This window comes from Malania oleifera, chromosome 4, assembly GCF_029873635.1.
Source record: "Malania oleifera isolate guangnan ecotype guangnan chromosome 4, ASM2987363v1, whole genome shotgun sequence".
NCBI lineage: Eukaryota > Viridiplantae > Streptophyta > Magnoliopsida > Santalales > Ximeniaceae > Malania > Malania oleifera.
Window position 1 is genome coordinate 63,465,927 of NC_080420.1, and position 72,089 is coordinate 63,538,015.

Consider the following 72,089-nt stretch of genomic DNA (forward strand, 5'->3'; position numbering starts at 1 on the left):
AGTGTGTTATTTACATGTGAGAGAGAGAAAATATTTGTCATCGAGGTTCGGCCAATCCTACCTATGTCCCTGCCTCAAGCCAAACTAGCTTAGAGGATTCCACTACCTTTGCTCACGTATCAGGTGGAGCAACACCATTAGAACCTCTCCTTACGAGGCGAGGTAAACCCCTACTCAAATTTTGGGGTTGAGCCACAACCTAGAACTACACCTTATAGGACGGTGCTCCTAGTTCTCCTAATCGGGTCTAAACAAATCTGGTGCACGTTACAAGCTATTGCAATCCTCTTCCGATCACACGTCGGGAATACAACAATAATAAAAATTTGCATACAAAGAGAATGCTTCTTAGATAAATAGAGATGTACACAATGAAAGCTCTAATATGCACTCTCGAATGATTTAAAAATGAAGCTCAATAGAGTTATGATTTTTCTCTCAAAAATATTTTTCAATAAAACATGAGAGTATGGAAAATGATTTCTTTTTAAAATGATCTTTTTAAATACTTTCAAAAACTTAAAGACTTCCAAGCAAATTATGTTAAATTGAATATGTGCTCTAACATTTTCTTAAGAAGCTTATCAAGCAAAATGTATATCAATTAATACATGCTCAAAGCTTACTTGAATACCTCAAAGAATTTATCCAAAAAAATATTTTTCAAATAATAGAATAAGAGAAACAAGGGATTTCTTTTCCAAATGATTGACCTTCAAAAATAAGGCTATATATATATAACCTTATTTTTACGAATGATATTATAAGCTTAAGCCTTTTCAAATAAAATCCCAATAATATTTTCCTTTGAAAAGATATTTAAGAAGAGTAGGAGAAATATGAACTTTGATTTTCAAAATAATAACGAGGCTTTCAAGCTTTATATTATGAAAGTGAATATAAGCTTAAGCCCTCCAATAAACTCTTAAAAGGTTTTCCCCTAAAAATAATTTTTCAAATAAAAGAGTATGGGAGAAATATAAACTTTGAAAATTATACGAAGGCTATTAAGCAATATATATGTAATACCCCAACCCCGAAGGGTGTGGAATATTTACTTTTTACTATTGATTTATAGTGGAAGTAAATAAACTCAATTATTTAAATCAGAGCGCTAATTATCCATATTACATTCATTTATTTCAGAAAAGAAAAATTACACAAGCATTAATATTTGGCATCTTACTAATATTTATAATCAATCTTTATTTTTCTATCTCCATCTGCGTGCTTGCTAAGCTTGATTTCCGACATGCTCTTCAGAGTTATCTGAAATAAAAATATGATTAGAGTGAGACGACGTTCAATAAGTAAATAAGATTATTATTAGTGTGTGGTCAAAATGAGCTTTTTAAAAATTTCGTAAAACAATATTTAATTTTATAACTTCAAAACTACTTCTAGAATAAATATAAATTTAAAAATTTCTGCATAAACTTTTGTCATCAATTACAACAGTAAAATTTTATAATCATATACTATAACTGTTAAATTAAACTTTTAACGTTAAAATTGTAAAAATATTTAATGATAAACATACATATAATTTTCATTATACGTTTTCTTTAGATCGTCATTTAAGCACAAGAATGATCCTTTTCATGTAAACTTACAATTTTCCTTCAAATCATCAATAACTTTGTACACGTAATTAAATTTGTATAAACATATATTATAAAAATCACCCTTAGGTCTATTTGTCGTAAGTCATATTTACCCCCATGACTAAGTTGACGGTCCGAAAACTGGACTTAGCTAGCTGGCCGACCAAACTAAATCAACGTACATAAACATTAAGTGAGATTTTTCTTATTAAGTCATGGTCCGGAACCAGGAGTGCATTCAGAAGAAATCTACTAACATAAATAATAACTCTGTAAATAGTGTGGATGCACTCTGATCTGTTTAAACTTTAAGCTACGGTACCGAACATCTGTAACTTTGAACTTTCGTTGCCATAAGGGATTTTAAAATCATCTTATTATAATTTATGCGATTTAAAATAATATCGTAAAAATCTCATCTTTACTCATATTTTCATGAAAAAAATGTAACGTAAAAATAAACTCATGGCGCACAATTTTTGTGTTTTATATATATATATATATATATTTGAATAGAAAGAAATACTGAAAATTTACTTGAGGGGATTAGAACATTTCTTAACCCCAAATAAATGCAAGTATATTAAAGATAAAACTGGTATAATTAAATATACTTAAAAATAAACTCATGAAAATTTTATGGAACTAACTAACATAATTGAAATTTATTTACAAAATAAACTCGGGTATGAATTTTAAATTAAAAAAAATTTAAATTAAAAAAAAAAGTAACATAATCAAATTTACTTACCTCTTCTTTTATCTTGTATTACGAATACAGTAACTATCTGTAAGAAATGAGATCAGAAAGAGTGGGTGAGTGAGAACTTACTCAAAAATTCTCTCTTCACCACAAATTCTTTCACTCACTAATCCTTCTCTTCTTTTGAAATTTTTTGTGAAAAATGAAGGTTGAGAGCTTCCTTGAGAAAGAATTGGAATTTGTAAAAGTATGGGGAGAGGGGTGAAATTATAATTTTTTTTTAAAATTAAAGAATGGGCAAGGGATGGACAATGTATGAGTTGAGTATAGGATGGGGATGGAGGCCATGTGGGAGTGCTTGCCACCATTCCTATTAAATAAATTTTTAATTACTTAATTAATTAGTTAATTAATTATTTTATTGTTTTTATTATTTTTAATCATTATTATCATTGTTATTACTTTTAAATTATTTTTAGTATTTATTTATTTTATTATTTATTTTTGAAGAGGAATTAAATTTGAATTTTGAAAACTCATGTGGGTCCCACACAACTTCGAGACGCAAATGGATCCTACGTAACTCCAATAATCCTTATACGATTTTATGAGCCCTACACAGTTTCGAGACTCGTGTAAACGTCCACATGGCTTCAGGACTCATGTGGGCGCCACACAGTCTTGTGGACCCCCGCATAGGATACCTATATTATTATTATTTTATTATATATTTCTACAAATTATATCAGTCAAAACATTATTTTATGTACTTATTTACGTATATAAATAGTGTCTATCCTCTTTTATCATATGAAATTCCATTTTGACCAGGCCGACCTCCAGAGAGCGACTGAGTCGCAATGGTCTCTGAGCATTCACTTAGACAAAGTCTTTCTTAAGCATCAAACATGGAATCAAGGATCCTAACAGCGAAACACTTTCATTTTGATACTAACTAAATGACCATTATTATTATTCTATTTTTTTTTGGGTTATTACAATATATATATATATATATATATATATATATATGTATGTATGTATGTATGTATGTATAAACTTGAATATATATGCTCAAGTTTTTTTAAAACAAAACCCGTGTAGACACCCTATTTTTGCCATAACCAAATAGAACAAGGAGTTCCCTTTTATTATTTTATTATTATTAGTATTTTTATTATCATTATTATTACTTTCTTATAATTATTTTTATTAGTTATTATTTATTATTATTATTATTATTAATTTACTATAATTATTCTGGATTATTATTACTATTATTATTATTTTTTATTATTATTATTTTTATTTTATTATTATTATTATTATTATTATTATTATTATTAGTATCTTATTTTGGTAATTATTATTTTTATTATCTTCATTAGTAATGTTATCATTATTATTATTATTATTATTATTATTATTAATTTTTACTTTTAATATTAGTATTATTACTTTATTTTAATTATTATTATTATTTTACTGATAGCATCTTTATTATTTTTATTTTTGCTATAATTATTATTATTTACTATTCGTAGTAGTAGTATTATTATTTATTATTATTATTACCTTATTGATGTTATTATTATTATTATCCTTATATTATTACTATAATAATAATAATTATTTTTATTTTTATTTTTATTTTCATTATTACCATAAGAATAAAAATTAAAAAAAAAATAAAATAAAATAAAATCAAAAAAGGAAAGGATTTTAGCGTTTTTGAGACAAGAGCCTATTTATAGGCTCATTCTCAGCCCAAAAGAGAGGGGGGCACGCACAGCACAAGGGCGCACGGCCGGGAACCAAAGCAAAAAAAAAATTTTTTTTTTATCATCAACCATCTCTCTCGTCTCTCCCTCACGGCCTCCATCTCCACCATTGCCGCAATCCTTAGCAGAAGTGTTGTGTGTGTGTGTGTTTGTTTCACACACAGCAAAGGAGATTCCGCCACCATCTCTCATTGTCGTCGCCACCACCGTCCCCGTCGTCTTCTTCAGCTCCTCTGCCCCGCGGCCAAGTTACCCGACGAAACTCTGGAACCTCCTCCGACCGTGAACCTCTGCTCCAGGACTAGTCCCTCCGCCCTCACCCACGACATCACACCAAGCCCCCACCTTTTGGCATCCTCCTATCCATCCCTCACGGCCAGCCTCTCCCTGTAGAGATCCCCAACTGAAGCCGAAGCACCCCTCTAGATCCACCAGCCGGACCTGCTGCCAGCACCAGCTACTCCAGACAGTCGAGGATCTCCGGCCACCCCCAGTCATCATCTCGACGAGACCCCACAGTGCCCTCACGCCCAGCTCCGGCAACCACCGTTCGCACGAGTCACAGACAGCCCTCCTGCAACCCCACGCCTAACAACCCCACTGTAAGCCCGCCTTACCCACTGCAGCCACTCTGCACACACATGCACAAATATTTCCATTTATTTATTTACTCCTTGTAACTAACATTGCTTTAGTATTTTAAGTACTATAATATATATATATTTTTTGTTATAGCTAACATTCATGTCCATTGTAGAGTTAATGTACAGATTTATTTCAACACCATCTCCGACGCGCACGTGTATTTTATTTTATTTTATTTTATTTTCCTTTTGTTTATTTATTTAGCTATTTGTTTACTTATTTATTTTTCTATTTCTTTTCTTATTTTGATTTGTTTTAATATTTAAAGTTTAAGACTTCATTGTATAGATACTTATATTAATATATTATTTGTCATAGTATGTAGTTAATATTCACAGCTAGACTTTTTATTATATATACATTAAAATTTTAAATATTGTATTTTAGGTTTCATTTTATTGCTACGATATTTGTTTAGATTTTTTTGTAATAATTATTGTAAATACTAATTGGTTTTCTCTTTTGTAGGTTTCCTTTTTATTTGTGGGGGCTGGCTTCAATTTTTAAATTTTGAATTGTACATATGTTAAATAGGTAACATTATGGTTGATTGAATATTATTGTTAAAGTTTTAATTTTCTTATTGTCATATATTTATTTAATAAATAGTATATTACTATTTAGGGTTGTAATTATGTTATGTTATTATTTAAGCATGTTTTAAGATTTTTATTAGTTTCCATGTTTAGGGCTCAATTGTTTCCATATGATTTGTGTACTAATTTTAGAATTCATTTGTTTCCATATTGTATAGTTTACATGTTAATTGTGGGATTGATTTGTTTCTTTACTTTCGTTAATTATTTCCATATTGTATATATCATCATTAACCGCATGTTAATATTAAGGCAGATATTGTATTATTTAGGTATGCCTATTATTACTAATATTATTATTGCTATAATTATTATATACATATACATATGTATATTTTTAAATGTGTGTTAATATTGTATATCCTAGTACGCGGTATTATTAGTGTTATCATTTTTGTGCAAGTATATATATAGGTTAAAGTAGATAGTATTATTACTATTAGTGTATGTATTTATATTTGAATTACGTGTTATTATTACCATATATTAGAGTACATGTTATTTATTATTGTCATACATATATATATACATATGCTATTATTATTAGTATATAATTATTATACTTTAATTATTTATGTAGTGTCTTTGTGGTATCATTGTATGTTATTATTACAGTACAGCTTGCAATATTAATATGATATTATTATAGTGTTATGTTTTTATTATTGTTACTATTGTTATTACTTTTTATTATTATTAATATCAAATATTCTTAGTATTTTTGTTTCTCAGGTATATTCAAAATTTGTATTATGTATTATGATATTTACTCTTATTATTTTATTTTACTATTTATTTTCGTGTATGTAAATCCCTATGATTTTAATACGGGGGTATGAGCCTTCGGGCTTCACGTACCTTAAGCTCTGAGGGAATATATATGTATATATTACATTTATTTATTTATTTATTTTTCATGTATATTTATAAACTCATAAAAGGAGTAATTTAAAGATTTTTTAAATTAACTTAGGGATAATTTTAAATTAATTAAATACTGTTTATAAGAACGGGCGCGTAGGGGGTGCTCGTACCTTCCCTTCGCGTAACCGAACTCCCGACCCCAGCTTTAGTAACGTAGGCCCATTCTATCCCTAACGGGGTAGAAATCATGTGTTTTAACCACACTAAAAGGTTAGTGGCGACTCCGACATTCCCTATTTTTTCTCGAAAATTAAAATTCATTTTTATTTCACCGTCAGGGGCACACGCGCTCCTGGGACGTCGCGACAACCCCCAAAATACTTTTCTCCAAAAAGATTTTCAAATGAAGAGTAGAGGAGAAACTTTGGTCTTTGGAAAACATGAAAATAAAAGGGCTATTAAGCACAATATATATATGAAAGATAATATATGTTTAAGGCTTTTAAAACAAAACTACCTCAAGAAAAAAGAAGCCTTTGAAGTAAGAATATATGAGTTGATATGTGTTCCAAGTTTTCTTCAATAACCCATAAGATGTTTTTCCAAGAAGAATTTTGAAAATGAAATAGTTGGAGAAATATGAAATTTAAAGCACAAAGGGGTATAAAAAATGAGGGAGAAATAAATAATAAGCAAGTATACTCTCAAGGGATTTTTTCTACCTTTTACAAGTGCTTGGGACTGATATTTATTGGCTAAAACCAAAACTAGGCGTTTTATGGCCGTTGGAGAAAGATATAATATTATATTTTGAAAAATTAGTCGTTTTTGCCCATTGGGGCGCTTTTTGCGTGAACACCGTTCAGTTTTTTAGACATAACTTTTACTATAGAACTCCAAATTGGACGTTCTTGTTATCAACAAAACTTTAAAAGAAAATATCACAACTTTTATGTTAAACACTTTTTAAGATAAGAAGTTATGAATTCATAAAAATACCCATCATTGAGAGAGAAGACATATAAAGGGAATATTTTTACTATGTACACCTTTCAGTATTTTTACCATAACTTTTTCTATACAACTCCAATTTAAACGTTCTTAGTATCAACAGAAATTTAAGAGCCCACAACTTTCATGTTGAGCACTTGTTAAGATAAGAAGTTATGAATTGAGAAAAATGCTCATTTATACTGTACGGTTGGCTGGCCGGTCAACTGATGCCTTTGTAAAAATTAGTTTTTGTCTTCTTTTAACTTCAAAACTATTTTAAAACATTTGTATAAGTTAGACATTTTATGAAAAAGGTTTTTCATGTTACTTGGAGGTCCTATGGTCAATCTAAGGTCATATTCGAACTTCAATTAAATCAAATGTAATGCATGCATAATTAATTCCTAATTACTATTACAACCCAAAAATTAAACAAGTCTTCATGCTTTTGCTCCTCAAATACACTTGGAATATGTCGGAGTCTACGAGTTTAGGTGCTCTTACGGCTTCCCTTAGGCATCCGTTATTTGTGCTTCCCGAGATATAAACCTGTTCACACTCAATGCACAAATGAGATGCTTGTTGTTTGTCATAATCAAAACAGGGATGAGACTAAAAAAGTTAACAATCTCCTCCTTTTTGATGATGACAAACACAGTAGAAAAATTGGGTTTGCCTAACAAGGCTCCCCCTCACAATATGCATAATTCAAAAAATATTCAACACAATTCATATTCAAACATGAAGACTTGTGAATTTTCAAGTTGAGCATTTAATGTAGGTCAATGTGCAATTAATGTTTGAAACTTTCTTTTAAAAGATATTCAATTAAATAAATGTATCATTTTCCATTTTGTAAATAACAAAAGGACACGGAGAAAAGAAATTCTGCTCATAAAACATCTCCCCCTTTTGTCATCAGTAAAAGGGTTAATAAAATTTTCTTTTAAATAAGAAGATTATTTAAAAGTCAAAGCCCTTAGAAAAAAAAAATTCATGACAAAAGTGAATTTTAGAAACTATTTAGTACATGTTATGAATTGTCATTTAAGTACATAGGCAAGAAATAAAGATTTATCCTATATAGGTTCATATCTTGCCAAAAAAATTCCCCCTTTTTTTTTTTTATTACTAATAAGTACTAGGGACCAAGCTTGCTAAAAGAAAATTTTAATGATCATGCAAGCAATGTTTTTCTGGTATACATTTCAGCACAGAATATTTCACAATTTACCAGAAAAAAAAATTGAAGAAATTATGGCAAAACAACATATTATCACTTAAGATTTTCAACAAAATCATTAAACTTTAATGCACATAAGCCACAGAGACAATATAAATCTAAGCAAAAATATGGTGAGCGCAAGGATATAATTTTAAGCTCTAACGCTCCCCCTTTCAATTTGAATACATGCTTAGATACTTTGCAGTGCTTATACTGATTTTAATTGGGAAAAATTCATTACAACAGTATAGGCAACATATTTAGGTCATTAAAATTTTTTTTACTGATTATTTAAAATTTAAAAATTTAAAAATTTGATTGACGGTATAAAATGTATCATAATTACATGACCTAATTTAATAAATTATTTTAATCCTTCAAAAACTTCACTAATATTATTAGTGATGTATAGTAAATAAAACAGTCATTTTCTTTTCACAATTGTTGAAGCAAATAAAAACGAGCAAAACAAATCAACAAAAGCAGTACAAAAGAAATAAGAAAGAAGCTAATAGATCAACTTCAACTCGATAAAGGATTGTCCAAAAGGAGACCTCCTAGCAACCCAAGAGAACAAAGAGTAAGGAGAAAAAATAAAATCCTCCTGGAGGACTGGAGTCATCCTTGAGTCGAATTTCCTCAGTCAATGAAATTATTCTACATAGAGGATCCCACTAGATTGCATGTAGGTTCTAGTTCTACCTGCTGGAATCTACATTGATTTTGATTTCTTCTTTGGCTTTGAGATGATCATTAGTTTTCAAAACTTAAAAGCTTGTTTAATTGTGAAAAATATTCTCTATTTTCTACTATTTAATATATATATAAATTTTAATCTGTTTTTTAGTTCTTGAAGATTTGTATTAAAAAGTGAAAAGTATAAAGAGTTTGTTTAAATGTGTGAAGAAAATTTTATTTTTTATTTCTAAATTTTAAATTGCTGCAAAAAAGATAACTTATGTTTTCTTTTCTTTTTTTTCTTATTTTAAATTATATTAGATCGTATTTTAAAATTTTCATACAATTTATTTTATAAAATAACCATTCCACGAATGAAAGGAGTCTTGTTCTATGCGTGTTGAAGTTTCCAGACTATCTCCACAGCTTGAGCAATTTAAATCTCGTGTCTCCCATCCATTGTTTGTTCTTGTTGGGCGTGAGAGAAAGCATCATTCTAGAGTCCAAGTTTTCTTCGGTTGAAAATAATTTGTAATTTAGGTATGTAAATGGTAGAATATTATAGAAGGGTGTAAAAAGGGAAGCCTTAATCAAATTAATGTCTATGGGTTTTGGTGGGAATCCCACTCAAGTCAACCAATAATGCCCACATCTGCCAAAGTAAACATACGATTAGTAGTACCTTTTTTCCTTGGTTCAATATGAGAATAGTCCACTTCAATGTTTTGTGGGTTTTTATTGTGGGTCTCCAGATTCTTGTTGGTCGTACTACTACTTGTGCTACAGGAGTCATTCTGCTGGTGATCTAATAACCTTCTTTTTGTGATTCATCATTTCTTTTTAGAAGTTGTTTAGTGATCAAGGCACTCACCGCGGTTTTCTACTAGATAATGGGTTTACTAGAAAGAAGATAGACACAACACTCTTTTTAAAAGTTAAAAATGATCATATGCTCCTAGTACAGATATATGTAGATGACATCATATTCGGGACTACAAAATGATGAGTTGTGTAATGAGTTTGCTAAATGTATGCAAAATGAATTTGAAATGAGGATGACGAGTGAACTTAATTTCTTCCTTGGACTTTAAATAAAATTGGTCAAACATGAAACATTTATATGTCAATCAAAATATGTTAGAGATTTGCTCAAGAAATTTAATATGTGGAAGAAAGTAAAATTTTAGGAACACTGTTGGAATTAGTGTATTCCCAAGAAGGTGGTGAATGAGTATTTTAAAATTTTCTTCCTAAGTCAACTAACTAATAGCAGTATAACTCAACTTAGGGTCGTCTAAGCATTCCCAATAACATAGATAAACTATTGAGCAAATATTTAACCTAATAAACTAATCTCAGTATTATCAATCATTCAGTGCATATATGTAAGATGATCAGAGCAATATATAATAATATACAGGTTCGGAAAATAAATTGCGAAAAAATAAAAACTGCACCAGATATATTATCAGGGTTCAACCAATACTACCTACGTCCTCGCCTCAATCTCACAAGTAAGAGAATTTCACTAAGTTTGCTCACTTGCGGGTGGAGCGACACTGTTTGCAACCTCCCTCTCCTTACTGGGCAAGAGAATACCCCAAATCAGATTAAAAGGGCTGACCTCAACCTTTACAATACCTTACCAAGATGGTGCACCTAATTCTCATAACCAGGTCTAAACTAGTCTGGTGTTCTGCTAACTAAGTATGAGCAATTCAGGACTATTCACAAGGCTAGTCTCCTTCTTTCAACCACTCGTCAGGAATACAACAGATAATCAAATAATTTGTGTACAATTATAATGCTTCTAATACAAGCAGATGATGTACAACAATATGCTCAATACACTCACGAATGATATGAATTAAAGCTCACTATGAGAATGTGTATTGTTCACTCAAAAATATTTCTCAATAAAAACCAAGTGTGAAAAATAGTTTTCTTACTAACAAAGAGCAGGAGACCTTCTAAGTAAAGATATTAAAATAAAAGTATGCTCAAGGTACTCTTTTCAATATGCCAAGAATTTTCTAAAAACTAGTTTTTCAAATAAAATTTAGGGGAACTAGGATTCTTGCTTAAATATAATATTGCAATTAGGACACAATCACCCTTGAGATATTTATCAAGTATGAGAGATATGGTGTGATCCCAAAAGGGGAGTGAATTGAGATTTAAAAATATTTTGCTAATTTAAACTTTACCGATTCACCACATTAAATCTCATTTAAGAATTAAAGCGTATATGAAAAATAAGAATGACAATAAATAAACATTCATACGCATGCGAAAATTAAAGTGTGGAATTTAAATGTGTGTGTGTGTGTGTGTGTGTGTGTGTGTGTGTGTGAGAGAGAGAGAGAGAGAGAGAGAGAGAGAGAGAGAGAGAGAGAGAGAGAGAGAATATTTGTTATTAAGGTTCGGCTAATCCTGCCTACGACCCCGCCTTAAGCCAAACTAACTTAGAGGATTCCACTACCTTTGCTCACTTACTAGGTGGAGCGACACCGTTACAACCTTTTCTCATTGTCGACTCTTCACAATATGGGGCACTAGGCGAATGATTTAATCAAAGACCCTTAATATTTTTTTAATTTTTATTTTTATATAAAATTAATTTTTCTAACTTTTTGAGATGCAAAATCACTCATTAAAGTTTTATATTCAAGATTTTCAAGTATTTCTTTTTCTATTGATAACATAGCCAATCCATTTAATCTTTTTTGTGACATAGTTGATTGCAAATAATTTTTTATAAGTTTAAGTTTTGAAAAACTTCTTTCTGCAGAAACTATTGTCACAGGTATTGTTAATAAAATTCTATAAGCAATAAATGCATTTGAAAAACAATCTATTTTTTTTATAAAATTCAGTGTTTGAATTGGTGTACTCGTTTCTTCCAAACTTTCTTTTAAAATTCTCAATTATGAAAATAAATTAAAACCATTAATATCTGAATGTGTTCCACATTTTAAAATATTCTCAAGTGTCAAATATTTTTGTTTCAAATTATTCTCATCTAATGATTTTAATATTTTTAAATCATATAAAAAACCAAAAATATTCTTATATGTTTGAAATTGTTCAAATCTACTCTCAAGTGAAATAATAGCTAGATCTATTATGTATAAGAAAAAATTAAGCCTGAAAGATTCTTCAGCTGAGTGTGTTGTATCATCATTAGCATTCTCATCAAATTGTTTTTTCCTATTAATTACACTTTTTTTACGAAATATAGGTTCAATATTCATTTCAAGTGCAATTTCTTTTACTGAAATCATAGAAGATATAAATCCATTCTCCCTATAATTTTTTAGAAAAATAATAAGACCTTCTAATTGATTAATGGCGACATCAATAAGCATATCTCTTGATTGTAAATTTTTACTAACACAATTAACAGTAAATAATATGTCATACCAAATAATCATTCCTAATAAGAATTTAAAATTTTCTATTTCATAAGTTGCTATACAATAAGATTCACTCTTTGTTTTTGGATCATCACTAGCTTTTTCTAATTGAAGTAAAACATCTCTAATTTGAGAAGCTTGAAACCTTATTGCCTTAACATTCTCTATTTGACTTTTCCAACATATTTGTGATAATGATTTTACAGTTAAATTTGGTACATATTTGGTTAAAATTTTCCATTGTTTCGTAGAAGAAGAAAATAATGTTTATATTCGTTGTACTACTCCAAAAAAAGTTATAACTTTAGAACAACAATTAGTCATATCACAAAGTACTAGATTAAGATTATAACAACCACACGGAGTGTAAAATGCTTTAGAATTTATATCTAACAGTCTTTTTTGTACACTTTGTTGTTTTCCTTTCATATTAGATCCATTATCATATCCTTGCCCTCTTATATTCTCAATACCAAGTTCAAATTTTTGTATGACATTTATTAATTCATTAAAAAGTCCTTCTCCTGACGTATCATCTACTTTTAGAAATTCTATAAAATATTCTTATATTTTAATTGGACTTGTAGAAAGATTTAAATATCGTATTATTAAAGACATTTATTCTTGATGACTTACATCCGGAATGCAATCGAGTATGATTGAATAATATTTTGTTTCATTGATTTGCTTCATAATTTTCTTTTTAATATTAAGAGTTAACAAATTTATCAATTCATTTTGCATATTATGACCAAGATAATGATTATGAATTTCACCATGTTGAAAACGTCGAATATGTTCTTTCATTATTGGATCAAATTCTTCTATCATTTCAATTAAACTTAAAAAAATCTCATTATTCACTTGATAAATTTGTTCATTTTTCCCACGAAATGCCAAATTATTTTTAGCAAAGTTTTCACAACAGAAATAATTCTCAAAAATACTTTTTTCCAGTGTTTTTTTTCTTTGTTAATTTGTTCTTCTATATTTTTATCAATTGTTGTATTTTTTAACAATCTTAACTCTAAATCAGCACATTTAATCATATTGAAAATATGTTTTTCACTAATTTCGTGACTTTTAAGCTTAGTACTAAGATTTTTCCAATCTTTACACCCTTCATTAGCTAGTTGTTCGTTATTTAATTTTTGGCCAAATAACTTGCAATAAAAACAAAATACTCTATCTAAATCTTTAGAATATATAAGCCATTTTCTATCATGTTTCTCTCCATTTGATAATTTTCGAATAAAACATATATTTGAAAAATGTCTTGAATTTTCATCTTTTGGAAAAATTAAATCATTATCCCTAATAGGACCTTTTTCAACTAGTAAATTTCGTAATTTGGTATCTATATTTTCCCAATATTTTGGATCATAAATATTATCATCATTATTTTTTTTTCTTCTATATTTTTAAAATGTCTTTCAAAAGAAATATCATTAGTGAACATTTCCTGTATATCAATGTTATTATTATTATTATTATTATTATTATTATTATTATTGTTAGATTCTAATTCCATCTTTGGAATTGATTGCTCGTTTCTTGGAGGACTTTCATCTTGCTCATTTATATTTTGCTTAGAACTAAAAATAAATTTATTAAGAGCTCCCTTTTGAGATGACACTAATTCTTCTATTTTCTTTTTCTTTCTTCATTTTTCATATCCGGATTCATATTTTTTCGTTGACATAATTAAATTTCAAAATTAACACTAATTATAAATTGACAATTATGTAAACAAATAAAAATAAATTTAATAAATCTATAAAAATAATAGATTGAACCAATATAACCTGATTATTATTATTATTATTGCAAATCGATCGGCGAGCGAGACTTTAGAGATAACGGATTCTTGCCGGATACAACGCTCTAACCTCAAAGCTTCCAAAATCTAAGAAAAAAATAGAAAAAAAAAATTCAGAGTGAAAATAATAGAAAAATAATACACAAACATTGAAATCAAAATTAGAATTGATGAAAATTACAGAGAATCGAAGGCCCGAAGATGATGAACACAAGAGCCGGAGCAAAAATTATAGAGAGACCAAGAGATGAGAGTGAGAGAGTGTGAAAGATGAAAAAAAATTTTTAGAGAGACTAAGAGAGAGAGATAAGAGTAATAGATAATTAGAAATATAATAAAATTGTTAGTTGGGAAGTCAATAAGACTTGAAAAAAAAAAGGAATTAAATAGTATTTATTTTACATTTTAAAATATAATTTCATTTATTTGTTAGTTGGGAAGTCAATTATGGGAATAGAGCATAATAAATAATGTTTACATTATTTAATTAAAAAAAAATTTGGGGCCCAAAAACTATATTATTATATTAAAAAAATTTGGGGGCCCCAAAAATAGGTGGGTGCCTCAACTGCCTAAAGGTAGAGTCGGCCCTGCCTCTCCTTACGGGGCGAGGTAAACCCTAGATCAAATTTTGGGGCTGAGCCACAACTTACAACTACACCTTGTAGGACGATGCTCCTAGTGCTCCTAATTGACTCTGAACCAATCCGGTGCATGTTACAGGTTATTGCAATCCTCTTCCGATCACACGCCGCAAATACAACAATAATAAAAATTTGCGTACAAAGAGAATGCTTCTTAGATAAGTAGAGATATACACAATGAAAGCTCTAATATGCACTCTCAAATGATTTAAAAATGAAACTCAATAGAGTTATGATTTTTCTCTCAAAAATATTTTTCAATAAAACGTGAGAGTATGAAAAAATGATTATTTCTTCTTAAAATGACCTTTTAAAACACTTTCAAAAACTAAAAGACTTCCAAGAAAATTATATTGAATTGAATATGTGCTCTAACCTTTTCTTAAGAAGCTTATCAAGCAAAATGTATATCAATTAATACATGCTCAAAGCTTATTTGAATACCTCAAAGAATTTATCCAAAAAAAACATTTTTTAAATAAAAGAATAAGAGAAACAAGGGATTTCTTTCCCAAATGATTGACCTTAAAAAATAAGGCTATATATATATATATATGAATGATGATATAAGTTTAAGCCTTTTCAAATAAAATTCCAATAATATTTTTCTTTGAAAAGATATTCAAGAAGAGTAGGAGAAATATGAACTTTGATTTTCAAAATAATAACGAGGCTTTCAAGCTTTATATTATGAAAGTGAATATAAGCTTAAGCCCTCCAATAAACTCTTAAAAGGTTTTTCCCCAAAAATAAATTTTCAAATAAAAGGAGTATGGGAGAAATATAACTTTGAAAATTATACGAAGGCTATTAAGCAATATATGTATATATGTATGTATGTATGTATGTATGTATAAACTTGAATATATATGCTCAAGCTTTTTTAAAACAAAACCCCCAAAATATTTTTCTCCAAAAAGATTTTCAAATGAAGAGTAGAGGAGAAACTTTGGTCTTTGAAAAACATGAAAATAAAAGGGCTATTAAGCACAATATATATATGAAAGATAATATATGCTTAAGCCTTTTAAAACAAAACTACCTTAAGAAAAAAGAAGCCTTTGAAGCAAGAATATATGAGTTGATATGTGCTCCAAGTTTTCTTTAATAACCCACAAGATGTTTTTTCAAGAAGAATTTTGAAAATGAAATAGTTGGAGAAATATGAAATTTAAAGCACAAAGGGGTATAAAAAATGAGGGTTACAAATAATAAGCAAGTATACTCTCAAGGGATTTTTTCTACCTTTTACAAGTGCTTGGGGTTGATATTTATTGGCTAAAACCAAAACTAGGCGTTTTATGGCCGTTGGGGAAAGATATAATATTATATTTTGAAAAACTAGTTGTTTTTGCCTGTTGGGGCGCTTTCTACGCAAATACAATTTAGTTTTTTAGACATAACTTTTACTATAGAACTCTAAATTGGACGTTCTTGGTATCAACAAAACTTTAAAATATCACAACTTTTATGTTGAACACTTTTTAAGATAAGAAGTTATGAATTCAAAAAAATGCTCATCATTGAGAGAGAAGAAACATAAAGGGAATTTTTCTACTACGTACACTTTTCAGTATTTTTGCCACAACTTTTTCTATACAACTCCAATTTAAACGTTCTTAGTATCAACAGAAATTTAAGAGAAAATCCCACAACTTTCATGTTGAACACTTGTTAAGATAAGAAGTTATGAATTGAGAAAAATGCTCATTTATACTGTACGGTCGGCTGGCCGGTCAACTAACGCCTTTGTAAAAATTAGTCTTTGCCTTCTTTTAACTTCAAAACCATTTTAAAACATTTGTATAAGTTAAACATTTTATGAAAAAGGTTTTTCATGTTACTTGGAGGTTCTATGGTTGATCTAAGGTCATATTCGAACTTCAATTAAATCATATATAATGCATGCATAATTAATTCCTAATTACAATTACAACCAAAAAATTAAACAAGTCTTCACGCTTTTTCTCCTCAAATACACCTGGAATGTGTCGGAGTCTACTCGTTTAGGTGCTTTTACGGCTTCCATTAGGCATCCGTTATTTGTGCTTCCCAAGATGTAAACCTGTTCACATTCAATGCACAAATAAGATGCTTGTTGTTTGTCATAATCAAAACAAGGATGAAACTAAAAAAGTCAATAATCTCCCTCTTTTTGATGATGACAAACACAGTAGAAAAAATGGGTTTACCTGACAAGGCTCACCCTCACAATATGCATAATTCAAAAAATATTCAATACAATTCATATTCAAACATGAAGACTTAAAAATTTTCAAGTTGAGCATTTTAATGTAGGTAAATGTGCAATTAATGTTTGAAACTTTCTTTAAAAAGATATTCAATTAAACACATGTATCATCTTCCATTTTGTAAATAACAAAAGGACAGGGAGAAAAGAAATTCTGCTCATAAAACATCTCCTCCTTTTGTCATCAGCAAAAGGGTTAATAAAATTTCCCTTTAAATAAGAAGGTCATTTAAAAGTCAAAGCCCTTAGAAAAAAAAATTCATGACAAAAGTGAATTTTAGAAACTATGTAGTACATGTCATGAATTGTCATTTAAGCATATAGGCAAGAAATAAAGATTTATCCTATATAGGTTCATATCTTGCCAAAAAAATTCCCTCCCCCCCTTTTTTTTATATTATAAATAAGTATTTGGGACCAAGCTTGCTAAAACAAAATTTTAATGATCATGCAAGCAATGTTTTTCTGGTATACATTTAAGTACAAAATATTTCACAATTTATCAGAAAAAAAAATTGAAGAAATTGTGGCAAAACAACATATTATCACTTAAGATTTTCAACAAAATCATTAAACTTTAATGCACATAAGCCACAGAGCATACAATATAAATCTAAGAAAAAATATGGTGAGTGCAAGGATATAATTTTAAGTTCAAACGCTTCCCCTTTCGATTTGAATACATGCTTAGATACTTTGGAATATATATATATGTATGTATGTATGTATAATATAATATTATATTATTATATTAATATATTATATTATATTATATAATTATTAATTAATTAATTAATTTTTATTTTTTTATTTTCCTATTTTTTATTATTTTTTTTACACTTCCGTGCATATTAATTTTCTGGGGTATTACAGAGTGATCATAGAAGAAATAAGAGAGAGTGGAGGTAAGGGAGGATACTTATGTCGGGGTTGGTCCAAGTTGAGATCTAAAGAGGGAAGTAGTGAGAAAAAAACCTCTCTGTTCTCATGCTTCTGAATCATAACTTGTAAAGAGAGACCTAGAGAAAGATCAGAAAAGAAAAAGAGGTCAAAAGAGAAAAGAGAAATAGATTAGGAGATAGATCAAGAAATAGAAACAAAGAGACAAAGAAGTGAAATAATTAGAGAGAGAGGAGAAATCAAAAGGGAGATCGAGAGAGAATAGAAAGACCATAGAGAGAAAAATAAGAGAGAGAGAGAGAGAGAGAGAGAGAGAGAGAGAGAGAGAGAGGAGGGATTTACTTGGAGAGGAATAGAAGAGGTGGTGGCCATGGCGACAGCATCAAGGGGAATAAAGAACCCTAGGGTTCTTTACTATGAATACGAGAGAGATAGAGAAAGGGAGGCGAGAATCTTTGAAAGAGGGGGGGGGGGGAATAAAGGAAAGAAAAAAAAAAGAAAAGAAAGGAATAAAAATATATATTTTCAAATAAATAATTTAAAATTTTAATATTGCATATAGTGGGCTATGTGTCACCAGTTGGGTCGTGACACGTGGCACATTTCGGACCTTGCATTCTGGGTGACATGCCACAATCCTAGTCATTTAATCTGTGTTTTTGGTGGATAGCTAGATCACTGTCACATCAACTATCTAGGGGATGATTTCAGGGCCAGTGACAAGGCGTCGCATGATAGGTGATGTGGTGGGTGATGTCAACACGACATCATGTGCCACATGTCAATACCCAAAATTTTTCAAAAACAAAAAGAAAAAAGAAAAAAATACATGGTAGTTCATAAGTGGAGCAAGTGTCACCTTGGATGGGTAACACCTGACATTGCCCTATCCCACCTCTCTCTCCTTTGACCTAGGTCAACTTGGGTCTCCTTTATTGAGCTGGTCAAATCTGTTTAATCGATTTGACTTGATTAAGCCCCCTAAATGGAAATTATATATTTTTTAATTTAAAATTATTTTTTAATTCATCAAAAATCCAAAAAAAAAAAAAATTGTAGAAAAATCACCAAAAAATAAGGAAATATTTTCCAAGTCTTTTTGACTCAAAATTAAAAAAAAATAAAATAAAATAAAAAATAAAAAATAAATAAAATTTAGAAAAATTCTTTAAAAAATTTTAAAAATTGCAAAAAAATCCTAAAAAATTGGGGAAAAAATCGAGGACATTTTTTGATTGATTTTGGTCGTTTTCTAGCATCTTTTCTTATGTGGATTGCTCATTATATGATTTTTTCTGTCACATGAATGTGTGTTTGCCTCTTTTCTTAAGTGTGTGTGTGTGTGTGTGTGTGTGTACTACCCTTATAAGGAATATTCAATAAATTGATATTATTTAATCCTCAATCATCTAATAAGGGGCGGCGATTCTAATTGAATCACTTTGAGTTTCCTTGCTAGTAAATCTATTTGGCTCTCTGATCTTAGTGCACACCTAATATGTATATTTTGCATATATATATATATATATATATATATATATATATTTGTTTATCTATCTTTTCCTTTCTTATGCTTGTGTGCTGATGAATTAACTAAAATTCATAAAAAAAACCTTCCTCTGATCTTGAGGGCTATGTCTTTGCATGCCTTTGAGAATTGGAGGTGAAGGGGTCTTTGTCTTATGCAAGTCCTCCCAATAGCTAAAGGTCAAGTAAACTACACATCAAATTGAGTACTTATATCTTCCCTTTGCACAACCATACTCCTAAATCCAACTTAGTAATGCAGACCATTGACCACTGATTTTATTGGATCTAGGTGTAGAGATTAGTGGCCAATGAGCTACTAACATTAAAAATATGTTCTAATCGCAACTAGAATAAAAATATATATCAATGACGACTCTGTTGATGTGCAAAAAAAGAAAAAAATAACCCCATTTCTCAATCCCATGAATTACACCGATTCCACATGATATCGAGTTCACCACTCAGTTAAGGCAATTCGGAGATTCCTCCTCCACTTCCTTGGGAGTTAACCCCCTTTGAGAACATCGCGACATGTACTAAGGGAATAAAATTTACTCTCAGTATTAGTGGCATGTGAGTTTAAATCTCTTATGGCTTGAGCCTAAGTTCCTTAGTGATGACCTTAGTTGAATTAAGAGCTTTCGAGTCGTGATACTTGACCATTGGGTTACAAGTTCGGGTGTTTCCTTGGAGAAAGATGAGTGCCAATGCACTGGACTTGGTATAGTTTTGTCGCCGCATGAGTAGGTAAGGGTGATTTCTTTTGGCCTTAGAAATCTCCACATATGCGACGCATTGCATTTGAATAAACTCAAACATAAATTTTGGCCATTAGAAATACGTAATTTGTTTGCTTTATTACAAACTATAAAAAATGCACATCAAATTGTGCTTTTAAACAATAAAAAAAACTTAAAATATATTCCCAAAAAAAGAGTGAATAACTTGGTGGCATAAATTCTTGGATTAATTTATTCTAATTATTTGTGGTTAATGCGTTACTTTAATCTATTCGTATTTTTTCTTTAAATAAGATTTGGACAAAATAACCATTAACCCAAATCTTCGCTTGTTGTGTATATCAAATTTAAAACTCAAAAGGTGGGATCCCACCAACGGGATTGCAAATTTAATGGATTTACACTTGGAAAAAGAAATATTAGGAAAACCAAGTGAGCCGCCTGCCTCAAAATGCCGTGCGTCGTGATTACTGCCTTAACAAACGAGTCAGTATCTTTTTCAAGGCCTAAATCCCATCCACTAGTGTATTATTTTACATTACTTTTTGAAAAGTTTTGTCGAAAGATTGCGTGCGGTTGCACGATCCACGCGACTGCCTTGCTTGGCCCAGCAGCCCTTGAAACGTGTCGAATAGGAGTTGCCGTTGGAGGAGCTTTATGTTGGAAAAGTTCAATCGTTTTCAGCGATGGGACGGCACGCACGCATAGGTCACTGAAGCTAATGGGGAAATAATATGCATCATTTTTAAAAAAAAGACTATCAATGAAGCTAACAATAAAACTTACCATATGCTTCGTATATTGAACTAGATACAAAAGAAAGAAAAAATTAATAATAATAATAATAATAATAATAATAATTATAGACTTGTTAGAATTAGAGAAAGAAAGGCAAAGATTTAAGGGTGATATAAAATGCATAAGTGATGACAATGATAATGTCTTAATTAGAGAATAAGACATAAAAGAGTGGCGGCCGAGATATTTTGATAAGTTGTTTAATAAAATCAAAATTAAAATTGAATTTAAAAGTGAGCAATGAAGAGAAGGTAAAAAATAAGAGATTTATTTGCAAAATTAGAGTCCTTGAAGTTAGGATGAGATTCAAACTAATTTGATAAATCATTTCTAAGTTTGACGATCTTGAATCCATATTATAATTTTTTGTTTGAATATTTAATGTTAACAATTTGTAAATTGATTCATCGTGAAGATTTGCCCTAATGTTTGGATAACATTCAAAAAAGATTAGACTTTCAGCTATGCTTGATTCTAACATTTCTAATAAGGAATCATTAAACTCATGATGTCTTGCGTCTCTAAGTAAGACACAGACTGGTTTGTTAAGACCTGCTCTCGTTAATGGAAATAGTCTTACTTGGACCATCCCGATATGGATCCTATCATATTTTGATCTAAAGGCTTCTAGATCTTCTATACTTAAAAGTCTTTTTTGTTGTCTGACTTCATTCGTAACTAATGAGACTGACTTGTTAACAATTTTGACCAAATATTCTTTATTTACTTCTATTGATCCCTTTTCCTTAATAAATTGAGCTTCTGTTCTGGACATTTTCCAGATTTCTTTCGGATCTTGTTTGGGTAAGTCTTTTCCATTCCAATTTGCTAATTTTTTTTTTTTAATTTTACCTAATGAGATTAAAGATAAAAATCAACTTCAAAGATTCTTAGGATGTCTTAATTATGTTGCAGACTTTATTCCTAACATCAAAATAATACTTAAGCCATTATTCAAAAGATTAAAGAAAAATTCACCTGCATGGATAGAAGAACATACTTAAATTGTAATTAAAGTAAAAAATTTAGTCAAAAGTTTACCATACCTTAGTCTACCCGATTCGAAGGCTTTTATGATTGTAGAAACAGATGCCTCTGATGCTGGATTTGGAGGTATTCTTAAACAGAGAATAGATTCAAAAGAAACCCTAGTTAGATTTCATTCAAGTGTCTGGTCAGGTCCCCAAGTTAATTACTCAACAGTCAAAAAGGAGATTTTATCAATCGTTTTATGCATTCAAAAATTTCAGGATGATTTATTTAACAAAGAATTTTTACTAATAACTAATTGCAAAAGTGCAAAAGACATTTTAGAAAAAGATGTTAAAATTTTGATTTCAAAGCAGATTTTTGCCCGTTAGCAAGCCATTCTTTCTGTCTTCGATTTTCAAATCGAATTTATTAAATGAACTTCAAACTCAATTCCAGATTTTTTAACAAGTGATTTCTTACAGGGTAAAAATGACTAGAAGACAGAAGCCAAGTGACTATTACTCAAAAGAAACCACCCCTGCAAAAGCCTCACCTTCAAAACCTTCAAAAGAAATTCTTGTTCACAACCGGTATTCACCCCTCATAAGACCATCAAACCCTTAAGCTTCATCATTTAAAGAAATTATGGAAGGACAACTGCCTTCTCCTCAGCAATCTCCTTCCTAGAATTTGTCAAAAAGATACTTTACAAAAGATACATTTGAAAATCTATTTCCCATTGAACCTGAATGTGATTCATCTTCCCCCTTTGAAGTCATCAAAAAATGCTTCTTTCAAGGTTGTCACTTTGACACTCCAGACACCTTGAAGAACAGAAGATTTTATGAGCTCATTTTAGTTGAAACTAACTCAGTTATCATTGATCATACTTATGATCTTCAAGATGCTTCAAAAATCAAATTTTCAAAAATAAAAATTTTGAAAATCATTACTCCTTCTGAGTGGGGTCAGCACCCACGCATCTCCAAAAGATTTAAGGGAGTTTTCGTCCCTCAAGTTTACGATTATCAAGATTACGTAAAAGCTTGGTTTTACACCATGTACGTTCGAAACTTCACTCATTTATGGTTCATCCATTTTGATCAAAAGATTGTCAAACACTTTCCTAAATGGTTTCTCATTTGGTTCAACTTCTTTGGTCCAGAAAAAGATATTTTCCCAGAAGTTATTCAAAATGATTTTGAATTATTTCAAAAGAATTTTAAGCTCCCTCCTGAGTTTTCAAAAGCTTCTTCAAGTTTATTATTCTTTTGTTCAATCTTCATGATCACCTGAGTTTCATGTTGGGATTACATTGTGGTCCCTCTTGAAGAAAGCTCATTATATTATACAAGAACTTTACGAAGAATTTTCAAAGTCCGCTGGTGGGATAAATTTTCTATGGCAGAAGGAAAAGTACGAGCATTGTTGGCTCAGTCTCTTGATCATGAAAACCCTTATCTTGCTTCTAAAGATAAAAAGAAGTTGTTTGAATATGATGATACTATGTCAACAGTATCATCAAGGAAGTCAAAATCAAGTGCGAAGTCAAAATTACTCAAAATGCTTGCTCAACTCGAATCAGACGACTCTGATTCATCAAAAGATCAAGATTCTCCTAGAGCTATTGATTTCAACCTCCTAGGGTCTGATATCGACATGTGGTACAAATTTATTCAAGATGATCAAGAAGAAACATCCTTGAAGAAGCCTATTTTAAGAAAGCTTTGAATTTTTAGAATAAATTATTTTTAAAGACCTTTTTATCAAAAGAAGACAAGTTTTTGCATCCGATTGACAAAAGTGACGGCTTCCTTTGGCTTTACTCAAGATCTTATCAAAAGATTCCAGTTGTTTGCAAAATTACTCATTATCATAAAGAAGGCCTAATAAGTTTTACACTTGTCCACCTTTTGGCTAGGGTTGTATTTTATTTTTTTATAAAATAGTTGTTTATTTAAAGATGGTGGGTCTCCACAAAAATACAACCGTCCATGTGCTATCACCTTTAAGTAAATTCTTTTGTTTTTTGTGTCGGCTCGCTTATTTTGTAAGAATCCCATGATGACTGATTACACGCTTAAATTGCGTAATTAAGTGCTTTAATTCATGCATTGCGAATAATATTTTGTATTTAAATGCCTAATTACTCTCAATATTTTAACATTGTGTTCTATATATAATATTTGAGTTTTATGAAGTAATTTATGAAATTTTGGTATTTTTTTTTATTGTAGGCCAACTATCGGAAGCCAATAACCAATGACACTTTTTAATCTGTGCGTAACTCTCTCATCTAACCTCCGATTCAGATGATTCAGGATGCCATAGAAAGATAAGAAAATGTTCTACAATTTTCATGTTTTGTATTTTGCAAAATAATGGATGCATCAAGATCAAAATCAGATGTGAAGTTAGCATACGCCGTTTTATGGATTATTTCGACAATTCTTCGTAATCTTGGCGTAAATTTCTCATCCGAGCTCCGATCGAGACGATTCAAAATTATGGGAAAATATGAAAAGGAGCTCTACATCTTTTGTGTTTTAAGATTTGAGAGTTACTAGCTGAATAAGGGTCAAAAGTGGGCTTGAAAGAGGAGGGCAGTTCGTGTACCTTTGAAAAAAAGAAAAAAGAAAATAAAAAAATAAAAAAAATAAAAAATGAGATGTGACCCGGCCATGCAGCCGAGTCATCTCAGATGGGTGAGGCGCTGGGTACATAGAAAGGAAAGACAAAAGAATGGAAAGAAAAAAAGAAAGGAAAGAAAAGCAAAGAAAGAAAAGACAAAAGGAAAGGAAGGAATGAAAAAAGGAAAGAGGAGGGTTTCCTAGGGAGAGTAGGGTGCGCAAGAAGAGTAGAAAGGGGGGCAGCGTGCGCTATGCTGGAGGGAGAGGCGGCACCATAGGAGAAAAAAAAAAAGATTTTTCTTGGTGAGACACACAAGGGAGGCTAAACCATAGAAAATTTCTTGGAAAAATTATTTTTTGGGAGCTTTCTTGTGGTTATCTTTTGGGGGTGCTGTGAAGATACACACACAACCAGCAAAGGAGAGTTGGAAGCACACAAAAATAATATCTTTTCAGAATCGAAAGGCGGCGAACAAAGGCGGTGTTCAGGGTGTTTGTGACGCGCGACGGCGGTGCGGCAAGTGTTGATCTTTCTCGTACGCTCCAAATTGAAGAAAATATGGTGAAATCTGTTATGTTGGATTTAATTTTCGGAATGAACTAAATTTTTGAATTCTAGGAAAACGATGTAGCCAGTTTCGAACTATGCTTGCTCTTTGATGCTAATCTGAAGTAGTTTTCATTAATATTTGTTTGAATTATTCTGTGCCTAATGCTTTTAATTAACTGGCCATTAATTAAATGATTTTAGTCTTGTGATTTGCTACCTAAAGGGGGGATTATAGGATAGATCTTGGATAATTCAACGTAGGTAAATATAAAGATCGAAAGACTTGTATGAACCTACGTAGCATTAAAAATCGAGGGTCTTACTGCGTTCTTGCATTATTAATTTGCATACTCTTATGTTAAATAATAAACAAGAATAGGTTCTGATTGACTATCGAAAGAGGCTTTTGGAAAAATTGGCTAACAAAAAGAGAAAATGAAGTTGAATTAGCTAAATGAGTAAAGCATAGTGAGAAACTAGGTGAAATCGGTTTCCTAAAAGTTTTCACCATCATCAATTTGACACGCGGTATCTAGTTTTAAATTCTCCTGAATAGTTTATTTAAAGTAGCTTTGTTTAAATTTTGCACTCTAAAATTATTAATTTTTCTAAATAAAATCAAGGTTAGTAAAATTTCGGTACTTAGTAAAATTAAGACATCAATCCTTGAGGATGATACTCTACACATCATTATATTATAAAACTATGATACTGTGCACTTGCAGTTTGCACCGGTTAATGACTTTAGTGGTTGATGGGGCCCAAAGAGCACCCACACTAATTTACCCTGGATTTCAAATGGTTTAAGTCCGAGTCTGAGAGTCTATAAATAAGGATCATTTATGTTGTAAAAATTTGAACCAATTTAGGGGTTTCTCTTAGAGTAAACCTAAGATGCCTTGCGCTCCACCTGAATTCTCTCTTCTCCCTCCTCTCTCCCTCACTTCTGTCATAGGATTTCTATCATGTAAAAATTATCAATAAAATTCAAGAGGTTTTATTCAAGTAAGATTTTAAGTTTAAATACAAGTTTGTTTGTTCAATAAGTACGCTCTGCAGTTGCATCCTTTGGGATGATCTTCTGTATAAGAAATTTACTTTGAATGTTTTGCTTTGAATGTTATTTATTTATTCAAAGACAACTTTACAACAAATACCGTAACCTATCCTTTGAGGCTTAACTTCAAGTTTAACAAAGTTGTAATGGGGTCTTTTGCATGATTTGAATTCATTTGTTGTACTTTACTTTCCTAATTAGACGATCTAGCAGATTTTGGTATCATAGTCATGTTGTTCATTATCTTTTCAAATTTTTTTTTTGAAGAATTGCATGTTTTGTTTTCACTAAGTGTTGGTCAACCAGTGAAAATCCGATGGTCAGCTCGATAAGCCAAGAGAGCATCTAGGGTGGTCCCGGTGGTGGACTCGATTAGGAAAAAATAAAACTTGCAAAACTAAGAAAAATTTATAAAGATCATGGATACATTGGTTCAAAATATCAGGAAAACCAGAAAGTTTTTGAAAGAAGTAAAATTGGAACAAAAGGAATCTTCACCATGCAAAAGATCTGACAAAAAAGAAATAAAAATTTCATTAGGAAAATTGAAAAAAAATTAGCAAATTGGAATGGAAAAGACTTACCAAAACAAGATCCGAAAGAAATATGGAAAATGTCTAGAACAGAAGCTCAAGTTATTAAGAAAAAGGGATCATTAGAAGTAAATGAAGAATATTTGGTCAAAATTATTAACAAACTAGTCTCCTTAGTTACGAATGAAGCCAGACAACATAAAAGACTTTTAAGTATAGAAGATCTAGAAGCTTTTAGATCAAAATATGATAGGATCCATATCGGGATGGTCCAAGTAGGACTATTTCTATTAACAAGAGCATGTCTTAACAAACCAGTCTGTGTCTTACTTAGAGACACAAGACATCATGAGTTTAATGATTCCTTGTTAGGAATGATAGAATCAAACAAAGCTGAAGGTCCAATCTATTTTTAATGTTATCCAAACATTAGGGCAAATCTTCATGACGAATCAATTTACAAATTGTTAACATTAGATATTCAAACAAAAAATTATAATATGGATTCAAGATCATCAAACTTAGAAATGATTTATCGAATTTATTACAAAATAACGACTTCAACAGTTTTTCCAAATGCAATAAAAGAAAGTCCAAAAGGTGAAATTCTTCTACTTCAAGCTAATAACAAAAGAACCTCATTAGTATCTCAAACAAAGAAACTTCTTTGGCATGAGATTCAAACTGAGGGAGAATGGGAATTTAACAATTTTAATGAAAATACTGATGAAAAAATTCGAAATGTTCAAAAGACAATAGCTACAAGTATTATTCAAGATCAAACTAGTCATGTCAAAATAAATTTTCAATCTTTATTAACAAGAAGTAGAAGTATAGGAAAATCCTTAAGATCAAACATAATAGAAGACTTAGGAAGAAAAAGTATTTCAAGTGTATATACCGAACTCGATAAGTATTACAAACTTAAAGGAATAAATTTTTAACTAGAGTTCCACAAGGATATTACTTTGAAGAATCTAATTCACCAACAATGTCTCAAGCTTTATATGAAGAACAAAGAGAAGCCTTAAACGAAGAAGGTCAAAGACGAAATTTATTAACCATAAATAAAAAATTTGAACCAAATATGGAAGTATTAAGAGAAGATTATAAACATAAGTTAAATAAGAAAAATAGAGATGAATTTTTTGAAAAATACAACAAGAAGTTTATTATTTGAAGATGAACCCATAAAAGAAGAAAGAAGTTTTAGTGAATGATCATTATATGAGTGGAATCTCGATGGTTTCACTAAATATCAAGTTATCAAGATAATTCAACAAATGACTTTGGCAGCTGCTGCTTACAAATATAATAATGCTAGAACCTCAGAACCTACTGTTGTTGAATTGTTAGTTCAAGTTTTCAATGGTTCATTAAGGTCTTGGTGGGACAATTATCTCACTCCAAATGAAAAAGAAGGTATTTTTGGAGCAATTAAAATAAAAGAGGAAAACGGTCAACCAACTCAAGTTAGTGATGCTGTTTTAGTATTACTATGGACAATATTAAAAGCTTTTGTTGGAACCAAATGACTTAGCCGAAAAAAATAGTGTTATCCTTGTCAATCCAACTTGTCCAAAATTATCAGATTTTTCATGGTACAAAGACATTTTTCTTGCAAAAGTTTTAAGTAGACCAGATGGAAGAAGTGGATTTTGGAAAGAGAAATTTGTAGGAGGATTACCAAAATTATTTGTTCAAAGAGTTCGTGGTAGACTTAAAAATACTTTAGGAACAGATTATGAAAGAATTACTTATGGTCAAATAATTAGTGTCATTAATTATGAAGGATTAAGACTTTGCAAAGAGTTAAAAATTCAATCTCAAAAGAAAAGTGAATTTAAAAGAAATAAAGGAGAATTGGGAGATTTTTGTACTCAATATGGGTATGAAAAAATCCAAACTCCTTCAAAAGGACATAAGCATTATAAAAAATTTCATAAGAAGACATCTAAGAAATATTATAAAAATTATGAGAGAGATTATTGTTGATTTAGGTGTAATCCCAAGAGGGGGGATGAATTGAGTATTTTAAAAATTCTTTGAAACTTATTCATCATTTAGTCCCTATGTCTAAATTTAACCAATTACTTATCAAGTTTGCGTGAGATTATTTAACAAACATACATGCAATGTAAGTAATGAAGTGCATTGCGGAAATTAAAAAGACAAGGGAAGAGAGAAGGCAAATATGATTTTACGAGGTTTAGCCAACCCGGCCTATGTCCTCGCCTTGAGCAACCCACTCAAGGATTCCATTATAATCCCTGCTCCTTAAATTGGGACGGAACTTCCCTTATACCTGTTGCTTACAAGAGGTACAGCTTCCTCCTACTCCACTACTTACAAAAGATATAACTCTCTCCTCAAACCCAGTTCACAACCTGAACCGTGATTACAATGAAATCTGTAAAACACTCAAAGTTGCTTCTAACAAAGCTAGTGAGTACAATTGAAATTCTTAATACATAATCATATGATGAAACTTGAAGCTCAGAATGTATGTAACGATATACTCATTAATGAATGAATATGCTTTAACACACAATTTCCCTTTTTACCAAAACTCCCAACTAATGATATAATTAAAAGCTTTGGAGAAAATTTGGTTCTAGTTCACTTTGCAAAAATACATGAATATCTAATGTGAACATATCAAAAACTTTATCTGGAATATTATATCAATCAAAATCAAAAAGCTTTCTTTCAAATATTCAATCACAACACGATCTTTGTAATATCCAAATCTATGTGTGTATATATATATAAAATATGATTTCCAAATATCAAAAACTCAATATAAAGTTTTCCAAAGAAAATATCCCTCAATAAAATAAATATTTATGAACACTAAGGATATTTAATCAAGTGTTTTAATATATCTAAAATATAGATCCTTTAACTGAATATACACTTGAATCAAAACTATTTAATCAATGATGAAACCCTTTATCAAGTAGTGATATTACCTAAAGAATCTATATGAAAGTATACTCACTATCAATCACTCAGCTTATTTCAACAATAGATTTTGGAATGAGAAGTTCTTTGAAAAATATATATCAATCAAGAAAATCAATTTATATGAAGAATTCTATGAGAAGAAATATCAATGTGTAGATCAATTTACCAAACCTCAATACCAAACTGATTCCACAATGATAGTTAGATTGCTTTTTGAAAAACAAGATAGCCTTAGCTTAGATTCGATGTAAGAGCTTTGAAATCCCAGGAAAAGGTGTCAACAATGTGTTCAAAGTTGTGCTAAACGTGCAATCTCTTCAAGTGTATGCAAAAGGTTTGTTCTCTTCACCTCCAAAAGTCTTAGCTTCAGCACTAGGGTTTAGATGATATATAAATAGGTATCTTACGCTTAGAATAGATCTCAACTGTTGGATCAAAAAATATCTCACGAGTTCTCTTATTAAAAATTAGATTTTTAAGTTTTCCCACAAGTTCAGATGACTGAGGTTAAAGGCCTAGACAACTGAAGTTCCTTAGAGCTTCAAAAAATTAATTTTGACACAGGGTCAGACGACTGAAGTTTGGGATTCAGATGACTGAAGTGTCGAGTTCAGACGACTGAAGTCTTAGTTCAGTCTTTCGAGGTGCTTCTGCCAGGTTCTATGTTTCACCATTAATTCTTCAGGCGACTGAACTTAATCTTTGGTCTTCTGAAGAATTCTTCAGACAACTGAGGTTAACTTTGGTCTTTTGAAGTTGTAACTTTAGGTGACTAACCGTTGAGTTCAATCTTCTGAAGTTCCTATTTCCTAAATTTTTTTTCTTTATAGTTTGAAAAACTACTTTGCTCTCTTTCTTGGCTCTTTTATAAAAATATTTTGCGGGGTTTTAAAAATATTTCTAAGTCCATGAAAGTCCGCTAATGATGTTCATGATATGTATGAGTTCTATGGTCATTCTAGGATATATGTAGGGGCCTCAAATTAAATCATATGAAAATGTAAATACATTGGTTCTAAGTACCCATTCCTATGACACTCTTGAACTTGTTGCTTGCATCTTCATTCTTGTACTCTTTGAGTTTCATGGATTGGGCCAAGATATGTATGCTTTAATCTTCATGGCTTGCATGATTTGTTATCCTTCCGTGCATGCTTAATATAGTTCTTGTTCACAATCTCAATGCACAGATTAAATACCAAGTGATTTGTCATTATCAAAACCCGATTGGACTTATGAAGTCAACAATCTCCGCCTTTTTGATGATGACAAACACACGAGCAAAAATATAAAATTAAATGGGTTACGCCTAACAAGGCCCCCCCCTCAAATAAATCATCAAATGTTCAGTAAGTGAAATATGCTCATGCCAAACGAAATATGCTCATGTTTATACACACATTGTTTAGCCTGATTCCAAATGAAATATGCTCATGTTCATATACAAGTTGTTTAGCGTGATTCTTCTCTGATAGTCTGATTTTTCTCATAACCTGATTTTTGTCCCCCTTTACACAATTATTGCTGTTAACCATTTTTGCCTAAAGCTAGATTCTTATTTTTGCCTAAAGCCAGATTCTTCTCCCCCTTTTGACATCAACAAAAAGGTGTATAATATTAATACATGAGTGGACATAGTCTTATATTTTTCTCTCCTTTTAAGTCTTGAAGTTTTGAACTTATTCAACCATCAGATTTGAAAAATTTTACTTCTTCCTCTTTTGACATCAACCGTCCCCCTTGCTAATGCATAAATCTGTGTTGTGAAATGTAAATTGCACTGTGAACATACACAGTGTGTCAAATTTCAAATTGATTAATGTGAGGATACCAAATGTTGGTTAATCTAATACCGAGTGGGAACAAGTGACCTAAATATGAAACTTTTGACAAATTGTGAGTATTAAGTGACATTGCCCCCCCCCCCTGAATTATGTCATTTACTATAATTCTGAGCAATCTCTTGACTATGCATCAAGCCTAATTCTCGCCTAATTTGGATAAACTTATTCTCCACAAGTGGTTTCATGAATATGTCTGCCCATTGTTCATTCATGCATACAAACTCAAGTGTCACATCTCCTTTTTGTACATAATCACGAAGAAAGTGGTGTTGTATTTCTATATGCTTAGTTCATGAATGTAATATAGGATTCTTTGAGATGTTTATTGCACTCGTATTGTCGCATCTTATAGGAATTTTTTTATAGCTTAATCGAAAATCCGTCAGTTGTTGCTTTATGTATAGCATTTGAGCACAACAACTACCTGCAGTTATGTATTCTGCCTCAACTGTGGAAGGAGCAACTAAATTTTGCTTCTTGGAAAACCAAGAGACTAATGAATGTCCTAAGAAATGACATGTACCACTAATGCTCTTCCTATCCACTTTGCTACCCATAAAATCAGCATCTGAATAGTTGGTAATCTCAAAGGATGTATACTTAGGATACCATAACCCAATTTCAACGGTTCCTATCACGTATCTTAAGTATTCGTTTGACAACTAACAAATGCGATTCTTTTGGTGCCGCCTGAAATCTTGTGCACACACATATACTAAACATGATATCAGGTCTACTGGCAATTAGATATAATAAGCTACCAATCATTCCATGATAAAGCTTGACATCTACTGGTATACCTTGTTTATCTTTATCTAATTTCAAAGAAGCGCTCATAGGTGTACCTAGTATTTTTTCATCTTCCATATTAAACTTTTTGAGTAGATCTCTAATGTACTTTGATTGATTTATAAATATTCCATGTTTTTCTTGTTTGATCTGAAGTCCTAGGAAGAAATTTAGTTCACCCATCATGTTCATTTCAAATTCATTTTGCATAGTACTAGCAAATTCATTACACAATTCTTTATTAGTAGTTCCAAATATGATATCATCTACGTATACTTGAATTAGGAGAATGTCATCTTTCTTAAACTTTATGAACATAGTTGTATCTATCTTTCCTCTGATAAATCCATTTTCTAGTAAAAACCCGCTTAGCCTTTTATACCAAGCTCTAGGAGCTTGCTTTAAATCGTACAAGGCTTTTGTTAGTCTATACATGTGATCTGGATTCCTATAATTTTCAAAACTTGGGGGTTGTTCTACATATACTTCTTCACTTATGTAGCCATTTAAAAATGTACTTTTGACATCCATTTGATATATCTTGAAATTCTTATAAGCGACATATGCTAAAAGCATTCGAATGGCTTCCACTCTAGCTACAGGTGCAAAGGTTTCTTCAAAATATATTCCTTCTTCCTAGTTATATCCCTGAGCTACTAGTCTAGCCTTATTCCTAACAACTATCCCATGTTCATCTTTCTTGTTCTTATATATCCATTTTGTTCCAATGATTGTTTTATCCCCAATTCTAGGAACTAATGTCCATACTTTGTTTCTCTTAAACTGGTTTAACTCTTATTACATGGACAACACCCATGATTCATCCTCAATTGCTTCACTCGCATTCCTTGGTTCTTTTTAAAATAGAAAGGCAAAATGACTAATCATATTCCTAAGTGAGGATCGTGTGGCTACTCCACGTAATGGTTCACCTATTATTTGATCAATGAGATGATTCTTTATGTAGTTCCATTCTCTAGGTGGTTCATTAATCTCATTTTCAATTTGATTAGTTTCAGTGGATGGTTCCTTAATTTCATTTTTCTTTTCTGAATCATTCTCAATGGATAGTTTTTCAAATTCCTTATTTATCTTAATTTCATCTTCATCAGTTCTTTTAGAAAAGGGATTTGACTCATTGAACACTACATGAATAGATTCAATAACTGTTAATGTTCATTTGTTATAAACTCTATAGACTTTACTATCAAAGGCATACCCTAGGAAGATACCTTCATCTAATATCACATCAAATTTTTCTAAATATTCATTGTCTCTAAGAAAAAAACATTTACAGCCGAAGACGTGAAAATATAATATGTTTAGTCTATGGCCATTCCATAATTCATACAAAGTCTTATTAAGAGATGGTTTAATCAAAACTCTATTTAGAACATAGTAGATGGTATTTACTACCTCAGCCCAGAAATACTTAGGTAATTTATTTTCGTTAAGCATAGTTCTGGCCATTTCTTGTATAGACATATTCTTCCTTTGAACTACACCATTCTGTTGTGGTGTTCTAGGAGCTGAAAAATTATGAGTTATTCCTAATGAATTACAATAGTCTTCCATGCCTTGATTTTTAAATTCTCTACCCCTATCACTTCGAATTTTAGTGATAGTATATCCCTTTTCATTTTGGATTTTCTTGCACAGGTTTATGAATTGTTCACACGCTTCATCTTTGTGACCTAAGAATAGAACCCATGTATATCTTAAAAAATCATCAACTATGACGAATGCATATGATTTTCCTCCTAAACTCTAAATTGGGTTAGGACCAAATAGATTTAAGTGTAGCATTTGAAGTGGCCTAATAGTGGAGATTTCTTTCTTCTTCTTAAAGCTTGTTCTTGCTTGTTTTCCTTGACAAGCCTCACAGATTTTATCTTTTACAAATTTTTTCTTAGGCAGTCCCTTAACTAAGTCTCCTTTAACTAATTTAGATATTAAGTTGATGTTTGCGTGTCCTAGTCTCCTATGCCAAATCCAACTAATTTCATTCATAGCAGAGAAGCATGTCACACTCTGTGAGGTTAAGTTATCAAAACTGGTGGTATATACGTTTTCATGATGCTCAATAGTGAACAATATCTTGTTATTAGTTTTGTGTTCAACTATGCACTTGTCATGTTCAAAAGACACTTTGCAACCTTCATCACACAGTTGGCTTATACTAAGTGAGTTGTGCTTTAAACCATAAACCAGTAAATCATCATCGATAATTAGTGATGAATCATTACCAACTTTACCTACACCTATGATCCTTCCCTTAGCATTATCTCCAAGAGTAACAAATCCTTCATCCTTGGGTGTGATGGATGTGAACTTCACTTTATCCTCGGTCATGTGACGTGAACATCCGCTATCCATATACCATCTGTCTTTTGAGGAGGATGATCTTAAGCATATCTGCAAGACACAATTAGACAACTAGTTTTAGTACCTAGATTTTCTTGGATCTAGGGGGGTTAGTACTAGATTCTCCTTTTAGCTTCCATACTTTCTTAATTTTGACATCTTTATTTTTGAAAGGATAGTCAAATTTTATGTGACCCAACCTCTTACATTTAAAACACGTAATATTTTTATGATAATCCTTAGTTGGAACATATGATTTTGACTCTCTTACAAAATATCCCATGTAACGATATCTCTTCTTTAGATTTTCCTTCCCATTAAAACCAAGCCCTTCCTTTTCTAGGGAATTTCTTTGAGCTCATAGGAGTTTTTCAAAATTATTTTGTCCTTCAGTAAATTTACAAATAATTTCAGATTTATCTTTCAAATCCTTTTCTAACTCCCCAATTTTCAAATCCTTGTCTTTCATGAGTGATGCATGAGATTCATTTTGGCGTTCAACTAAACATGAAAGTTCTTTGACTTTATTTTTCAAATAAAAAATTTTCTTAGTTTTCTTCTCAAGCATTTTAATAGAGAACAAGTATTCTTGTTTTAGTTTATCATATGAAAGCATGTCATTCTCATTTTCAGAATCACTATAATAATAAGAAGATGATGAGAATGATGATTGTACCTCAAGATCATCATGTGCCATTAAACACAGATTGGCAATCTCATCATCACTGGATTCAGATTCTGAACAGCTTGTGCAGTGCGTATCCCAACCTACTTTTAGTGCCTTCTTCTTTTTCTTGGAGGCTTTCATTAGTTTGGGACACTTAGGCTTGATGTGTCCAACCTCTCTGTAGTCGTAGCATGTTAGTGGATCTCCCTTCTTTTTCTTCATGCTTGACTCTCCTCTTTCAGATTTTGAGTTTCGGAATTTCCTATTGAACTTCTTATTCCTTTTCAAGAACTTCCCAAACTTCTTTGTTACTAAGTCCATGTCGACATCTAATTCTAAATCACTTCCCTCACTGGAGCAGTGAGATGATGCCTTAAGCACTATGGCTTTCTTTGTTTTGCTTTGCTCATTCTTCCTCTCATTTATTGCAAGCTTATAGGTGATGAGCGATCCAATGAGTTCGTCAACAAACATCTCCTTGAGATTTCTCCCTTCTGCTATTGTTATAGCTTTCATTTCCCAAACTGGAGGTAATCCCTTGGGTATTTTCCTGATCAACTCATAAGTAGGGTAAGTCTTTCCAAGTGCATTTAAAGAATTTGTTATGTGTGTGAATCTAGTATACATGGATTGAATAGATTCATCAGTAGCCATTCTAAATGCTTTATATTCACTGGTGAGTATGTTTATCCTACTATCTTTGACTTCCTTAGTGCCGTCATATGTAACTTCTAATTTTTTCCAAATTTCTTTAGTAGAGTTACATGTCATTACCCTATTAAATTCATTTACATCTAATGCACAGAAAAGCAAGTTCATTGTGGTAGCATTTATTTGTACTGATTTTCTGTCTTCCTCAGTATATTCATCTTCAATTTTAGGTACATTTACCTTATCAATTACTTTCATAGGAACATGGTTTCCATTAGTAACTATTTTCCATACCTTCCAATCTACGTTTAATAGGTATATGCTCATCCTACGTTTCCAATATGTGTAATTTACACCATAGAAAATTGGTGGTCTAGTAGATGAGTGTCCCTCACCGAATGAAGTTACATCAATGTGTGCCATGTGATCTTTTTACACAAGAACTGTTAAGTCTATGTAAACCCGCTCTGATACCAAATGTTGATTTAGGTGTAATCCCAAGAAAGGGGAGGGGGGGGTAAATTGGGTATTTTAAAAATTCTTTGAAAATTATTCACCACTTAGTCCCTATGTTTAAATTTAACTAATTACTTATCAAGTTCGTGTGAGATTATTCAACAAACATACATGCAATGTAAGTAATGAACTACGTTGTGTAAATTAAAAAGATAAGGGTAGAGAGAAGGTAAACATGATTTTACGAGGTTCAGCCAACCTGGCCTACGTGCTCGCCTTGAGCAACCCACTCAAGGATTCCACTATAATCCTTGCTCCTTAAATTGGGATGGAGCTTCCCTTACATCTGCTGCTTACAAGAGATACAACTTCCTCCTACTTTGCTGCTTACAAGAGATACAACTCTCTCCTCAAACTCGGTTCACAACCTGAACCGTGATTACAATGAAATCTGTAAAACACTCAAAGTTGCTTCTAACAAAGCTAGTGAGTACAAATGAAATTCCTAATACATAATCATATGATGAAAATTGAAGCTCAGAATGTATGTAATGATACACTCATTAATGAATGAATATGCTTCAACACACAATTTCCCTTTTTACCAAAACTCCAAAGTAATGATATAATTAAAAGCTTTTGCAAAAATTTGGGTTCTAGTTCACTTTGCGAAAATACATGAATATCTAATGTGAACTTATCAAAAGCTTTATCTTGAATATTATATCAATCAAAATCAAAAAACTTTCTTTCAAATATTCAATCGCAACACGATCTTTGTAATATCCAAATCTATGTACATATATATAATATGATTTCCAAAGATAAAAAACTCAATATAAAGTTTTCCAAAAAAAAGATCCCTCAATAAAATAAATATTTATGAACACTAAGCATATTTAATCGAGTGTTTTAATATATCTAAAATATAGATCCTTTAACTGAATACACACTTGAATCAAAACTATTTAATCAATGATGAAACCCTTTATCAAGTAGTGATATTATCTAAAGAATCTATATGAAAGTATACTCACTATCAATCACTCAGCTTATTTCAACAATAGATTTTGGAATGAGAAGTTCTTTGAAATATATATATCAATCATGTAAATCAGTTTATATGAAGAACTCTATGAGAAGAAATATCAACATGTAGATTGATTTACTAAACCTCAATACCAAACTGATTCCACAATGATAGCTAGATTGCATTTTTGAAAAAGAAGATAGGCTTAGCTCAAATTTGATGTAAGAGCTTTGAAATCCCAGGCAAATGTGTCAGTAGTGTGTTCAAAGTTGTGCTAAATGTGTAATCTCTTTCAGTGTATGCAAAAGGTTTGGTCTCTTCTCCTCCAAAAGTCTTAGCTTTAGCACTAGGGTTTAGATGATGTAGAAATAGGTATCTTTCCCTTAGAATAGATCTCAACCGTTGGATCAAAAAATATCTCGCGAGTTCTCTCATTAAAAATTAAATTTTTAAGTTTTCCCACAATTTTAGATGACTGTGGTTAAAGGCCCAGACGATTGAAGTTCCTTATAGTTTCAAAAAATTAACCTAGACACAAGGTCAGACGACTGAAGTTTGGGGTTTAGACAACTGAAGTGTCGAGTTTAGACGACTAAAGTTTGAGTTCAGTCTTCTAAGGTGCTTCTACCAGGTTCTTTGTTTCACCATTAATTCTTCAGGCAACTGAACTTAATCTTCAGTCTTCTGAAGAAATTCTTCAAACGACTGAGGTTAACTTCGGTCTTTTGAAGTTGTAACTTCAGGCAACTAATCGTTGAGTTCGGTCTTTTGAAGTTCCTATTTCCTAAATTTTTTCTTTATAGTTTGAAAAATTGCTTTGCTCTCTTTCTTGGCTCTTTTATGAAAATATTTTTTGGGGTTTTAAAAATATTTCTAAGTCTATGAAAGTCACCTAATGATGTTCATGAAATGCATTAGTCCAAAGGTCATTCTATGATATATGTAGAGCCTCAAATTAAATCATATAAAAATGTAAATACATTGGTTCTAAGTACCCATTCCCATGACGCTCTTGAACTTGTTGCTTGCGTCTTCATTCTTGTACTCTTTGAGTTCCATGGATTGGGCCAAGATATGTATGCTTTAATCTTCATAGCTTCCATGACTTGTTATCCTTTTGTGCATACATAATATAGTTCCTGTTCACAACCTCAATGCACAGATCAAATAGTAAGTGATTTGTCATTATCAAAACCGTATTGGACTCATAGAGTCAACAATCTCCGCCTTTTTGATGATGACAAATACACGAGTAAAAATATAGAATAAAATGGGTTACACCTAACAAGGCTCCGCCTCAAATAAAACATCAAATGTTCAGTAAGTGAATATGCTCATGCCAAATGAAATATGCTCATGTTCATACACACGTTGTTTAGCCTGATTCCAAATGAAATATGCTCATGTTCATACACAAGTTGTTTAGTCTGATTCTTCTCCTATAGTCTGATTTTTCTCGTAACCTGATTCTTCTCCCCCTTTACACAATTAGTGTTGTCAACCATTTTTTTCCATTTTTGCCATTGTAACTAATGTTCGAAAAACATTAATGTCATTACAAAACAAAGTGAAGATATGTTTGAAATGATTGAATACAATGAAGATTCTAAAATTATAAATAAATATTTAAAAAAATAAAAAGAAAGATTAACTGAACAAAAAGCACCTAAATATGAAGAAGGTTATGATCTTACTAAAATAATTAAAAGGTATAGTGAAAAGGAAAAAGAATCGTTAGACAATAATAAGATTAACCAACCCACTATTCAAGACTTACAAAGAGAAGTAAACAATACAAAAGAAGAAATAAATAAAATTAAAATTGAAATGCATAAGTTACAAACAAAAGTTTAAACTTTATAAAAAGGAAAAGCAAAGGTTGAGTTAATTAAATCAGAAGCTGAAGAAGATAAAAATTTTTAAATATACATAAATGGTATACAGAAGTAAAAACAGTTATTAATAAGACATTTGTATTAGTTGCCCATGCTTTATTAGACACAGATGCTGATATGAATTGCATCCAAGAAGGGTTAATGCCAACTTCATATTATGAAAAAACAAATACCCAACTTTATGGTGCCAATGATTCAAAATTACACATAAATTACAAGATAACAAATGTTCACATATGTAACAAAGAAATATGTTTGAAAACAACATTTATACTTGTCAAAAATATACAACAATAAATTATTCTGGGTACACCATTCTTTATGTTGATATATCTAGTTGATGAAAAAGGTATACATACAAAAATTAGTGGTCAAAAGATTATGTTTGAATTCATAGAAAAAAATGAAAGAAAAAGAAGTTAATAACCTAAAGGATTTGGCAGTTAAAAGAGTTAATTTGATCAAATAAAAAAGAAAACATATTAAACAATTATCCAAAGAAATTTATCATAGGAAAATAGAAGAAAGAATTCAAGCACCAAAAATCAAAAGTAAGATAGACCAATTCAAAGAAAAATTAGAGAAGGAAGTTTGCTCAAATTTACCTATTGCATTCTGGTCAAGAAAGAAACATATGGTACAACTACCGTATATTAAAGATTTCACAAAAGACAAAATACCTACAAAAGCATGGCCGATGCAAATGAATCATGAGTTACTCGAATAATTTAAAAAATAGATTAAAGACTTATTAGACAAGTAATTAATTAGGAAGAGTAAATACCCTTGGAGCTGTTCTGCTTTCTATGTTCAAAATCAGGCTGAAATAGAAAGAGGAGCTCCTAGACTTGTCAAAAACTACAAACCTCTGAATAAAGCTTTTCAATGGATTAGGTTTCCAATACCTAATAAAAAGGATTTACAAAATAGATTATGTACAACTACAGTTTATTCAAAATTCGATATGAAATCTGGATACAGATTGCTGAAGAAAATAAATACAAGACTGCTTTTATAGTCCCATTTGGCCATTACGAATGGAATGAAATGCCTTTTGGGTTAAAGAATGCTCTATCCGAATTTCAAAATATTATGAATGAAATCTTCAATCCTTATAGAAAATTCACAATTGTATACATTGACGATGTCCTTGTATACTCTGAATCAATAGAATTACATTTCAAACATCAAAATACATTTTATGAAGTTATTAAAAGAAATGGTTTGGTTGTTTTGCAGCCAAAAATCAAATTATTCCAAGTTAATGTTAGATTTTTAGCCATAATATTTATCAAAATACCATTACTCTGATTCAACAGTCACTAGAATTTGCAAACAAAGTTCCTAATGAGATTAAAGATAAGAATCAACTTCAAAGATTCTTAAGATGTCTTAATTATGTTGCAGACTTTATTCCTAACATCAGAATAATACTTAAGCCATTATTCAAAAGATTAAAGAAAAATTCACCCACATGGACAAAAGAACAGACTCAAATTGTAATTAAAGTAAAAAATTTAGTCAAAAGTTTACCATGCCTTATTCTACCCGATCATAAGGCTTTTATGATTGTAGAAACAGATGCCTCTGATGCTATATTTGCAGGTATTCATAAATAGAGAATGGATTCAAAAGAAACCATGGTTAGATTTCATTCAGGTGCCTTGTTAGGTCCCTAAGTTTTATTCAATAAATATGCTCTGCAGTTGCATCCTTTTGGATGATCCTCTGCATTAGAAATTTACTTTGAATGTTTTTCTTTGAATGTTCTTTATTTATTCAAAGACAACTTTACAACGGATACCCGTAACCTAGCCTTTGAGGCTTAACTTCAGGTTTAACGAAGTTGTAATGGGGTCTTTTGCATGTTTTGAATTCATTTGTTGTACTTTACTTTCCTGATTAGACGATCTAGGGGATTTTGGTATCAGAGCCATGTTATTCCTTATCTTTTCAAAAAATTTTCTGAAAAATTGCATGTTTTGTTGTCATTAAGCGTTGGTTAGCCAGTGAAAATCCGATGGTCAGCCCGATAAGCTAGGAGAGCGTCTAGGGTGGTCCCGATTAGGAAAAAAATAAAACTTGCAAAACTAAGAAAAATTTAGAAAGATCATGGATAAATTGGTTCAAAATATCAGGAAAAATGGAAAGTTTTTGAAAGAAGTAAAATTGAAACAAAAGGAATCTTTGCCAAGCAAAAGATCTGACAAAAAGGAAATACAAATTTCATTGAGTAAAATTGAAAAAAGATTAGCAAATTAGAAAGGAAAAGACTTACCCAAACAAGATTCGAAAGAAATCTGGAAAATGTCAAGAATAGAAGCTCAAGTTATTAAGAAAAATGGATCATTAGAAGTAAATGAAGAATATTTGGTCAAAATTGTTAACAAGCCAGTCTCCTTAGTTATGAATGAAGCCAGACAACAAAAAAGACTTTTAAGTATAGAAGATCTAGAAGCCTTTAGATCAAAATATGATAGGATCCATATCGAGATGTCCAAGTAAGACTATTTCCTATAACAAGAGCAGGTCTTAACAAACAAGTTTGTGTCTTACTTAGAGATGCAATACATCATGAGTTTAATGATTCCTTGTTAGGAATGTTAGAATCAGACATAGTTGAAGGTCCAATCTATTTTGAATGATATCCAAATATTAGGGCAAATCTTCATGATGAATCAATTTACAAATTGTTAACATTATATATTCAAACAAAAATTATAATATGGATTCAAGATCGTCAAACCTAGAAATGATTTATCAAATTTATTACAAAGTAACGACGTCAACAGTTTTTCCAAATGCGATAAAAGAAAGTCCAAAAGGTGAAACTCTTCTACTTCACGAAAGAACCTCGTTAGTATCTCAACCAAAGAAACTTCTTTGGCATGAGATTCAAACTGGGGGAGAATGGGAATTTAACATTCTTAATGAAAATACCGATGAAAAAATTCGAAAGGTTCAAAAGACAATAGCTACAAGTATTATTCAAGATCAAACTGGTAATGTCAAAATAAATTTTCAATCTCTATTAACAAGAAGCAAAGGTATAGGACAATAATGAATTTTTACTGAGAGTTGATTGCAAAAGTGCGAAAGATATTTTAGAAAAAGATGTTAAAAATCTCGTTTCAAAACAAATCTTTACTAGATGGCAAGCCATTCATTCAGTTTTTGATTTTCAAATTGAATTCATTAAAGGAACTTCAAATTCAATACCGAATTTTCTTACAAGAGATTTTTATAGGAAAAAAATGCCACGACAAACAACTAGTGATTATTATTCAAAAGCCACCTCCTCAAAAGATGTCCCAACTCATAATAGGTTTTCACCCCTCATAAGGTTTTCCACTGCTCAAGTTCCCCCTTTCAGAGAGATTATGGAAGGGCAACAAAGTTCTTTCTCCTCACAACAAAAGATTACAAAAGGTTACATTTCAAAAGAAATTGTTGACAATCTTTTTCCCATTGAACACGAATTGGAATCTTCCTCCCTCTTTGATGTTGTCAAAAGTTTTTTCTTCAGAGGATGTCATTTTGACACTCCTGACCCTCTGAAGGACAAAAGATTTTATGAATTAATTTTAATAGAAACAAATTCAGTTTTTATAAATCATAATCATGATCTTCAAGATGTTTCAAAAATAAAATTTTTAAAAATCAAAATTTTGAAAATCATTACTCTATCCGAGTGGGGACAACACCCATGTGTCTTTAGAAAATTCCGAGGAGTATTTTGTCCTCAGAATTACCACTACAAAAATTACATTAATGTTTGGTTCAATACAATTTTTGTTTGAAACTATAGCCATTCTTGGTTCTTTCATTTTGATAAAAAGATTTTGAAAAAAAATTCCAAAATGGTTTTTTTTTTTTTTTTTATCATGGTTCAAGTTCTTTGGTCCTGAAAAAAATATTTTTCCCGAAGCAATTCAAAATGATTTTGAATTGTTTCAAAAGAATTTTCAACATCCTCAGGACTTGTCTGACTTTTATTCAAGCTGACTACAATTTTGTTCAAATTTTATGATTACATGGATTTTTTTCTGGGACTACATTATAGTCTCACTAAAAGAAGGTTTAGTCTGTTACTCAAGAACAGTTAGAAGAATGGAAAAAGTTCGTTGGTGGGAGAAATTTTCCATGCCCGAAGGAAAAGTTCAAGCTTGGCTTGCCCAATCTTCAGGACAGAGTCCCCCATCCCAAGGTTCTTTTCCAAAAGCAATAGATAAAAAGAAGGTTGAAGATACTGTTTCATTTTTCTTAGGGAAATCTAAATCCAATAGTATGAAGTCCAAATTGATCAAAATGATCGCTCAACTCGAGTCATCTGATTCAGACCCATTAGAATCATCAGATCGTGATTCACTCAGGTCACGCCTGGAATAAAACTGATAAGTATTACAATTTTTGTGTACAATATCAATGCTTCTTCCATAAGAAAATATGTACCAATACAATCAATGCGCTTCAATATGATAGGAATTATAAGCTCACTGAAGATTATATAACTACTCTCAAGATAATGCAAATATAGTAATCAACATGTAAGAGAGTTTGTGTAGGGATTGTTAAATCAAGATGACTATATCAATCACAAAGTGCAATATCAAAGATCTGAAACACATAAGCAAAAATCTCGAAAATGATTTTTAAAAGTCAAGCACACGAGATATTTAAAAAACTAGCTTCTCAAAAATATTTTCTTCAAAACACAAGATAATCTCTTGAGTCTTGCCACAAAAATGCAAAGACTCACAAGCTTAAGAAAGTTTCCCCAAAAATAAATTTATAGATTAAATCACAGGGAAAAACTTTTTGGCTTACTCTCACTAAAATAATAAATCAATCAACGTATATGAGAGTATAAGCTTGTAATAACAGTACGTGTTATCTCAAGATACTCTCACCAAAGGTATTTTTGTAAAGGAATGAGTAAGGGTGGAGTAGTTAAACTTGTATGGGAATGAATAACCCAAGGAATTTCAGGGAGAATTTTTGTTAATCAAGGCCTTAATCAATCTCTAATTTTCCCAAATGAAGGTATATATATAGCCTTTGAAAAAAATATAACTGTTGGGACTCAAAGGGAATTTTTAGAAAAGTTTAAGTATCATTTTTACCCTAATTACCGCGGTTAATTTATGGAAACCTGAGACTTTTGGTTGCTCGATCCTTAGGGTCGGTTGCCCGAACAGACACAGAGAGAAAAGTGAATTTCTCAGGTTCGGTTGACCGTGGGAAACTATTGGTCGGCTGAGTCAGGCAATTTCCCAAACCTTCGTGATTTTAGTTGCTTGATGAATGGTTCAGTCTGCCAAACTCACAATTCGGTCGCCTAGGGTGATTTTGCACTAAAAGTTTGGGCGGCCGGGGAAGATAAAAAGTGTTAGCATTCAAGGTTTTATTGACTGTGAATAGTACATTCATTTTGGACCAGTCGCCCAAGCCAAGTCAACTTTTTGACTTTGTACTAGTTCGGTTGACCGAGGCATTTTTAACGCCCTAGGTTTGGTCGGCCAAAGCCCTCTTAAAATTAGAGATAGGTCCTATTTTTGATTAAAATTCACCCCTATTTGCATTGATATAACTTTTGAGTTAAAAGGGATTTTCTATGAAGTGTTATGGGGACCAAAAGTCAGTCTATGGCTTAGGCTTCTTAATTGAGCCCAAAAATTCGGCGTCGATCGACCTTTGGTTGACCGAAGTTTTTGTTAAATCTTTTTTAGCCCTTGAGCTTTTTCAACCCTCTATGAATAGGCTGTGGCATTTTATCTTATGGGTATTGGTTCCTATGGGGTCAATCTATGGTCATTGAGCATTCATCCCTATCATGTATGCAGAGCATTATTACAGAACATTAATTATTATAGACCCAAATATTAAATGCATTAAAATACAACACAAAAATGTATTTATTTTTTTTGCCTCCTGTTAAGCCCTCATGAAGTATGATCTTTGTGGTCCTTAAGTCTAGCCCTGTGAATAGTTCCGGATTGGTTCAGACCCGGTTAAGAAAACTAGGTGCACTAGCCTGTAAGGTGTTGTAAATGGTGTCACTCCACCCGTGAAGTGAGCAACTAGTTGAATCCTCTTTCTTGCGAGCTGAGGTGGGGATGTAGGCAATATTGGCCAAACCCTGATAACATATCGTGTGTCCACTGTTAATTTCTAACACTTCATATTCCTGCACATGTATGTTGTATTCGATATATTATTAATATTGCACATGATTTAATTTTCCCATGATGAATTGCATCAAAAATATTTGTACACCCTTAAAATGCTTAAGAAAATGAATAAGAAAAATTCTGGTTTGAAATTAAAATTGAAAGAATTTTCAAAGTTATTGGAATGCCAAAATGAATCTCATGCATCTCTCCTGAAAGACAAGGATTTGAAAATTGAGGAGTTAGAAAATAATTTGAAAGATAAATCTAATATTATTTGTAAGTTTATAGAAGGCCAAAATAATTTTGAAAAACTCCTAGGAGCCCAAAGAAATTCCCTAGAGAAGGAAGGTCTTGGTTTTAATGGGAAGGAGAATCTAAAATAGAAACATCTCTACATGGGATATTTTGTAAGAGAGTCAAAATCATATGTTCCAACTAAAGACTATCATAGAAATATTTTTTGTTTTAAATGTAAGAGGTTGGATCACATAAAATTTGACCGTTCTTTAAAAAATAAAGATGTCAAACTTAAGAAAGTCTGGAAAGTCAAAGGAGAATCTAATACTAACTCCCATGGACCCAAGAAAATCTAGGTACCAAAAGTAGTTATCTAATCATGTCCTTCAGATGTGCTTAAGATTGTCCTCCTCGAAGGACAAGTGGTATATGGATAGCGGATGCTCGCGACACATGACAGGAGATAAAGCTAAATTCGCATCTATCATATCCAAAGATGAAGGATTCATTACATTTGGGGATAACTCTAAAGGTAAAATCATTGGAGTTGGTAAAGTTGGTAAGGAAGCTTCACTTGTCATTGATAATGTGTCGTTAGTTGATGGATTAAAACATAACTTTTTGAGTATAAGTCAACTATGTGATAAAGGTTATAAAGTCTCATTCGAATATGACAAATGCATTGTAGAGAACAAATCTGAAAACAAAATTTTGTTTACTGCTGATAGTCATGAAAATGTATACATTACTAGCCTTGATAACCTTGCTTCTCAACATGTTATGTGTTTCTATGCTATAAATGAGATTAGTTGGATTTGGCACAGAAGACTAGGACACGCAAACATGGATTTAATATCTAAACTTGTTAAGAAAGAATTAGTTAAGGGATTGCCTAAAACTAAATTAATGAAAGATAAAATCTGTGATGCATGCCAACTAGGAAAACAAGCAAGAACAAGATTTAAGAAGAAGAAAGTAATCTCTACTACTAGGCCACTTCAAATGCTACACTTACACTTATTTGGTCCAAACTCAATTCAGAGTTTAGGAGGAAAATCATATGCATTCGCTATAGTTGACGATTATTCAAGATATACATGGGTTCTATTTTTAGGTCACAAAGATGAAGCGTGTGAATAATTCATAAATCCGTGTAAGAAAATTCAAAATGAAAAGGGTTATACTGTCACGAAAATATGAAGTGATAGGGGTAGAGAATTTAAAAATCAAAACATGAAAGATTTCTGCAATTCATTAGGAAAAACTCATAATTTTTCAGCTCCTAGAACACCATGACAGAATGGTGTGGTTGAAAGGAAGAATAGGTCTATAAAAGAAATGGCCAGAACTATGCTTAACGAACATAAACTACCTAAGTACTTCTGGCCTGAGGTAGTAAATATCGCCTACTATGTTCTAAATAAAGTTTTTATTAGACCATATCTAAATTAGACTCCTTACGAATTATGGAATGGCCATAGACCAAACATATCATATTTTCATGTCATTGGTTGTAAATGTGTTGTGCTTAGAGACAATGAACATTTAGGAAAGTTTGATGTGAAATCAGATGAAGGTATCTTCCTAGGGTATGCCTTAGATAGTAAAGCCTACAGATTATACAACAAACGAACATTAACTATTATAGAATCCATTCATGTAGTGTTCGATGTGTCAAATCCCTTCTCAAAAAGGACTGATGAAGATGAAATTGAGATAAATAAGGAATTTGAAAAACTATCTATTAAAGATGATTTAGGAAAGAAAAATGAAATTGAGGAAGCATTTGTTGAAACTAATCAAATTGAAAATGAGGTTAATGAACCACCTAGAGAATGGATGTACATAAAGAATCATCTCATTGATCAAATAATAGGTGAACTATTACATAGAGTAGCCACACGATCCTCACTTAGGAATATGATTAGTCATTTTGCCTTTCTATCTCAAGAAGAACCTAGGAATGTGAGTGAAGCAATTGAGGATGAATCGTGGGTGTTGTCCATGCAAGAAGAGTTAAACCAGTTTAAGAGAAATAAAGTGTGGACATTAGTTCCTAGACCTGAGGATAAGACAATTATTAGAACAAAATGGATATATAAGAACAAGAAAGATGAACATGGGATAGTTGTTAGAAATAAGGCAAGACTAGTAGCTCAGGGATGTCACCAGGATGAAGGAATAGATTTTGAAGAAACCTTTACACCTGTAGCAAGAATGGAAGCCTTTTGAATGCTTTTAGCCTATGCTACTTTTAAGGATTTCAAGCTATATCAAATGGATATAAAAAGCGCGTTTTTAAATGGCTACATAAGTGAAGAGGTATATGTAGAACAACCCCTAAGCTTTGAAAACCATAAGAATCCAATTCACATTTATAGACTAAAGAAAGCCTTGTACGGTTTAAAGCAACCTCCTAGAGCGTGGTATGAGAGATTAAGCAGCTTTCTACTAGACAATGGATTTATCAGAGGAAGGATAGACACAACACTTTTCATAAAGTCTAAAAAAGATGACATTCTCCTAGCTCAAGTATACGTAGATGATATCATATTTGGAGCTACAAATAAAGACTTGTGTAATGAGTTTGCAAACACTATGCAAAATGAATTTGAAATGAGCATGATGGGTGGACTAAATTTCTTCCTAGGACTTTAGATCAAACAAGAGAAACATGGAATCTTTATAAATCAATCAAAGTACATTAGAGATCTACTCAAAAATTTTAATATGAAATATGGAAAAATACTAGGGACACCTATGAGCTCTTCTTTGAAATTAGACAAATATGAACAAGGTATACCAGTAGATGTCAAGCTCTATCATGGAAAGATCGGTAGCTTACTTTATCTGACTGCCAATAGACCTGACATAATGTTTAGTGTATGTTTGTGAGCAAGATTTCAGGTTGCACAAAAAAAGTCACATTTGTTAGATGTCAAATGAATACTTAGAGACCTGATAGGAACAGTGGAACTTGGGTTATGGTATCCTAAGTATACATCTTTTGAGATTATCAGCTATTCAGATGCTGATTTTGCTGATAGCAAAGTGGATAGGAAGAACACGAGTAGTACATGTCATTTCTTAGGACATTCGTTAGTATCTTGGTTTTCCAAGAAGAAGAATTCAGTAACTCTTTCCACAGCTGAGGCAGAATACGTAGCAGCGGGAAGTTGTTGTGCTCAAACACTATACATGAAGCAACAACTGAGAGATTTTGGATTAAGCTATGACACAATTCCTATAAGATGCGACAATACGAGTGCAATAAACATCTCAAAGAATCCCATATTACATTCACGAACTAAACATATAGAAATAAGACATCATTTTCTTCGCGATCATGTGCAAAAAGGAGATGTGACACTTGTGTTCGTATACACAGATGAACAATGGATAGACATATTCACAAAACCACTTGCGGAGGATAGGTTTATCCAAATTAGGTGTGAATTAGGCCTGATGCATAGTCGAGAGGTTGCCTAAAATTATATTAGATGACATAATTCAGGGGGAGCAACGTCACTTAATATTCACAATTGGCTAAAAATTTCATATTCAACTCATTTGTTCTCATTCGGTATCACATTTGTTCACATCATGATAAGAGTTTATTGACTTACACATGTTAATCATCACATAATCCTTGAAATTTGCCACACTGTGTATGTTCACATTGAAATTTACATTCAATAACACAACTTTATGCATTAGCAAGGGGGAGAAGTAAATTGAATTAACATAGGGAGACTCATTTCACAGTATAATTTTTAAAATATGATGGTTGAATAAGTTTAAAACTTTAAGATTTAAAAGGGGAGAAGAACATAAGGTTATGTCCACTTATGTATTACTATGCACCTTTTTGTTAACGTCAAAAGGGGAGAAGAATCAGGCTATAGCAAAAATGGGCAAAAATGGTTTTGCAAAACTAATTGTGTATGAGCATGAACATATTTCATTTGACATAAGTATATTTCACTTGTTGAATATTTGATGCATTATTTGAGGGGGAGCCCTGTTAGGCGTAACTCATAAAAAAAAGGGAGATTGTTGACTCTATGAGTCCAATCCGTTTTTGATAGTGACAAATCACTTGATATTGGATCTGTGTATTGAGATTGTGAACATGAACAATATTTAGCATGCACGGAAGCCTAGCAAGTCATGGAAGCCATGAAGATTAAAGAATATACATCTTGGCACAATCCATGGAACTAAAAGAGTTGAAGAATGAAGATATAAGTGGCAAGTTCAAGATCATCATAGGAATGGGTATTTAGAACTAATGTATTCACATATTTCACATGATTTAATTTAAGGTTCAAAATATACCCTAGACTGACCTTAGGACTCATGCATCTCATGAACATCTTTAGGGGATATTTATAGAATTAGAGATTGTTTTTGAAGCCCTGGAAAATATTTTATAAAAGAGTAAAGAAAGAGAGTAAAACAGATTTTTGAATCTAAAAAGAAAAATTCAGAAAATGCACTGTTCAGAAGATCAAACTCTATGTTCAGTTGTCTGAAGTGTTAACTTCAGAAGACCAAAGTTAGGCGTAGTCGTTTGAAGAATTTCTTTATAAGACCAAAGATTAAGTTTAGTTGTCTAAAGAATTATTGGAGAAACACAGAAACAGGTAGAAGCACGCCAGAAGACTGAACCCTAACTTCAGTCGTCTAAACTCGCAACTTCAAAAAAGTGAACTCCAACTTCAGTCGCCTGACCCTGTGTTCAGGTTAATTTTTAGAAGTTCTAAGGAACTTTAGTCGTCTGAGCCTTAACCCTCAGTCATCTGAACCTGTGGGAAAGTTAAAAATTTAATTTTTTAATAAGAGAACATGCGAGTTATTTTTTTGATCCAATGGCTAAGATTCATTCCAAGGGCAAGGTTACCTGTATAATCAACATCTAAACCCTAGTGCCCCAGTAAGTGAAAAGAGAACCAACCTTTGGCATACGATTGAGCATGTTGTACGACTAGCACAACTTGGGAGAACACACTGCTGAGTTCTTGATTAGGATTTCAAATCTTATACTTCAAATATGAGCTAAAGCTACATTGATCTTCAAAAGGTTTTCATGCGATTGTTGTGCAATCAAATTGGTATTGAGGTTTGGTAAATTGATTTGCTTGTTAATATTTATTCTCAAAGAACTTTTCATCTCAAAATCCATTATTGAATATAAGTTAAGTGTTTGATCTTGAGTGTGCTTACATATAGATTGTTTTGACAAGATCACTACTTGAGAAAAGTTTTAGCCATTGGTTAAACGGTTTTGATTCAAGTGTGTATTCTCTTAAAGACTTGATATTTTCGATATTACAAAACCACTTGATTAAATACTATAGTTCATAACTATATATATTATTGAAGGATATTTTTTGAAAACTATTATACTAGGTTTTTGATATTTAGAAATCATATCGTATATATATATTTGCATAGTACAAAGATCATATTGTGGTTGAAAATTTGGAAGAAAACTTATTGATTTTGATTGTTATAATATTCAAGACAAATCTTTTGATAAGATCACATTTGATTTTCGTGCATCAAATAAGTTGAACTAGAATCCTATTTTCTCCAAGGCATTTACTTATATCATTATTTTGGGAGATTTGATCAAAGGGAAATTGGTTGAATCATATCATTCATATAAAGATTGTATTTTTACATACATACTGAGCTTCAAGTTTCATTATATGGATATGTATTAGGTTTTCAATTGTACTCACTAGCTTTGTTAGAAGCAAATCTTGAGTTGTTTTGTAGATTTAAAATTCTATATTGTGATCACGGTTCGGGTTGTGAACCGGGTGAGGAGGAAGCTGTGCCTCTTGTAAGTAGCGGATGTAAGGGAAGCTCCATGTTGGTTAAAGGAGCAGGGATTTAGTTGAATCCTTGAGTAGGTTGCTCAAGGCGAGGATGTAGGCGGGGTTGGCTGAACCTTGTAAAAATTGTTTTTGCCTTCTCTCTTCCTTTCCTCCTTTTATTTTCCACAACGCATTTCAATATCTATCTTGCATGTGTACGATGAATAACCTCACATGCACTTGACAATTAATTGGGTAAAAAGAATTCATTACTAAAATTAATTTGTTAAATATAAAACTAGGGTTTAAGAGGTAAATAATTTGAAAGATTTTTAAAAATACCCAATTCACCCCCCTCTTGGTATTACACCTAAATTAACACCTCATTTAGTACAAAAAGGATAAATAAGCTTAATCTTTCACGCACATACAAAATCTTCTTATTCTATAAAATAAAATGGCATATTTGGTTTACTTGTTTAGCTAGTGGTGCCAAAGGCATGGAAAGAGAAATGAAATGGATAATCAGAAAAGCAAACCCCGTAGGACCTAAGGAAAAATGGATTCCAATTGGAATCACTACACTTCCAATCACCAAAGAGCTATGTTCAAGAACCATATACTCCTAAATGCTATTTGGTAAGATAACTTGGACATATTCACTAGTACGAAAATATTTTGAATATTGTCATGCTTTCTCCAAAATACTCTTCGAAACTCAATAGTGATTTAAATTCGCAAGAGTATTTATTCCTACTAGCTTCATAAGCCCTCAAATGTTACCATTAAATTATTTAGAACTTCATTTCCTTTGAACAAGTTAAATTGCTTAAGTGATAGCACTAGCTTCAATCTAGAAGAAGAAACATATTTTAAAGGAAACCTATGCACAGTCACTAAAAGTTCAAAGTCATTCGAATTTGTGCCTTTCACATGTATTGAAACTCATAACAATAGAGGCAATTTCGGCTTAATATACTTTAAGAAATATTCATTGTGACTTTTTGGTCCTCTAAGCCGAAAGCATTTAAAGCCAATATTAAATCTTTGAAAATCTTAAAACACTTGACTAAAAATTTTGAAAATTCAAAAAGGCATAAAATGATTAAGTACATAACTCAGGGGGAGCATATATTTTTCAGTCATATAAATTAAAATGCTCTGATTATCTTATAACATTTATGTCTATATGCCTTCATAAGAACTACACTGAACTCAAATCCATCTACTACTCTTTAGTGTTTATATTCTTTGATGGATAGATTATTTTTTATGAATTGATAATTGCTACCTCATTGCATGCTTAGTCTAGAATACCTCCAGCATGGCGGATGCAATGATGTGAACTACATGCTAGTAGTGGATTTTAGGTTGTTGCATGATTTATTTGAATATCTTGTTGAAAACAACCAGTTATTAGGTATAGGTTTATGGAAAAATGTCTGATTTATAGATGGCATGCTGCCTAAATTTCGACAGGAATTTTACCAAAATAATACCTTGTACAAAGATGATTATGATAGAATAAATGTTAAAATCTTTTTGAAAGGATGAGTGAAAACTAAATGAAAATTAAAATTCATCCTGGCATAATCATCAGATATTTAGAGAAGCTAAGCACCATCCCTATAGAAAGAGCATAAGTGACCTTCATGCATCACTTTTGTTTATTCAAATATTAAGGCTTTTCTGAAAATCTTGAACATTATATCCCGCGCTTAAAGCTTTATGATTTGATATGGAATGTTCTTGGGTCATAATCTCTATAGCATGCATTAGTATACATTCTCTGATGCATCTATGGTCTATAAGAACAACTATACTAATCAGGTGATAAAATATAGTTGAAAAATATTTAGTATAGTTAGTTTAAGGAATACAAAAATAATTGCTTATACTGCTTGGTATACTCAATGAGATTAGTCTTGATTAGTATAAGGAATTTATTTCATCTAAGCTATGATTCAAATTGATAGGGGGAACATCCAAAATTAAATATTCATCTTGTTATGCTCACAAATACTTTTAGCTTAGATCTGTTATGAACACTTGTGGCTTGTGCTTAAATGTGAAAATTTTATTAAAAATTTAATGTGAAATATATTGTTAGCCACTATCACTTGTGTCACCATATGATCTTGTATTTGATTATTAAATTCTTAAGATCTATATGGTTGTCCTATTCTAGTTATCTTATGAAATTATGCTTAAATGTTAAACTAGAATAATGTTTGCTTGCTTGCATGACCTTTAACATTTTTTTTGGCAAGCATCACCCTCAGTACTTCATTGATAATATCAAAAAGGGAAATTTATTTTAATACTTTATGGCAAGAACTAATTTCAAAACTAAAACTCTTTATCTCTTGCTTTATTATTATTATTATTATTATTATTATTATTATTATTATTATTATTATTATTATTATTATTATTATTATTATTATTATTATATACATATATGTTTTTGAATTACATAATTGGTTGGTGATTTCATATGAAAATGTATACAAACCTGTTAGACTAAATTTATTCGTAAATCCACTCTTTGCTATCATATGCTGCATATTCTGAGCTCCATTTTGTTTGCGGGTCTTATGTATTGTTTAAACTACAATGATTTGTGAATACTTCTAGTTTGACCTGGTTTGTTATGACATTTTAAATTCAAATGACCAGTTATACTGTTTTGTGTACTCAATTGTCATACTTTTCAAAAGCAGTTATATTTTTTTTTTGCCCAAAATTATTTTAAATAGGGGTGTTCTCTTAAGTTAATATTTTTTTAAAATGCTAGCTTAACCTTTTTTGCTGTTGCCAAAAGGGAGAGAAATACACTTACAAAATTGGGTACTCCTGATACTTGAGCTTAAATGATAAACTTGAATGCATTTTGTATTTGAAATGTCTTCCTTACTAAATATGCTTGATTTGAGCTTAAATGACAAACTTGAATGCATTTTGTATTTGAAATGTCTTCCTTTTTAGATATGCTTGATCTGCATTGAAAATTTGAAATTATGCATATTCTTAAGGAGAGCCTTCTTTGGCTTTACCCACTTTTGCATTTGTATTTGTCATCATCAAAAAGGGGGAGATTGTAGATTTTTTGAGTCCTATCTCATTTTGATTATGACAAATACAAAGTATCTTACCCATGCCTTGAATATATGAGCAGGATTGTCACTTTGCATGCACGGATGGTAAGGATTACATAGAAACCATGAGGAGTCGAAATTCAACATCACCTAGTGCTTGACATGGCTATACAAAGTTCAAAAGGAATGAAGACAAATCTTTCAAATTGTAATTGCATTTAGTTTATTTAGGTCTATAATAATCATGGTCTACAATAATTAATGCATTGCATGCATGATAGGCTAATATAAGCTCAATGACTATAGAAAGTCGACCGAAAATAGGTTTTTAGGCTAAATTAAAAAGCCTAGGCCATAGACTAACCATAGGTCCCCCTGCACATAATGAAAAATCCCTAAAAGATTAAATATCACACTTACAATTATAGGGACAAAACTTATGAGGCCAATCATAACATAACTTGAATTTTGAAAGGGCTTCGGGTGACCGAACCTAGAGTGTTAAAAATGGTTTGGGTGACCGAATGTACGAAGAGTCAACAAAGTTGACTGAGGCTCGGGCGACCAAACTTAAATTGAACTATCTGTCCCTGGTCAACCGAATGCTTAAAAGCTACTTTTCCACTATCTTCAGGTGACCAAACTTTTGGTTCAAAATAGGCTCGGGCAACCAAATTGTGAGGTTTGGTAGACTAAACCATTCATAGGGTGACTGAAACCATGAAGGTTTGGGAAATCGCCTGGCTTTGCCGACCGATAGTTTCCCATGGTCAACTAAACCAGAGAAATTCACTTTTCTCTTTGTGTTTGTTTGGGCAACCGACCCTAAGGACCGGGTGACTGAAACTCTCGGGTTTCCATAAATTAACTGGGGTAATTAGGGTAAAAATGATACTTAAACTTTTCTAAAGATTCCCTTTGAGTCCCAACGGTTATATTTTTGTCAAAATCTATATATATACCTTCATTTGGAAAAATTAGAGATTGATTAAGACCTTGATTAACAAAAATTCTCTCTGAAATTCCTTGGGCTATGCATTCCCATACAAACTTACATACTCCAACCTTACTCATTCCTTTGCAAAAATACCTTTGGTGAGAGTATCTTGAGATAAGCCATACTGTTATTACAAGCTTACACTCTCATATATGTTGATTGATTTTTGATTTTAGTGGGAGTAAGCCAAAAAGTTTTTCCCTGTGATTTAATCCATAAATTTATTTTTGGGGAAACTTTTTTAAGCTTGTGTGTCTTTGAATTTTTGTTGCAAGACTCAAGAAATTGTCTTGTGTTTTGAAGAAAATATTTTTGACAAGCTAGTTTTCTAAATATCTTGTGTGCTTGACTTTTAAAAATCATTTCTGAGATTTTTGCTTATGTGTTTTAGATCTTTGATATTGCACTTTGTAATTGATATAGTTATCTTGATTCAAAGATCCCTGCACATATAGTCTCACATTTTGGTTGCTATATTTGCGTTATCTTGAGAGTAGTCATATAATCTTCATTGACCTTATAATTCTCTAACATATTTGAGTGCATTGATTATATTGGTACATATTTGCTTAGTTGAGAAGCATTTGAATTGTACGCAAGTTTTATATTCATTATTGTATTCTAGGCATGGCCTGAGGGGGTGTTGATCTAGCCCGTAAGGATCAAGTTATAAAGGTTGGGGTTAGCCCTGTGAATATGACCTGGGGTTTTTCTCACCCATTAAGAAGAGGAGGTTGTAACCGGTGTCGCTCCACCCACAAACAAGCATTAGTGGAATCGTCGGGCTTGCGAGCTAGAGGTGGGGACGTAGGCAGTATTGGCCGAATCCTGATTACATATCGTGTGTGTGCTATTTTATATTTCTGCATATTATATCTATTTTAAAAAGACCCTAGGTTGTATATTACTACTACTGGTTTAATTGAACCTAGGAGAAAAATTTTTAAATACCCAATTCACCCCTTTATTGGGAATACACCAATTCCAACGCCTAATTCACGTCTTATTTGAATAAACCTATCTTCCTGAAGTGATTTAGTGAATATGTTAGCCCATTGTTCATTGGTACATACAAACTCAAGTGCCACATTCCTCTTTTGCACATGATCATGAATAAAATGATGCCTTATCTCAATATGTTTGGTTTGTGAGTGTGAGATGAGATTCTTTGAGATGTTAATTGTACTAGTGTTATCACACTTGATTAGAACAGCATCATAGTGCAATTTATAGTCCACAAGCTGTTGTTTCATAGATAAGGTTTGGGCACAACAACTTCCAGTAGCTATGTACTCAGCCTCGGCTGTGGATAGCGCTATTGAGTTTTGTTTCTTTAAAAACCATGAAACAAGAGCTTGTCCTAAGAAATGACATGTTCCACTAGTGCTCTTTCGATCAACGTTGCTTTCGAAAAAGTCAACATCGAAATAGCTGACTCTCTTAAATGAGGTGTACTTAGGATACCACAAACCTAAGTCAATGGTGCCGATAAGGTATCTAAGTATTCTTTTAACAGCAAGTAAGTGTGATTCTTTCGGTTCAGCTTGAAATCTAGCACACATACACACAATGAACATTATGTCTGTTATGCTAGTTGTTAGATATAGCAGACTGTTAATCATGCCTTGGTAGAGCTTCACATCTACCGATATGCCTTGCTCATCTTTATCAAGCTTAGTGGAAGGACTCATAGGAGTTCCTAGAATTTTGCCATCTTCCATGTTATATTTCTTAAGCAAATCTTTTACGTATTTATATTGGTTAATGAATGTTCCATTTTTTTTTTGTTTAATTTGAAGTCCAAGAAAGAATGTGAGTTCTCCCATCATCCTCATTTCAAACTCTTCTTGCATGCATTTGGTGAGCTCATTGCACTTCTCTTCATCACTTGCTTCAAATATGATATCATCTACGTATATTTGGACAAGGAGCATATTTTCCTTTTCAGATTTAATGATAGAGTTGTGTCAATATTTCTTTTTGAAAATCCATGATCTAGAAGAAAACCACTTAACCTTTCATACCAAGCTCTGGGAGCTTGCTTTAAACCATATAAGGCTTTGGCTAGTTTAAACACATGGTTTGGATATTTGTGGTTCTCAAAACCATGAGTTGCTCAATATAAACTTTCTCATTGATGTAAAAACACTTTTGACATCAATTTGTTACAACTTGAATTCCTTAGAGGATGCAATAGCTAACAACATGCGAATGGCTTCCATCCTAGCAATTGGAGCATATGTTTCTTCAAAGACTATTCCTTCTTCTTGGTTATAGCCTTGACCTACTAATCTAGCTTTATTTATAAGTACTATACCATTTTCATCTTTCTTATTTCTATACACCCATTTTGTTCCTATGATTGTATGATCATCAGGTCTAGAAACCAATGTCCAAACTTTGCTTCTCTAAAATTGATTTAGCTCTTCTTGCATTGATAATACCCAAGATTCATCTTCAATTGCATCATGAACATTTTTAGGCTCTTCTTGAGATAAAAATATCATGTGACTACACATGTTCTTTATAGATGAATGAGTGGCTACTCCACGTGAAGGTTCACCTATAATTTGATTTTTTGGATGATTTTTCACCACTCCTTAGGTAATTCATGTACTTCACTTTCTATTTGTTTATCCTCATCAGGTGTTTCCTTAACTTCAATGCTTTTTTCATTGTTATCATCAATGGTTAAGTTTTCTAATCCCTTTCTTATTTATAGATCATCATCAGTGTTCCTTTTGGAGAAGGGCTTAGACTCATCAAACACCACATTGATTGATTCTATAATAGTTAAGGTTCTACTATTATAAAATCTATAGGCTTTACTATTCTGAGCATATCCAAGAAATATTCCTTCATCCAATTTTGCATCAAATTTTCCTAAGCTATCTTTATCTCTTAGGATGAAGCACTTGCACCCAAGAACATAAAGGTATGAAATGTTGGGTCTTCTGCTATTCCATAGCTCATATGAGGTTTTGTTGAGAGTTTGCCTAATTGAAACTCTGTTCATGACATAGCAAGCGGTATTTATCGCTTCTGCCTAGAAATATTTTGGTAGGCTATGTTTATTCAACACTGTCCTAGCCATTTCTTGCAATGACCTGTTCTTTCTCTCAACTACACCATTTTGTTTATGAGTTCTAGGTGTTGAAAAATTTTGAGATATGCCATGTATATCACAAAAGCTCTCCATATCCTTATATTTTAAAACTTTCCTCCTCTATTACTACGGATATGTATGATTGTATAGCATTTTTCATTTTGGATTTTTCTACATAATCTGGCAAACCTCGTACACACTTCATCCTTGGATGCTAGAAATAGGTGAACCTAAAGTAGTCATCTCCAATGACAAATGGATAAGATTTTCCACCTAGACTCTTTACTTGATTTGGATTGAATAAATCTAAGTGAAGCATTTGCAATGGCCTACTAGTAGAGATAAATTGTTTCTTTTTAAACTTAGACTTGGTTTGTTTACCAAGCAAACAAGCATCACAAATTTTATCTTTAACAAATTCAGTTTTTGGTAGGCCTTTAACTAACTCTCCTTTGACTAGTTTTGATGGCAAATCCCTGCTAGTATGACCTAGTCTCCTATGCCATAACCAAGTAGCTTCATTAACTGCTGAGAAACACTTTACATATTTTGAAGCTAAGTTTTCAAAACTAATAGTGTAAATATTTTCAACACGATCTACAAAAAAAGTACTTATGCTCATTTGATTTTTCAACAATATAGCTATCTTGTGTGAAGGTAACATTAAATCCCTTATCACACAATTGACTAATACTAAATAGATTATGTTTTAAATCTTCACAAGTAGTACATTATCAATGACAAGAGAATGTTCCTTACTGACATTCCTGACTCCAATGATTTTACCTTTGACATTATCTCCAAAGGTGACATATCCTCCATCCTTTGGCGTAATGGATGTGAATTTTGATTTATCTCCCATCATATGCCTCAAACATCCACTATCCATATACCACTTATCTTTTAAGGAGGAGGACCTAAAGCATACCTACATAATAAACTTAGGTAACTACTTTTGGTACCCAAATTTTCTTGGGTCCTTTTGGGTTAGTATTGGACTCTCTTCCAAACCATTTTGATTTTGGTATCTTTATTTTTGAATGGGCAGTCAAATTTAATGTCGCCCTTCTTTCTACATGAATGGCATGTTATATAGGCATTAGAATTATTTGAAGGGATACATGATTTTGATTCTTTAACAAAATAACCCATTACAAATTTTTTCGTTTCTTATTTTCTTTGCCATTAAAGCCAATTCCTTCTTTTCCTAAAAATCTTCTTTGAGCACTTAAGAGTTTTCCAAATTTTTTTTCTCCATTTGTAAATTTGTAAATAATCTTGGAATCATGTTCCGACTTTCTTTCCAAGGTTGCAATCTTCAAATCCTTATCTTTTAATAAAATGAAATTAGACTCCTTCTAGTTTTCTAACTTCTTTATTAATTCTTTATATTCATTTTTCAAAGAAGTGTTCTTTTTAGTTATTTTAACAAGAACCTTGTGTGTACGAATTAACTCCATTTGCAATTATTTATATAAAGGAATGCTTATATTAACAAAATCATCACAAGAATCATAATATAATGTGAAGGAAGAAGAAGATTGTACCTCATGATCGCCATGTTCCATTAGGCATAGACTTGCTACTTCATTGCCACTTGAGTCACTATCAGAATTACTGGAACTCGGTTTATCCCAAGTGATGACCTTCATTGCCTTCGTGAGCAATGGACACTCTGGTTTGATGTGGCCAACCTTTTTGCAATTGTAGCAAGTAGGAGGATCTAACTTTTGCTCTCTCTTGCTTGATTCTCCTCTTTCTATTCTTGAGCATCAAATTTTTTTGGCAAATTTTCTATTCCTTTTAAAGAACTTACCAAACTTTTTGGTTAGCAAGGCCATGTCCTTGTCAGTGTCCTCAACACTTTCGTTACTAGAGCTATTTGCAAAAGCTTTGAGAGTTGTAGCCTTCTTTATTCTACTCTGCTCTTTTATTGTTTCATTGATGGCCATTTCATAGGTGATGAGAGATCCCATAAGTTTGTCTAGAGTTATTTCTTTCAAATTTCTCTCTTTAGCTATAACTGTTGCTTTTGGTTCCCATGTAGTAACCCAGATAATTATAAAAATTAAATAATATAGAGATGAAAGGAAAAATGAAATTTTAAAGGGGAACACAACAGGGCCTCGTTGATGAACAATCTTCTGGGCTCGTCAACGTAGACGCGTGTCTCGTCGACAAGAGTTTACCAAGGGGTTATTTTCGAGCCTCAAAACTCGTTGACAAGGGTTAGGTACTCGTCGATGAGCTCCCTTCTTGAATTCGTCGATGAGGTGACGTGGCTCATCGACAAGGTGACATGGCTCGTCGACGAGGCCACGTGGCAAAAGGTTTATAAATAGCAGAAAATGATTATTCGACGAGGAAATTTGTTTTCTCTATACTCTCCTTTTCTCTCCTGCCCGGCCCTCCCTCATTCTCTCTACATTTTTGGCTCCATTCCTCCCCGTTTCAACGATCAAAATCTGTCACATTGATCTTGGGGAGATTCTCTACAAGTCTGCTAGAGTAGATTGTTGGTTTGATCAATTTGGGCACCATCCCAAAATCAGGGTAAGTATATTATTTAGGTATTTCAAGTATTAGAAGACTTATTTGAGTCCAAATTTTGTATTATATGAGAATCTACTGGAGTTTTATGGAATAAAACTAGGGTACTATATTTTTAGGGATAAGGTATTTTGGGACCCTATAGGCATGGTTTGAGGACCCCAGTGGATATTTTTCTAAGAGCCCAGGTAAGTTATAGTTTGGAAAATTACGAGTATGAAGGTTTGGGAAATTTAGTTGATTTATTGAAAATAGGATTATATGCATTATTTTAGGATTTTGGGAATAGTACGTCGTGAGCGTGAGAATAGAATTGGAGGCGAGCCTCCCAGCCAGTCAGGTAAAGGAAATATGCTATGCTAGGAATGTTAGAATATTTATTAATAAATTATATATTTCCCAGTTTATTATTTAGTAGTCGTTTGGCATGAGATAGTATTAGATCAATATATAAAATATACAGTTTCCAGAATATTATGTTTTATATTACCTAAACAGAAATATGTGTTATGAGACTTTATTAGATCAGAAAAAAAATAATATAGTTTTCAGATTGATATGATTTATAATATTATGCAAAGATATGTTTTATCAGATTTTACAAGAGTATGAATTACAGTTTATATATAGATAGATATTATACAACATATGTAGATTACCATGATTTTACACAATAATGAAACCATAACACTATGTTATTACAGTTTATACAACTCAGATAATACACTATTCTTAGATTAGTTTCAGGTGTTATGGTTACTTTCCATAACACTATGGTATTATAGTTTACACAGTACATATATTATAGTATATTTAGGATTAGCATTCAGTGTTATGGTTATTTTAGAATCATGATGAAATAGCAAGATAATCATGTATATCAGTAATATATAATATCAGACCTTGATGAATTAGTTCAGTAAATATTCAGTTGTCAGAGCACAGTACCGTTGCTATTACAAGATCATAGTACAACCACACATCTTAGATAGTGTGTGGAAGGTTTCCATCAACCGTTCTTGGAGGGATTGCAGACTCTCCATAAGACTGGGTTGAGGTGGTTGATTTGATGAGGTAGTTACTAGTTCTGTGCCTAGGAGAGGTTATAGTTTGGTTGAGCTGAGGATTGGTAGAGTTACAGTTGACTTACTTGGTAGGCCAACCAGGATTAAGTCTCGCCTATGGGCTGCACAACCCTATCATGAGGGGTTAAATCATGACGTACAGTTTTCCAAGGTAAAACATCACAGTTATGTATATGTATACAGATTTACTGAATATCAGCAAATATAGTATGATACTAGAAGTATGAAAAGTAGAAAACTCAGATATTACAGTTATACTTTAAACTACGATAGATGCAAGTTACACTGTATATTGATTTACCAGCTTTTACAGTTTCAAATATTGTTAGTATAGTATTTATGAAACTCAGTTGCCACACACTAGTAATAGCATATTTCCTCTTACTAAGCATTGTCTCATCCTAGTGATTTAATATTTTTTAGTTGATCCAGTTAGGCGAGCGGTTCAGGCTCGCAGATAGAGGAGGCGAGTACACTGCCCTATTTGCTGGGTAAGTGTATAAAAGAGATAGTATTTTGAGTAGATGATACTAAGGTGATGTGAATATATGAGTGTATGGTTGGGATGAGTACTAAATTCTGGTATTGTTTATATGGATGGACAATTTTATGCTTTTTCACTGCATAGGTGTGTAATATAATCAGGTTTCCTCAGTGCTCACTTGGGGCCTGAGATGTTATAGTAGATTATACAGGAGTGATATAATGTTATATTTTGCAGTTTATTTTATAAAAAAAGTGGTATAGATTTTTCGGGTCGTTACATCCCAGATAGGAGGTAATCCTTTAAGCACCATCCTAATCATCTCATGAGTGGGGTAAGTTTTTCCAAGTGTATTAAGAGTAGTAGTGATATGTGAATCTAGTGTACATAGATGAAATAGTTTCATTCTGAGTCATTTTAAAGGCTTTGTATTCACTTGTGAGCATTTCATTACGACTATCCTTAACATCTTTAGTTCCTTCATAAGTGATATCTAATTTATCCCAAATTTCCTTAGCGCTTTTACAAGCCATGATTCTATTAAACTTATTTGTATCTAAAGCACAAGAAAGAGCATTCATAGTGCTAGCATTTACTTGCATTTGTTTCATTTCATCTTCAGATTTAGGAATTTGTTAATTTTAAATCATTTTCATAGGTGCATAGTTTCCTTGGGCAACAACTCTCCACGCTCTCCAATCCATGGTTTGAATGAATATTCTCATTCTTTGCTTGCAAAATGTATAGTTGACACCACAGAAGATTGGAGGTCATGAAGATGATTGTCCCTCACCAAAAAGGGATAGACCAAGATGAGCCATATGATATTTATACAAATATGGTTAAGCTTTTCGTAACTTGGGCTCTGATACCAATTGTTAGAATTGGCGATATCCCAAGACAGGGGTGAATTGGATATTTAAAAAATTAGGTCAAATATTTAACCTATTTATAGATCTAGATCAACTTGATTTTTGAGTTTATAAAATAATCACAAATACTACAAGTATATAAACATACAAATGCTGAAATTAAAGGATTGTTGGGATAGAGAAAACAACACCGCGATTTTACAAGGTTCGGCTATACCTGCTTACGTCCTTGCCTCAAGACAACCACTTGACGATTTCCACTAATGACTCCTTCAACTAGGCAGAGCTACCTCTTACAACCCTCTTTCTAGGTAGAGATACCTCTCCAAGCAAACAACCCTTGCTTGGCACGATTCCAACCCGAACCGTGAAGTTTGAAAGGAAAAACAAATGATTTGTGTACAAGAGTGCTCCTTCTAGAGTTGATGAGTACAGTGGAAATAAAAGTACTAAAACAATCTCAATGAATAAGATTTGAAGCTCAATAGAGTTAGGATGGTGTTCTCAAAATGACTTTTGGAAATCACAAGAATGAGAGAACTTGAAATGAGAGAAGTATTTAAAAATGTTTGCTCAAGGATTATAGAGTATTCAAAGATGTTCAAAAGTGTTCTCTAATACTTTAAGATTATTATTTATAGGCAAACTTGAAATATGGTTGTTGGGGGTTTTAATATATATTTTATTCTAAGAAAAATGATTGTTTGAGAGCTAATTTTGGCTTTACTCGAGAGTTCTAGTCGACCGGCTGAGGTTCGGTCGACTAACTCAAAGGTGAAATCCAAATTAGCTATGTTTCGTCAACTGGCCCATTGATCTGGTCAACCTGATGATCTTCTGATGAACTTCGGTCGACCGGGCTTTACATCCAATCGGCCAAACCCCTTATAACATTGAGTTTTTCGGCCGTTTTCAAGTTCAAACCCATTTTAAACCTTTTGATATAGTTTATCATTTTTAATAAAAAAAAAAGGTTTTTTTTTGTGAAAACTTAAGTTCCTAAGGTCCTTCTAAGGTCTTCAATGAGCTTCATATCAAATCATTAAGTCATGCATTTACAATTTACCTAAATGCAATACAACTGAAAATTCTCTGTCTTTAAGCTTTACTCTTCAATTACTCCATGAAATGTGCCAAGTGATTTGCCAATCATCAGTGCTTCATGGCTTCCACTTTGCATCGATTGTAGACACCCTATTTTTGCTCGAGCCAGATACAAAAAAAATCATCATCATCATCATCATCATGATTATTATTATTATTATTATTATTATTATTATTATTATTATTATTATTATTATTATTTTATTATTTTTAGTATTTTTATTATCATTATTAATATTATTTTTATTATTATTACTATTAGTATTTTTATTATCTTTATTTTATTGTTACTCTACTATGATTATTTTTATTATTATTCATTATTATTTATTACCAGTAGTATTATTATTATTGCTTTACTATTATTATTTTTGATATACTATTATTATTATTATTATTATTATTATTTTTCATTATTTTTACTATTATTATTATTATTTTCATTTTATTGTTATTATTATTATTATTATTATTATTATTATTATTATTATTTTGGGGATTAGGGTTTAGGAAGCCTATTTGTAGGCTGCATTCTCATAGCCAAAGGGGGGCGCGCACGGGCGCAACACAGTAGCACTGGGCGCAAAGACACCAAGAAAAACCTATCTGTTCTTCAGTTCTTTCTCACGCAGGAGCAGCGAAACCAGCCTACTCACCACCATCCAACCTCACCACAGCCAGCCTAGCAGCTCCAGGCCCAGCTAAGACACCTGCAGCAGAGCACTACAGCAGCGGCCAGCCACCATCTCCGTCGGCAGCACTAGCATAGCAACCACCGAGGAGACCTCCAGTTTCAGGCCACTCCAGCTACTCCGGTGACATCCCATCCTTTCCCCCTTTCTATTTTCTCTTCTATTATCTCCTTTCACCCCTCCTTTCTTCCCTACCTTCACTTCTTCTTCTTCTCTGTTCAGGTCGTCTCGCAACACCGACCAGTCCGACGTCTCCTCATGCCCAGCTCCGACCATCTTCTGCAGTGGCACCAGATCAGCCAGCCACACAGACCAGAAGCAGACACTTGCCGCTACTTCAGGCCAACCTCTGAGGCCAGCCCCTCTGGCGCCACAATTCGCATTCGTTGTGCCCTTCTCCGGCATCTACATGACAACTCCAATGGTGCCTTCCTCTCCTCGAAAAACCTCGGCTCCACCCGAGCTGCCGTGAGCCGCTCCATCACTGACAAATCATCACCGCCGGGCCTCTGCTGCATAGCCCCAGTAGCCGTGAACTCTCCGGCAGCAGCTCCTCTCTTTGGTATGTAGGTTTTTATGATTTTTATAGTTATTTTAATTTTTGGTACTCAGGGTAAGTTCTGATTGTATTATTCATATAAGTTAATTTTCTTGAGTGTGGAAATTTTTATAGTTGGAATTTGTTTGGACATTTGAAATTTAATTTCATTTTATTCATTGAGTTGTCAATATTATTATCGCATGTTTAATATGTGGTTGGAATAGTTGTTGTAATTATTTAATTAAGGGAGTCCTTGTTTGACATCCACATTGTTTAGGGCTATTTAGGGTTTTTGCCGTAATTAATGTTTACATGTAGGGTTATCATCATTCACATTTAGTATTTATTTCATGTGTAGCATATTAATTTTTAGGGTTTTATACCAATTTTCGATTTGATAATTTTTTGTGAGCATATCGAATATTCATATTAGCTTTATATTATTTCCACGACTTGACTGTTTGCTTACCTTTGTACAATAATCCACTGATTTTAGGGATACTTGGTTTCCATAATCTAATTATAAGTTTGTTTCCTTAGTTTCAACAATTTTTGTTTCTATATATACTGTGTATATCTTTGATCGTGTGTTCATATTTACCATTTAAAAAAGGCGCTACTAGTAATATAACCATTAGTGTATACATATATTTATGTATATATGATATAGGTATTATTATTCTAGTTAGTACTTACATGTTATGATTATTATTATTGTTATTATATAGTATTAGTATCCTATTATTTTCCTTTTATTATTATTATTATTATTATTATTATTATTATTATTATTATTATATTAGCCATTTGAAATTTCAGGAAAACTACAAAAAAAAAAAAAAAAAAAATCATAAAAAGAGAAAAATAGAAAAAATCAAGAAAAATATTTTGAGACTTGTAAATCATTTTTGACACCCTTTGAGTTACAAAAACCTTCCAACTAGTATTTTAATACTTAGAAAAACCCTAGAAGATTTCCAAAATTTGGGAGTGTATTTTGTAAATTATTTTTGATTTTCTCCCTATGATTTTAATGTTAGGGTATTAGCCTTCGGGCTTCACGTACCTTTAAGTTCTGAGGGAATATATATAGTACATATATTTTTTTATTATTTATTTATTTATTTATACTACATGTATATTTGTAAATCCACTAATAGAGGGGTAATTTGAAAGAATTATTAGATTAACTTAGGGATAATTCCGAATTAAGTAGGTACCGTTCGTAAGAATGGGCGTGTAGGGGGTGCTCGTACCTTCCCCTTGCGTAACCGAACTCTTGACCCTAGCTTTGGTAATGCAGACCCATTCTACCTCTAACGGGGTAGTAATCATGTGTTCTAACCACACTAAAAGGTTAGTGGCGACTCCGATATTCCTATTTTTCCTTGAAAATAAAAATACATTTTAATTTCGCCACCCTGGGGCACACGCGCCTCCGGGACGTCACAACATCGATCATTTAGGCTTTCTCAAGGTTATTCATGTCCATACACTTAAAGCACAAATGAGATGTTGTGGTTTGTCAAATTTTAAATGGGATGGGACTCAAAAAGTCATTAGGTTTGTGTCAAGATTCAAGCCCCAACAGCTATAAACAACTAGCTAGTTTTTAAAGTAAACAATTAATATATTAGCCCAATGGCCATTAAACAGCTAGTAGCCTAATTTGCCTATAAATACAAGTCCAAAGGCTTGTTTAAATATTGATCTTAGTGATTAACATATTTAATGTTGGCCTAACAAGACTTAATCTCGTTTTAATGATAACAAATCAAAGTTACTTAACATGTTTGTTTAAGTTGAGCCTCAGGGCTTAAGTATTTTTATGAAATCAAGTGAGTGTGCTTGAAGAGCTTGAATGAAATGAACACTTAAAGCTATAAGCCATGATGGATATACAACTTCAAGTCATGAGGGATATGAAGGTTATTGAAGATTTGCTTAAAGCTTAGAAGGATATTAGAAGCTTGACCACATGAGGAATTAAGAACTTAGATAGATTCATCTTGTTAAAGTCTCATATAAGTACCTCAAATTTCAATATTAATGATTGAAACTCTTAGGATATAATATGGACTTAGAGACCAATTTTTATACATGGAAAATATTTTTATAAAGCCTAAATTAAGTTTTCCAAGTTAAAAATTTGAGTTTTGGAACTAAACTTTGAAAAACAAACTGTGGCTTAATGGTCAAGCGACTAATGATATATCATCAGGCGACTGATAGGCTACTAACCTTGTAAATGAGCAAACGAAAAAGGAACAAGCGACTAACCTATCATAACTAGTTAACTGTCCCACTACTGACTTTCAGACTGCACTGATTTTAAAAGAGCACAGGTGACTGACCTTATGGCCCTGTTGACTAATATGTAGGAATTGGTGTAATCCCAAGAGGGGGAGGGTGAATTGGGTATTTTAAAATTCTTCCTAAGTTGAATCCAAATCACAGATAGTAATGCACAACCTAGGGTCTTTTTATGCAATTCTAAAACCTAATACAATATAACTAAGAAGATATTAAAATCAGATATAGTAGGCTCAGTATTTCCCAATCATTCACAATATTTAACACATGCACACATTAATAATAAATTTAAACAAAAGCATACATGTGTAGGAATTTAAGTTTAGAAAATAAAATAGTGCAAGGAAAGAGAGACACACACGATATGTTATCGAGGTTCGGCCAATACTGCATACGTCCCCGCCTCAAGCTCACAAGTAAGAGGATTCCACTAATTTCTTGCTTATGGGTGGAGCGACACCGATTACAACACCCTCTCCTTACTGTGCGAGAGAAACCCCTGGTCAAATTCATAGGGCTGACCCCAACCTTTACAACCACCCCTTAGAAAGGTGCTCCCGATTTTATTAACCGGGTCTAAACCATCAGGTGCATATTACAGGTCAGTGCAATCCTCTTTCGACCACATGTCAGGAATACAACAGTTATAATTTTGTGTACAAGAGAGATGCTTCTACAACAAGCAGATGATGTACAACAATAAGCATGATACACTCAATATGTGTATGTGTGAGAGAGAGGGAGAGGGAGAGAGAGAGAGAGAGAGAGATCTTTGATTCAAGATAATATATATTACTAAGTGTATTATCAAAAGATCTTTAAGACCCTATGCAAATATCTCAAAATGTGTTCTTCAAATATGAAGCAAAGTAGATATTAGGATTTTCAAGCTTACCAAAAATATATATCAAAAACAATAGGCAAGCTTTCGAATCTTGCAATAAGGATGCAAAAATTCACTAGCAAGGAAGAGTTTATCCCAAATAATATTTATAAGAGAAATACAATGGGAAAAAAATTTAGCTAGCTCTTAAAAATCAATATTAAGTAATGCAAGTATGAGAGAGTTTAAGCTTTGTTGCATACAATGTTATCCTCACAATGAAATACACTCAACCTAACTTCAAGATGCAATCAGAGTGCAAATGTAGGAGGTAAAAAAAATGCTCTCTTTTTAAAGGAGTATGCAAGTAAGAATGTAAAGGAGAGTAACAATCTAAGCTTTGAAAGTGTGTAAAACTTCCAAGATTAGCACAAGAATTTGAGAAAAAAAAATGCTAATCAAGTTGCCAATCTAGTTAATGATATAGAATCCCTAAAAAATATTACCGTTAGGGACACAGATGGCATTTTGAAAAAAATTCATTGCAAATTTAAACATGTTTAGCACTTAAAAACAACTGCAACCCAAGAGGTTCGGTCACCCGGTGGAGACACCGGCCGGCTAAACCTACCAAACTTAAAACATACCTCGTAGGGTCGGTTGGCAGAGCCTACGGCCGGTCAGTTGACCACTTAGTAAAAATTCAAATTATTTTGAAGGTTCGATTTCTTGAGGACATAGCGGGTTGGCTAAGCAAAAAGCAAAAACCAAACCTACATAGGTTCGGTCGACCAGAGTCACTTTAAGTTGTATAGACCGATCGCTTGAAGACCTTTGGTTGGCTGAAATTTCAAGTACAAAATGCTTTGGTTGACTGAGGCTTTTCAAAATGTGCCTCATGTGGCAGGTTCGGTTGGCCGAGTCATTTAGTGCGTGATGGGTTCAGTCTGTCGGACCTAGTTAAAATATGAATTTTGATTCCCCCTTTTTGTTTATAGCATATTGAAAAATCTTTGAAGATGTTTAACAATTTTGGTAAAGGATTTTCGTGAAAGCGTGTGTTCCCTAAAGTCATTCTAGGGTCCCTATTTGAGCTGTCACTCCCATCATATATAAGTGCATTTTTACAGACCCGACAAATAGATGCAATTTACAAATGAAAGTGAATTGTCTTCATGCATTGCTTCTCATGATGCCATGCCATAATCTTGGTGATGTAATTTTTGGGCTCCTTATGGCATTGATAGTATCACGAATTTTCGTGCCATCTAAAAAAGATATCTGTTTAAGCACAACATGCACAAGTGAGATACCTTGGATTTGTTATAATCAAAATGGGATATGACCCATAGGGTCAACATGATATCTATGTTTTAAACTATTAATAATGCTGATATTGTTTCCAAATGTGCATGATTCATTTCCAAACTCGGAGAAAAAAATTGGGTAAAATGTTTAGAAACTCTTGTGCACTATATATGCATATTATTCTCTCACATTAGGGTAACTCACCGCACACAAACAATTTTGAAAATTGAATTATATTGCTGAAAGTATCTTCTGAACAACTGTTGTGTGTTCTTGCTAATTTGTTGCGAAAATTTGATTCATTCTACTGAAATCCACACTCTATAATCAGATTACTAGTGATATACTTTCGATCTTCATCTTCTTTATTGATTTGTTTAAAGTATATTGATTCTAACATGTACTAATTTTCTTTTTTGAGGAGTATTTTTTTTGTACAAACAATATTGCCTTGTTTGTTTTGTTATTGACAGTTCAGGGATTTTGAATCGTTGCCTAGTGAGAGGATTGTTCCTGTTAGAGAGGCGGCTCCACCTTGATTGGAGAGAGGTTTACTTCACCTGGTAGCAAAGTGGAAAGGAAAATCCTTAAAGCAGGTTGCTTGAGGCAAGGATGTAGGCTGCTGGCTGAGTCTTGTAAAAACCCTAGTGTTTAATCTTGCTCTTCCCTTACTCTTTTAATTTTTGCAGGATGTAACCAGCGTGTATGCTTTATACTCATTGAGAACTTGTTGAATATTGAAACTTGCTGAATATTGGGAGTTTTCTGAAAGATTGGAAATTGATTTTGGTTGAATTAAGAAAACATATTATGTAATGACCCGAGTAATAAAGGTTTTTAAATAATAGAGGAAGGGAAATGGAAATAGTAACAGAAGGAGGCAGTCGACTTCATCAACGAAAGCTTTGCGTTCGTTGACGACATTGCACTTTGGAGGTAAAAATCCCAAGAATTTTTCCAAGCCTCATTGACAAACACAAGGGTTTCATCGATGAGGGTTCTTTAGGATCTCGTCGACGAGGTTTCGTCTCGTCGATGGGAAGATACCGAAAAAGGATTTTTGGGAAGATTGAAATTCGTCGATGAGGTTGCAGGTTCATCGATGAATTTTCTATAGGACTTGTCGATGAGGTGACATGTCTCATCGATGAATCCGGCTTTATAAATAGTTGAAACTTGTTTTGTATGTAGACAATTCATGGAAATTGACTCCCTCTCTCTCTCTCTCTCTCTCTCTCTCCTACAACTTCACCTCCATCTCTCTTCAATTTTGGCCTTATCGTTCGCCA